Raw genomic sequence first — 72,089 nt, 5'->3', positions numbered from 1 at the left:
ACAGAGAGCTCTCACACTTGAACTTCATCTACACTTTTTTTATCTTCAAGATACCTTGCAACGAACGTTAGAGCTTCTTCTACAACATAAGCTTCCGCAATAGAGCCTTCTGGTCTAGCTCTATTTTTGACAAAATGTTTTAACGTCTCAAGGTATCTCTCAAATGGGTACATCCACCGCATATGCACCGGGCCGCCATACAACGCTTCATCTGGTAGATGAATCGCCACGTGAATCATGATCGTGAAAAAAGCTGGTGGAAATATCATCTCAAGCTTACACAAGATCTCGATGATAGACTCTTGCGCATTTTCAAGATCTTCTACTCTCAAGGTTCTCGAACTTATCAGCTTGAAAAAGTTGCAAAGCTCGGAGATCGTCTGATGTATTTCTTTTGGCACAAAAAGACGAATACCAACAGCCAACAACCTCTGCAAGATCACGTGGCAATCATGCGACTTCAAACCTGTGAGCTTTCCACCAGCAGTCACATTTTTCTTCAAATTCCCAGCGACCCCATCTGGAAATTTGACAGATTGGAGGAACTCGGTAAATCGCTGCCTCTGAACAAGGTTAAGGTGTACGATGCTCGCGGTTTGTACCACGAATCCCCTTGTTTTTTCAAGTGGAGAGCGGTCTTGATGCCCAAGTCCATCAAATCAAACCTCGCCTTATCTGTGTCGTAGTTCTTCTTTTCTAAGCTGAGCAAGGTTCCGAGAAGATTCTCGCACACGTTCTTCTCTATGTGCATGAAGTCCATGTTATGCTTCAACTCCAAATCTGACCAGTACGGCAACTCGTAAAAGATGCTTTTCTTGGCCCAATTTAGTTCGCACTCGGCTCGCTTTCGTTTTCTGCCCACGGAGCCAGCATGTTTGCCAGTTGTCGTGCAAGAGACACTAGCCAACTGAGCGAGTATGTCCCGCGGAGTCAACTTCTCGGGTTTACTGCGTATCTTGTGGCGATCCTTGTAGTGATCGGTGCTTTTTCTCAATCGGTGACGCATACGCAAGAATCGACGATGGTCGTAGTAGACGATCCTGTTTCTGACTTTCATAGACGGCGTGTCAAGGTTGCACGTCGGGCAAGCGAGATACCCTTGGCCACTCCATCCCGATAAATAGGATCGAGCTGGAAAATCGTTAATCGTCCAAAGTAGCGCGGCACGCAATCGAAACACTTCATCGTTGGCGCCATCTCGAACACGGAATCCGGTCTCCCACAGTTCTTTCAGCTCTTCGACAATTGGCTGCAAAAACACGTCCATGTCCTTTCCTGGTGAGTGAGGCCCCGGGATCAAAAGCGTCAGCATCAAGTACTCTTTCTTCATGCATAACCAAGGCGGCAAGTTGTACGCAGTTAGTACCACAGGCCACATGCTGTACGATAAACTCATTTCTCCGAACGGATTGAATCCATCCGCAGCTAGTCCAAGCCGCACGTTTCGAGGCTCTGCAGCAAAGCCTGGGTATCTCTCGTCCAGGTTTTTCCACGTCGTACCATCCGCAGGATGTCGTTGAACACCTACTACCCTGACGCGATCTCTTTCGTGCCACTGCATCAAAAGCGACGTGTGTCGAGACGCGTACAACCGCTTCAATCGATCTTTCAGGGGAAAATATCGCAAAATCTTTTGCGGTATCATTTTCCCAGTTGGCTTCCATCTGCTCTCGTTGCATACTGGGCACACGTCGACTTCCGCGAGATCTTTTCGAAATAGGACACAATCGTTAATACACGCATCGATCATCTCGTATCCCATGCCAAAACGCTCCAGCTTCGCCTTTGCCTCGTAATGCTTCTCCGGAATTCGATTACCAGCTGGATGAGACTTCTTCAAGAGCTACAAGAGTTCTGTAAAAGACTTATTCGTCCAATGGTTCGTGACTTTGAGGTGCATCAACGAAACCAAGAACGACAAAGAAGAAAACTCTTTGCATCCAGGGTACAATTCTGCTTCCAACTCGGCGAAGAGGTCTTCCACTTGCTCCTCTGCACGCACCTCGCTCTGGGTCGGCTCCGTAGCATCGTCGAAATCCTCGTGATCCCTGATATCCTCCACAGCACCGTGCAATCCTCCTATTCCTCTCTGATCTGTTCCTCCGATGGAATCTTCTTCATGAGGAAGGACGACACGCTCGAGCTCGCCGTGATGATACCATTTTGTGTAGCCTGGGGTAAACCCCTTGTTCAGCAAATGATTCCTGACAACCCCGATGTCGTGCCATCTCACGTTGTTGCAAGGTTTGCAAGGACACCGATATTTGCCAATTTCGTTAGGGAATCTTCTTGCAGCGCGAATAAACTCGTTAACACCGGTTTTGTACTGCAATGTCACCCGATTATTCTCCGTGATCCAATCTCTACTTGGATTGGACATTTCGCTGAATGAGAGCGAGAAATGAAAGTTTGGAAGAGTTATTGATAAAGGACGAAGGAGAACACAATGAAAGAGAGATTATGAATTCTATGTTATTTTGAGCTCAGATTGAATAAGTTGGGAGTTTTTAAACTACGTAATTCGAAACTCTACCGAAATTTCGGCAGAGTTTCCCCTATTATACTGACAAACCAAAAACCTGCAAAATTATTTAAAAACATACATAAACCATCCAGAACTATCCTATAAATTAGCTCAGCCCTAAACCGAACCTCCGTGGTTCGATCACAACATTTATAAATGAAAAATCGAAATAAACAAAATATCACAAACTAGCAAAACATGTCACAAACTATTTTTCTTATTTAAACTTACAATTTCATTTCATGTTAAACAAACTAAAACTAATCAAAAATTCATTAACTTAATTTTAACCTAAACTTCATTTTATATTAAACATGTCACAAAACATCAAAACATGTCACAAAACATTGTAATTAATTACAATTTCTTTACAATTACAATTAACATACTAATCAAAATTAAATTAAAGAACCTAAACATATTACTAACTATGTAATTAAAATTTAAAATGATTAACTACAATTATATTAACTAACATTTACATTTACATACTAACACTTAACATTCTAAATAATTACTTACTAACATATCAATTTAATTAACTAACATTTACATACTAATTTCTTATTTAAACTTACAATTTCATTTCATGTTAAATAAACTAAAACTAATCACAAATTCATTAACTTAATTTTAACCTAAACTTCATTTTATATTAAACATGTCACAAAACATCAAAACATGTCACAAAACATTGTAATTAATTACAATTTCTTTACAATTACAATTAACATACTAATCAAAATTAAATTAAAGAACCTAAACATATTACTAACTATGTAATTAAAATTTACAATGATTAACTACACATTTACATACTAACACTTAACATTCTAAATAATTACTTACTAACATATCTATTTAATTAACTAACATTTACATACTAATTAACTAACTAACTAACATTTTATATCAACTAACCTAATTAACTAAACTAACTAAACTAACAACGCAAACAATTTTTTTTTAAAAAAAGGCTAGACTTACTTGGACAGCTCGGGACAACAGGGGACGGCTCGGTGAAACGGCGGAGGAAGGATCGAGGCAGCGACGGTTCGGTGCAGCGGGGAGAGAGACTCGTCGAGGACAGGGACTCGTCGAAACAGCAGGGACGCGCGAGGCAGCTCGGGACAGCAGCTTGACGAGGCTGAGCACGGGACAACGCATCAGTTCAGTCAAAGGGAAAATAAGATAGAGAGAGAGAGAGAGAGAGAGAGAGAGAGAGAGAGAGAGAGAGAGGCAGTGAGAGATAGCTTACCGGGATTGCAGTGACACCGAGGCTGAGCACGCGTCGAGGCAGCGGGGCTGTCGGGGCAGAGACGCCGAGGCTGTCGAGGTCGGAGAGAGTGAGCCGGAGAGTGACAGGTGAGGCAGAGAGAGAGCCGGGGAGTGAGAGGTCGGAGAGAGCGAGACTGAGGCAGAGAGAGAGAGAGCCGGAGAGAGTGAGGCAGAGAAAGAGCCGGAGAGAGAGTGAGGCAGAGAGAGAGCCGGAGAGTGGGAGCCGGAGAGAGTGAGGCAGAGAGAGAGAGCCGGAGAGAGTGAGGCAGAGAGAGAGCCGGAGAGTGGTGGCGCGCGCGGCTTGGCGGAGGAGCTGCTGGCCGCCGATCGAAGCTCGGCTTGACGGAGGAGCTGCTGCCGGTGGAGCGTGGCTGGTGTCACAGATGAGGCAGAGAGAGAGAGACGCGGCGGAGGTGGTGGAAAGGGCGGAGCGCGGCGGAGGTCAGAGAGAGAGAGATGGTTTTTTTTTAAGTGCAGGGCTTTTTTTTTGAAGTTCAGAGAGTTTGAGCGGCTGGAGAAGAAGGACCGCGACCTGGGTTTTTAAACAAAACCCTAATAATCAGGTGCGACAGAATCGCACCTGATTATCATAATCAGGTGCGACTAGTCGCACCTGATGAGTTATCAGGTGCGACTAGTCGCACCTGATTATAATAATAATAAAAAAAAATTTCATTCGCCACGTCAGATTAATGAAATAAAAGAGGGAGAGATGAGGCCCGCTTAAAAATTTCAAACTATCTGATGCGACATAGTCGCACCTGAAAGTTTCAACAAACTTTCAGATGCGACTAGTCGCATCGGATTGTCAAAATCAAAAGACAATTTGAGCGAATTTTTTCGGTTTCTGCTTGACTATCAGATGCGACTAGTCGCACCTGGAAGTTATTTAGATGCGACTTTTAGATGCGACTAGTCGCATCTGATAGTCTTGCGCATCAGAAAATCAATTTTGTAGTAGTGGTTACATAATCAAATTACAAAAAAAGTATTAGATATTAAATAGTAACATATATATATATATATATATATATATATTTATGCATAATACGACATACCTTTTCCAAATAGATAATAACTTATACTAATATTGATTAAAATAATATATGTTATTCTAATATATACCATAGTAAAATATATTTTATAGTAATAATTGTTATTTTTTTTATCGTGTACATATACGTGATATAGTAATATAAATATCAATAGTAATTATTATTATGATATATACATAGTAATAATAATAATAAGGTATACTAATGTTGATTGACATAATATATGTTAGTATGTGATTCCAGTAAATATTTTATAGTAATCGATTCATGTCAGGAAAGAGACCCGAGTACTATAATACATACATATATATATATATATATATATATATATATACTAGATAGTAACACGTGCGTAGCAAGTGGTTATTATAGTTTTATTTGAAAAGGAAGAACTTAAAATTAATCAGTTTTTCTAAACTAACATACATTAAAGACATAATAAGAATTATAAAGCAAGTATCGTATTCACAAACAAATAAATAAAACTAATATTTCCCATAGTTTTTCAATCAACACACGCAATCCTAAAACGCAAAGATGTGGAAGAAAAAAAAAGAAAAGTAATGAAAATGCATGATGTTCTTTTAAAATAAAATAAAAAATAGTTCAATCAAATTCTAGGTTTTTTGTTAGAGCTAGAAGTTCCGGGGGAGAGATCATCATCTTTGTTCTCCAGTTCTTGGTCGATACAATTAAGCTCGGAGAGCTTGTAAACTTGGCTAACGGTGAGTTGGTGTTGCATTCCTCTTGAATTTTCAATCTCGTGTCTTTAACATAGAACGCTTTAGTGATAGCATCTTTGGCCTTGAATATTGGTTTCAAAGAATCTTTTTTCGTACCCTGTTTTAGCAAATGTGATTTAGTTTTGTAAATTATTCAAAAAAATTTAGATAAGCAATATACATACCCATTTATTGATTAACCTGCTCCAAAATTTTGGATATTTGTGAAGCCTTGCATGAAAAGATATTTTCAGCAGTGTAACCAAAGCACGTAGCTTCAAATTTCTCTGAGCCATCCGTCAAAATGAACTGAATACGTAACCTACAAAGTACTTACACGCATGTGAGAGAAATTGTTTCATTTTTTGAGTTCAACGATTAAAAAATTCTATGCGTAGCACATACCATGGCACGACTTTGCTTTTTTTTTTTTTTTCAGTTTTACAATTCTGGCATGTGAAACGTTTATTGATCGGGAAGTTGGTTCCTTTCTTGCAATTCGAACATGAATTGTAGTAGAAACGCTGTTCATAATTTACGACCGACGCCGTCGCTTTGACCCAATAATTTCCAGATTTATTCTCCTACTCAAGTTTGAACTTTTAGACAATGAAAATTTTAATTTAAGAAATAGAACGTAATAGTTTTCTTTCATACCTTCATCTTGGTATTTATGAATTCAGCAAGCAGCAGTAAATCTTGTTCTTTGGGTGGTGGTATAGGTTGCGTCGTTGGGTTCTTCTTTTGTTCTTTTGCCAACTTTTTTAGAGTTGATGCATTTTCCATATTCCTAGATTTAGGGAAAAAAAAGGTTAGTGTTAGCAAAAAAATTAAAGATTCACAATTTGAAGTCACATGAAACAACATGCATGTATATACCACAGAGAAAGAGATTTGGCAATGGAGAATTTAGGGTCGATATAAATTGTGCTCGATCCTTTTGTCGACAATACGATGCCACCTAGGAAAAAAAATATATTGAGCGATAATTCGTCATATGATATTAGAAATAGTTCCAAACAATTATTGAGTAACCATTATTAACAATCTTCAACAAATAGTATAGATTTCTAGAAATTCAACCTAATCGTAATTATTACTTGTGTAAAATGTGTGTATACATACATATAGATCAGTTTTGTGTGGAAATAGCAATTAGCACTAAGAAGTATTTTTAGTAGCTAGCATATTTTTATTATTATTATTTTTTATAATTATAGCTGTTGAAACTTGTTTTGAATCTTTTTCATGCCTTAATCCAATCTGTTGTGGCACATATTCAACAATTATTTGTATTTCGTAAATCACTAATCTACGTAAGGTATATTATAATATTTTTATGTAATACACATATGGATCTGCGTGCTATTCAAAATAGAAGTAATGGAATTAATTTAAATTTTTTAAAACTAAGAAGTTATAATGGAGTAAAGTTTATCTTTCCAGTCAAAATAGATACTACGGATTACAGCTTTGTGTACCATATACAAGTGCCTATTTTATGTGGCTATATATATATATATATATATATATATTATTATATATATATATATATATATTTATATGTATCATAAATTATATATCTTAAATAAAATAATTAATTATGAACATTTTTATCCAACAGTATAGTTAAAATAAAATTAAAAAGGGCCTGGTTATACTACTGAAAAGCAAGCTGGAGAAATATTATCTATCAAAATCCAGAATCTCGAGGTTAAGGGAAAATTACAAGATGGGTGTATACTTATATAGACAAAAAAAAAAAAAAAAAACACTCACTTTTCCACTGATATATTGCTAAAATGACGTTCCCAAAAACAAAACATAAGGTTACCAAAAACGCAGGAAAAAAGCTAGTTTTCAAAACATAAATTTAGTTGTAAATCTACATATTTTTACGTACAAAACATAAGGTTACCAAATTCTATGTGTGTTGTTGGTGAAAATCTACATATTTTTTCGTACAACAAGGAAAGCCTGCGAAATTTAGTCTCATTATTCTGTAAGGTTTAATTAAAAAGCCAAAGAAATTTAAGTATTTTATAAATGATAAAATATAATTTTAGTATGGCTAAAAATTTGAGTAATTAAAGCATAAGGAAAAAAAAATATTTACCTTGATAGTTTTTGGCTTTCAAATTTATTCCTACAATAACCGGCCTTGTTTTCTTCATAGCCGAAATTAGGTTCGCTTCGTTTGTTGCAAAATTATCCCACAACGCTAATTTGATTACTTCAAAGCTGAGAGGAAAAATTAAAAGTGTTAAAAAAATTTAATGAGTAAGGAGTACCAATGAGAATTGCAAAGAAAGACGAACCTTTGATCGATCAATGTTAATTCTGACAGAAATCTACGTTGTTTTTTAGATCTTGTTTCGAAATGTGAACGACGACTCCTAAGACGTCTGCCAAAAAATATGTTATGGAGATAAAATAAGAAATAATAAAAAGTTAAACATCATTTTGAATATGTATGAGAAAATTTGTTAATTTTATAATACGCACTCAAATCAGTTTCTGTATCGACGAAAGTCTTGCACAAGTCGAGCGAAGTGAAATTGTATAATTTTTCGACCATTGCGATGTTGTCTTCTTGCACTTCTTCAATAGTTGTACTTCTTCTAAACGTTAAATGAGTGTGTGTTCCATGTACTTTGAACGCAGGTTTTTCTTCATCTACTGTCGCATTTGAAACATTATATGTTTTCCCTAACTCTAGTGTGTCTTGGAGATTTTCGACATCGTTGTTGAATATTGTCGCCCGTATCTTGTTTGCCTATTAAAAAAGAATTGTTTAAAATGGTAAATATTATTAAGAAAACAAACGTTGTTTTTTGTAAGCACTAACCTTCGAATCAATCAAAACCATGTTTTGATGTTTGGCTCCCGTGTCTCTATTTTTCTTCGTACTTTGTTTTTCAACGACTGTTAATTTCGTTGTCCATTGGCGGTCGCTGGGATTTAATTCCGGGATTAGTTTTTCGACGACTTCATTTCCGTCTTCGCTGTTTGAACCACTGGAAAACGACGACGAACTGCGGAAATTGAAAAAAAAAGTGTCATGCACATTTTATTTAGAGTTCTATTTTTTTTTTTTTTATCTAGTTCTCATCGTTTTTTAGAAAGAAAATATGTGTGTGCGGTGGAGAGAACTTATCATAAGCAGTATTTTAAAAATATTACACTACAAAAACACTACTGGGTGTGTAAATATCTAATTCTAATTTTACGCATTCGCAAAGAATATTACACGTGAGCAAAGAAACCAAAACAGAGGAAAAAATCAGTGGTAGTGATGAACAAGCTTTACCTGGATGATGATGTTGAAGAAGAAGACATGTTCGATGTTGGCGGATGATGTTTCCACGGGTGAGTAATTTTGAAGTTTGTTTGAAAGGAGCGTTTCTCTTCTTTAAATACTATCCAAAAAACGTGGTCATTGAGGAGATGCATCAATAACTGCTTTTCAGTTTCCAAATATAACTGCTAGACAGTTACATTGATTGCTTATTCGGTTTAAATTCGAAATGGGTTAATTTCCCGTGTTAGTTATTTCTGGGTTAGTTATTTCTTTTCAGTCCTGTTAGAAGACGCTCACCTCCCCATCATCCAAGACGCCGGTTATTACTTCAGCTGTTTTAAGCCCACTTTCAGGTATGTAATCTTTTGGTTTCTTTGTGTTCAATCCGTAATCTTCAAACCTTAGATTAGCGCTACAGAGTTTGTAACGTATTTTGGGGTTTTAATTGTAATTAGTTTTAGGGTTTTAAATTTACATTCTTGCCACTGTGTTTTTGGCCGGAGAAGATTACCAGCGAGTAATGAGAATCCTCAGTAGATGTAGTGCTCACAATTTGTTTGATGTTTTGCTTGTGTGAGAATAAATAAGTTTTATGATCCTCAATTACATTATTTTTCTGATCTTATATAATGAAAATAGTAGAACCAGTTGTTGTAATTACTTCCAATTAATTATTTTTCTGGCTTGCCTCGGATTTCAAAAGTAAGTTAGCAGTTGGTCACAGGCATATAACGTTCCACATGAGAAGGTTTTGAAAAAAAGTTGGAATGTATCTGTGGTGATGTACAAAATCTTTGGATTTCATTCTGTTTCCCGTCTCTGATAAATGTGGGGCTGGATCCTTGGAGTGTATTTGCAGTTAATTCTCAAATCTATTTCAGTAACCTGCCAGAGACGGATCCCCAGCTTTTGAGCAACTTGGTTGCAGTGTACAAAGTGCCCACGAGTTTGAGATTCTCTCTATCGACCAGACTGCGTTTTGCTAGGGCCTTTGGTTCCTTGGAGGCTCGCCAACAGTATGTGGCATTCGATTGTACGCTTTTATAGTTCTTTTTCAAGCTGTCGGCGATGCCGAGGAACTGGCTTCTTTCTTTAATACAGACGTTGAGTTTGTCAACGAATTGGTGCTTCCTTCTCTGCTTGACCTCTGCATTCAGGCAATCAACACAATTTGCCTCGCTCATATCTGCCATGTGCAAGGTTGAAAATGTCAATAGACCTTCCACTCCGAAGCCAAAAACAGGTTAGCTTCTCAACCTCTTCATATTTATATGGCTTCTGTTTTGTTTTGTTCTTTACATAATAATAAATAAATAAAAATTCTTCGGTTTGGTTTTCAACTTCGTCAAATAATTCATCTTTCTGAAAATAAAACAAATTCAGCTTTGTTTTTTTTTTGTCCCTTTCATTTGCTTGAGCTGAAGCAAATCTAATGTGATCGCTTCGGAGAATAAAGTTTTCTTGAATGGTGCCCTGTTTCTAAAGTGCATGTACTATTCCTGGGTGCTGTTATTGATTTTTTTTTCCTGGAGAGATTCAGTCCTGAATACATGGCCTCAAGAATCTTTTTCACTCCAATGGACCCGACAGCCCAATGTATTGACTGCCGTGACATCTGGTGGTCACCGCGGCATACTATCCAGTCTAATGCAGAAGGCTATCGATGCTGTCATCAGCGAGGCTCTAAGTGGTCTGTTGTGTTTGCCGAGGCTCTTCTGTCTCTTGTTACGGTTCTGGTTTCAACCTGTGAAACCTGCGCACAAATATGAAGGTGTCCAGTTTCTGTTAACCTTTCATTGGACATGTGCTGTGCCAGAGGACATGTACTGTTCTTCTTCAGGTGAGGATGTGTTGATTATATCTTGGGTGTGCAATTGCTCTTCCAATATAAGCTACTGTAAATATTATATATAACAGGTACATCGTATGCAGATTGGAGACTGGAGAGTCCGCAGAGGACTACTTCTACCGTCTGCATACGATGTACCTGTTATATATAATATTTATGACTTCTGGGTCAATCTTAACCTTTTTCCTAAAAATTCTCTAACAGATTTCCATAAGTGTTTATGCATACGATGTACCTGTTATACATATATTTATGACTTCTGGTTTTTTTTCATTGAAGTAAAAAAACAAGCTTTTGTTATTTGGAATACCCACTGAATTCAACTACCGAGTACACTCTGATTGTTGGCATAAATGATTTCAAATGCAAAGCATTATCCACTTTTCACTACAGATATGGACATACTCATGTTTATTCAGATGAATTAAAAATATTGAATAATTAGCAAACCACAACTCTTGTGGGCAACCAGATAAAAACAACCTGTTTCACTTAAATTTGAATGGTGTATGACACAGACATTTACCACATATAGTAGTTAACACCCACAATCCAGCTAAACCCTAAAGTGCAATGAACATGTTTCCAAATCTCATGCACCGAAAAGTCAAACTGGGCATGTATTATACACGTCAAATAACCGATATTCAAGTAGTAATGGTAGTAAAATAAAAGAAAAACTCAGCGGAAGCTGTGATTGACCTTGAAAGGGTCCAGTAGGCTGCTGCAATAGCTTGTGTCAATAAAATCAACCCCTTCTCTCTGGTTATAGCCTTTTGCTACCAAGCGTGCTTTATGACGAGCTAATGATCCATCTGCATTGAATTTATTAGTGTAAACCCATCGGCAACCAATGGACTTCTTGCCCTGTGGTAAAGTAACAATGGACCAAGTCTTATTTTCCTCCATAGCTGCTAATTCATCAGCCATTGCCTGTCTCCAATGTGGATAATTACAAGCTTGATGATAATATTGAGGCTGATAATGAGTAGATACAGACAAAATAAAGTGGTGAAAATTTGTTGATAAGCCATCATATCTACAGAAGTTTGAAATATGATGAGGTGAGGGAAAGTGTACACCTGTTTGGGAATTGATGACGTTACAATGATAGTCCTTGAGGTGTGTTGGAGGTGCACGTGGACGACCAGATTTCCTAAGAATTGTTCCAGTTGTGACAGGAAGTTCAGATGATTGGGGTGCCATGGCATCTGAATCCTCATGTGTGGTTTGCTCATCTGAGGGACATGGCGCTGGAATGTCCTGTGCAGGTGGCTGTAGTTCTTGAGAATGAGGCTGATCAAAGGTTTGCTCATCTGAATGATCAAGATTAGGCAGAGGAAAAACAATATCCGGGAAAGGATCAGTAGATACAAATTTATTGTGAATATTATGAAAAGGAAATATTTGCTCATGAAATATCACAACTCGAGAGTTGAATATTTCTCGAGTGTTCAAGTCAAGTAATTTGTAGCCTTTGATCCCCGGTGTGTAGCCAATGAACACACACTTTCGTGCACGTGGTTGAAATTTAGTTCGATGTGCCTGCAAGGTAGAGGCAAAGGCAAGACATCCAAAGACTTGCAAAAAATGATAATCAACTGGTTTTTGAAAAAGAAGTTCATATGGACACTTTTGAGATAAGAGAGGTGTAGGTGTCCTGTTGATCAAAAACACAGCAGTCATCACACATTCTGTCCAGTAAGAGATAGGGATTTGAGACTAAAAATATAAGGAACGAGCAACATTCAATAAATGCTGGTGTTTCCTCTCAACCACAGAGTTATGTTGAGGTGTCTCAACACAGGAAAATTGATGCAAAACACCAAGCTTTGAAAAGAAATCACCAAAAACTAGCTCTTTTGCGTTATCTGATCTGAAATGCTTGATTGTGCAAGAAAAATGATTAGAAACCATGGCACAAAATCTAGGCATGATCTTATGAACATCTGATTTATTCCGCATGAGATACACCCAACAAAATCTGCTACAATCATCTACAAGAGTGAGAAAAAATCTGAAACCAGCATGTGAATTTACTGAGTATGGTCCCCAGATATCACAGTGTACAAGGTCAAAGATTTTTTCGGAGAGATTGTTATTGCTATGAAAAGGTAATCTACGCTGCTTAGCAAGAGGACAAACATAGCAAGGAACATGTTTATTGCAAGAAATATAGGACAGCCTATGTTTTAAAGATTCCAGTCTTTTAAAAGATAAGTGTCCAAGCCTGTTATGCCATGTTTGAGATGTGACGTTGTTGATCTGAGCCTCTGAATGATCTGCAAGCATGTACAGGCCTCCATGTTTCTCACCCTTGCCAATCGTCCTCTTCTTCAAGGTGTCCTGAATATCAAACAGGTTTTGTGAGAATGATATTTTAATATGAGGATCTTGTGTTAAGCAGTGTACATATATCAAATTAAACTTGAAGTCAGGCACTAGTAAGACATCCTTAAGCACAAAATCAGTACTGATATAGGCATCACCACAATGAAAGACAGGGATCACTGTATGATTAGGCAACGTGACAGTAGAACTATGAAGAACTTTCATGTTCTGAAGAAGAGACTTATTTGAACAAATGTGACGAGTAGCTCCTGAATCAAGAATCCATCTAGAGCTAAAATTAGAGACACAACCTGATCCTTTATTATAAAGGCATGAACCTGTGTGGAAGGTGGTCATGTTGATGTCGGTATGGCCTTCTGATCCTGTTGGAGCAGTGAGTTGATTAGACAACATGTTGATGATCTGATGAATCTGATCGTTGGTCAGGCTTGGTGTTGATCCAACTTTGGAGTCTTGATTGATGAGAGATCCTTCAGCCACATTAGCCTGATTCCTCGATTTAGGCTTGTATCCATTGGGATAGCCGTGTAACTTGTAACACTTGTCAACTGTATGACCTGACATCTTACAGTGAGTGCACGTTTGGCGATCCCTCTTGTTGTTCTTCTTCTGATCATTCACAGCCATTGCCATAGGATTGGACTGGTCTTGATTTGAAGAAGAGTCAGAACTCACAGACCTTTGCTTTTCGTCCTGGCAAACTATGGAGAACACCTTGTTGATCGGTGGTAAAGGATCCATGAGGAGGATTTGACCACATACAGTGTTGAAGGAGTCATTGAGTCCCATCAAGAACTTCATCACATACTCGCTAGTCATGAAGCTGATGAGCTCTTTCGATCCTCCACAAGAACAGGTGCAAGACGGCTTGTAATTGCTCAATTCTTCCCAGAGTATCTTCAATTTTGTGTAGTACACTCCAACTGTCATCTGATCTTGCACCAGATTCATGATTTCTCGACGTAGCTCGAAGATTCTTGGACCATTGCTCTGCTCATATCTCTCTTGCAGGTCTTTCCAAATGTCCATCGCCGAATCTCCATAGGTGACGCTTGACGCAATCTCTTTGGCGCAAGAATTCAGAATCCAAGCAATCACGATGTTGTTGTTCCTTCTCCAGGAGTTGAGAAGTGCAGGATTCGAATCATCAGGTTTCGGAATTGAGCCATCAATAAAACCTAGCTTGTTCTTGATTTGAAGAGCCATCTTCATAGATCGACTCCAAGAATGGAAGTTCTCGCCATTCATCTGCTGCGTCACCAAGACCATTCCCGGTGAATCAGTATGATGCAAGAAAAAAGGATCAATCGCTTCATCGATCGATGCCTTTCGAGATGTGACTCCAGTCACAGATCTTTCTCCGCTCAAAGCTTCTTCATGTGACATTTTGTAGAAGATGAAGAATGTAAAGGAGAGAGAAAGCAAGATGATCTTCTATGGCGATCTGATCAGAATGCGATTCGCGGAATATCGCTCTGATACCATATCACGATCGGATCGCGAGAGAGAAGAACTCAGACGAGATAAAACTCAGAAAAAGAATGAAAAGAAAACAAATCTTCATTAATTCGAATTGGGGACGAAGACCCAATTTAAACATACAAAAAAAGTAAAAGTACAAGACTGTCCTCACTTAATAGATTAAGTCAGGGACAAAAAGGTAAAACAATAATCTAAGATTACTTATAACTAAAGAAAGCGATTAAGCTAAGACAAACAACTCAGCCAAATACAAAGACTAAAACCAGCGATTCTAATACACAGTACGAATCCCAACAGCCCATTAGTTTTTCAAATAAACAAGTGTCATTGAACCATGATTTTTTTTTTTTGCTGTGTCACCCAAATATTCCAAACAGCTGATCAAAGAGTATTTCAAAGCCTTGTAACTCATAAATAATATACGTTGTAAAAATTGTATTATAAAAATATAGGAGTTCCTAAATACGAACCTGCATCGGGTAATCCGACTTTCGAAGCATCAGATATCCCTCTTTCTCGTGGTCAATGATCGCGATCTTCGTGAACCTCATTATACGAACCAGGTTGTCAAAGTAATCAAGCGTTTCCAAGCCCTCGACACGCACATCACTGTAATCAAGTGATTCAGAGAACGGAAAACCATTAGAGTAAAAGAAGAGAGTCAGAAAAAAAAAAAGAAATAAAAAAGTGTTTGTATCGAACCTGATATCCAATACGGGCACGCGAACGTGGTCGAGCTGATGGGGTATTGTGCCGAGCATGGTCAAAGGCTTCTCGTCTACGAATATTGCAGCAATGGTTCGATTCAAGATGCTTTGCACTCCGATGATGACTTCAAACGCAAGCTTTCTTGGAACGCTCGCACCAGAATGGCTCTTGGAGCCGCAAGAGCTTTGGAGTTAGTAATCACTCTGATAGGATGCTCGCTCGTATTATTATTACTGATAAACTAAACTTATCTCTCTGATTACACTTCTCTACCAACTAAAAAAATAACTTAATCGACTAAACAGTTCACTTGTAAACCTCGATGATCCTCTAATGACTTATTTATAATAAAACGAGACTGAACCCTGAGATTACTTCTTGACTTACTTTTGATTCTTAACACATTACGATTCTATTATTTGTTTCTGGTATTATTAATGCGATCGAACAGTACTTTCACAATCAACGTTTTCACAATTTGAAATTGAAAGAAATCCCCAGATTAAAAGCAAATTTGAGCAAAACCTATATAAAACATAAATAAGGGAAACGAACACAATAATTAATTTCAGATTTGAAGAGCAAGAATGAAAGCCCCAATTTAAAAACGTACAGAATGAAAGCCCTAATCAAGATAGAAGAAGACGACGACGAGACATAAACAGGGACTCGAGATGATGAAACAAAGAGAGCGTACCGTGAAGAGTAGCGGAGACGATGAACACCGGTGATGTCGCGCTAGGCAGAGTGTTTCGCTGGCGGCGAGGGAAGAAGAACGAACGATACCCCAAATTAAAAGCAAATTTGAGCAAAACCTATATAAAACATAAATAAGAGAAACGAACACAATAATTAATTTCAGATTTGAAGAGCAAGAATGAAAGCCCCAAATTAAAACCGTACAGAATGAAAGCCCCAATCAAGATAGAAGAAGACGACGACGAGACATAAACGGAGACTCGACAAAGAGAGCGTACCGTGAAGAGTAGCGGAGACGATGAACACCGGTGATGTCGCGCTAGGCAGAGTGTTTCGCTGGCGGCGAGGGAAGAAGAACGAATGACAGAAGAAAGAGAAGAGAAAGAAAGAGACGCGTTAACAACAAACTAAGAAACCAGCGGTCACGACTTAAAAAAAAAATCGACTTGTATAAAGAAACCAGCGGTTACGACTTTAAACAAAAAAAAAATCGGTTTGTATAAAGAGTGGGCTGACGTGGCATGTTTTAATTGGGTAAACCCTTATGAACAGTGTTTTCGGATTTACACTTATTATATTTTAATAGATATAGAGAGAGAGAGAGAAACGTGGGATTGGAAAGAAAGAAAGAAAAAAAAAGAGAGAGAAGAGAAGATGACGCAAGAAAGAGAAGAAAAGAAAAAAAAAAAAACCAAAATCTGCCACGTGTCTCCATATGGCGAAACCACGTGGCGACCTATGGTTAAAGTTGGAATTGGCATTCCCTCTTATTATCTATGTTATGGATAAGAGAGAGTGAGCATACTAACCCAATCAACCCACCAATATTAGGAGAATAGTCCAAGTTTAAATAAATTAAGTGAATAGCCCAACTAATATTTCACTATCTAAATTACCCTCATATATAAGAGCAAAACTCAATTTTCTCAAAACCTAAACCTAAACTCGTTCTCATCTTCGTCCATTTCACACTACTGATCCACTTCACGCCGCCGATCCATTTCACGCAGCCACATCGTCGACAATCGTCGTCCATCCTCGTTGCTGATCCCTAACGCCGTCGATGAGATCCGCCATAGACACTGTCAAGATCCGCCATAGACGCCGTCAAGATCCGTCATAGACGGCGTCGATTGCGTCGAGCTCCGGCGGCGGCGATGCTCGGAGAATCGACGGCTCAGATTGACTCGAAAATCGGTAGGGGGAGAGGAACCGACGGCGAAGAGGAAATCGGCGGCGATGGAGGAGATTGAGTAGATGCACTTTGTAAATTCGCGAATCGGTTAATTTAATAAGCCTACTGGAGTGAGTTGGGTTAATTAATTAACTGATTCGTGAATGATTTGAAATTCACAAAAACTTTACAAAAATCATAACTTAAGTAAATTGATATTCAAATCATTCAATTAATTAACCTAATTCCGAATTCAACCATTTAGTAAATTAACTTTACTCACAAAAAAATCAGAACCTAAACTAATATTCAACCAATAAGTTAATTAATTAACCTAACTCACTCCAGTAGGTTAATTAAATTAACCTATTCGCGAATTTACCAAGGGCGTTATGGTCTGAGCCGAAAATATAGGCTATTTTCTTAACAAAATGAAACTTGGGCTATTCCCCTAATAAGAATGACAAATTTGACTAGTTACAATAAATTTCACTTAATAAATTAAGTCTATGTATGTAAAACTAGACTCGTTAATAAATCAATTATAGACTAATCTAAATAAGTTAATAAATATAAAGGCGTCCTAAAATGAAAGGTCCTAAATCCTGAAGTGATCATGGACACTGGGTTATGTTACTGAGTTCTTTGACTCATTCGCTAAAAGGCTATTCATGCTAATCACAGCTTATGTCTTGGGAGTTTTCTCAGAGCATAACTCGAGTGAGAAACAGATACGGAATCCAGCCTTCCTGAAAGAAGGTTAATGTTCTGTCACCTAAGGGTTGATTCCAGAACCGATAGATTGCGCGCACTTTCGAAGTAAGTAACGTTCGAAAGAATCTTTCACTAGGGAAGCAACAATGCTTAGGGCTGATATGTATCAATGGAAGTATAACGGAATAAATCTACTTCTCTCGATACGGGTTGAACCCGGAGGATCTTGATCACGAACTGACTATATCAGTTGACACTCGTCACGATGAGTAAATAGCTAAAATGAAAGGTCCTAAAAAAATTATAGCCGGTCCTGCTTGAGAGAATAGCTAGCTAGCTCGCCAATAATGTCAAGGCAAGGCAAGATTATCATGAAAATCCCAGATATCAAATCCACAAATTTGTCATAATGGAGTCCTCTAAAATTTGACATAAATATCTTGATTATGAGGATTGTGTCCTCTTGCATCGCTACTATCATGAGATTACAGCAGATTGTATAAAAAGGAAACTAACATGTAACAATGAGGCAACATACGCCCGCTCTTTTTTTTTTTTTTTTTTTTTAATTGTTTCTATGTCACCACTCAAACTTGAACCAAAATAAAATTCTAAGACTGTCTTAAAATTTGTGAAGTTTGCTGAAATCAAAATTCGATATTCATGTCTATATCGATTAAATTTGGGCATCAAAGATAATCAACATGAATATAGCCGTTGAGACCAAATTGTACGGACGTACATTCAATTTCAATTCTCTTACTCAAGCTTACTAACGCTTCCAAAAATACCATATATAAATAATAATTAGAATTGAACTTTTTGTGTCCTAGGAAACATGATTATGTAAAGGAAAAATGATATGAAATAACCAATTCAAAGTATGACTTTTGCAATATAGTCATAGTTTCATTAGGTATAGCAAAATAGCCAATTGAGAGTACCATGACTTTTAATCCTACCTCGATTAATTTTAATCCAGCCTTCATAAAGCTTACATTTTGTCTTTATAGTTCGTTGGGATTAAATTTAATACAGCCTAGATTAATCTTACTTTAGCTAGTTTGCTTATAGTTGGCAAACTATGGCTATTTTGCAAAAGCTTAAGTTCTATTTGGCTATATAGCCGCTTGACCCTTATTTATTTTACAGGACGGTGGAGACAACCATATCAATAATAACAGTAATCAGCGATGGCAGCCCAATGTTCACGCTTTCTCTGTTGGAGGAAGTGGTAATTGGATTTCCTAATCGATATCAGAAATAAATATATAGACATTCAATTAATTGCGTTGCTGTGATTGGAATGTGTAGTTGCTGGTAAGGAATTTGAGGGAGAGAGAGAAGGTTATGGCAATGAGTCCAATGAGGAATGGAAAGACAGAGTGGAAAAGTGGAAAGCGAGGCAAGAAAAGAGAGGAAATGTGCTCAGCAAAGACGATGTAAACAACGTTGAAGCCAATGAGGATGATTACATGCAAGTCTCAAATCACCTCTCAATAAAAGAATAAATAAAAATTACTCACAACTGAATAACAAGAGTAGGCCAATTTTTATTTACTATTGAGCTATGATTAAATGGACAATCTTAACATTAAAGTTGTGTACTTGAAAAAGAAAGACAAGAAAGTCACCAATAATCTCCACAAGAGCAATTCCCATCTTTATGATACTAACTGAAGAATAGAAGTAAAATGAAACAAGGTGTAGTATAATTGTTGAAAGAAATTACCAATAATCTCCACAAGAACAACCTCCATCTTTGAAATGGTGAAACCTAATAGCGCCCCTGAGAACGATTTCTCTCCCGGCGACCAAAGCGATCAACTTGATCGCGGAGTGGCAATCGCCGCTGACCCGATGGCCCTGCACGATCTGCAGCGGCGTCCCGTCGGAAGTACTGATGATCCCGAACGAGATCGCGAGTTTCTCGCTCTGGTGCGACGACCGTTCTTCGCGTTCGTCGAGCACAGAGTCTCGCTCGGGGACGTACCTGAGCTCTGTGATCTCAGCCGTCAGTTCCTCGAGTTTCCGGTAGATTTTTTCGGTTTCCGCATGGGTCTTGTCTCCAGACCGAAACACGTGAGCCTGTTTCTTCACCTCTATCCAAGTGCACGCCGGGAAAATCCTCAGACCCTTCCTTTTCAGGGTCCGAAGCACGGAAGAAGCTTCCTTTGCCTTTCCTGTGGCCTTGTATATGTTCAAGAGGACTAGATAGCCGTTGAGCAATTCCGGCTCCATTCCGTAGATCTTCTCGGCGGCGATTCTCCCGAGCTCCAAATCCCCGTGGACCCGGCAAGCGGTGAGAAGCGCTTCCCACATGTTGATCTTGGGCTCGAACGGGGCTTTCAGTATCATCTCGTGGGCTTCTTCCAACCAGCCTTCTCTCCCGAGCAGCTCGATCATGCACGCGTAGTGCATCGCCCGAGGCTTGACCTTGTGGTCTCTGCTCATCGACTCGAAGATCGCCCAGCCTTGATCGGAGAGGCCCGAGTAGGAACAAGCCGAGAGGACCGCGAGGAACGTGACGTGGTCGGGGATGATATTCCGGTTGTTCTCCCTCGTCATCCTCTCGAAGAGGTCGATGGCCTCGCTCCCGAGCCTGTGGTTGCCGTACGCGGCGATCATCGCGTTCCACGTGATCACGTCCTTGAACGGCATTTTGTCGAACACGTTGCGGGCGTCCTCGGCGCTGCCCCACTTTCCATAGAAGTCGATGAGCGCGGTGTTGGCGACGAGGTCGAATCCGTAGCCGTGGCTCACGAGGTCGGCGTGGACTTGCTTGGCGTGCGCCAGCGAGGCGAGCCTCGAGCAGATCTTGATAACTATGGAGAACGTGAATTGGTTGATTTTAACGCCCGAGTCTCTCATCTCGTAGTACAAACTCAGGGCTTCCTCGGTGTGTTCGTGGCGCGCGTTCGCTGCGATGATCGAGGTCCAAGCCACCGTTGTCTTCTCCGCCAGCCTGGAGAACACGAGCCGAGCTTCTTTAATGGAGTTGCACTTGCTGTACATGTTGATCAGAGCGCAGGCCACGAAGGCGTTGGCCACCACGTCGGACTTGACCGCGCAGGAGTGAATCTGCCGTCCGATCGTCACGATTCCGAGGCCCAAGCAGGCTCGGATCACGGGGGTGAATGTGTGGGCTCCGATCTCGGAGAATTTCTCGTGGATCACGAGGAACAGACTGATCGCCTCGGCAAAGTGCCTCGAATCCACGAGGCCCGCGATCATCATGTTGGATGAGACCAAGTCCCACTCGGGCAATTCGTGGAACAGTTTGCGTGCGTCGATCATCATCCCGCACCTCACGTGCATATAAAGAAACCTCTTCCTCATGTGCAAATCCAATTCAAGGCCAGTCCTGGAAACGAATTCAGAGAGATTTTTCACTCCTCTAACGGAGTTCAATCCGATGCAAGCCCTTACCAGTGAATCGAGAGTACTGGTCCGGATTCCATTACAGCCAGCGATCTCCAAAACCCGAAAAGCTCGAGTGCTTCTTCGTATCTCTTCCCCGAAACAAGCTTCTCTATCTCGTCGCAAATCCCACTCATCGACCTCGTAGCCACCTTCGGCTCCTCCATCGATGCCGTTTTCTTCCTCTCTCCCACGTCCACCGCGAAACGTTTCGCCTCCGGGCGTGGCTGGAGAGAGCACTTTGCGCGGGGAGCCACAGCCTTCGGCGGCGATATCAGAGATCTCCGGCGCTCGAAGGACGAAGAAAAACCGAAGACGCAAGAAATTGTGGCGGTTCGAGATCCGAGCGAGATTTCCATGGCTATAGAGATGAGATCGTAGCTTTGGAAACACACGCAGAGAAGAAAGATCAGAGCGAGCGATTTTCGTTCGGAGAGTACGAAGTCTGAGACCAACTCCATTCACCCGATTACACCATTTCAACTCTTATCTATACCAAATTGAAATATTATTTTTATATTCTTTTTTTTTTTTTACTTTCTCTTTTTATTTCCAGACTCTTATATTTATTTCATATCTTCCAATTATATCACTTATTCATTATTTAATAATAAAATATTACTCCATGAAATAATTCAAAATACAAATTAACATAAACTAAACTTAATATTTATTAATGTCATTTTAGTTTTTCTCAAACTCTAAATATCAATGTTGTATTTGAAAATAAATTTAAAATATAAAATATAAAATATGAATAATTTAAGGATAAATATGATATAATTTTATATATAAGTGCAAATGTATAAATTATAAACTTTACAAGGGCTAAAAAAAATTAGTGTAGTGAATAGTGTTGCGCCATATTTGGCGCAACACTAAAATCAATTAAACACCCACGTCATTTTGGCGTGGGATATAGGGTATGGTCGGACTCCACCCTGACGCCATTCAATGAGAATGACGTTCGGGTGGAGTTGGTCTAAAGCTTGAAAGAACCGGTTTCTTGCATTGTTGTTTTGACTGTTTGTCTGAAGACAGAACATAAAATACTTTTTAAATCACTGACATAAAATACAAAAAAGAAAAAGTAGTTGACTGCGTGACCCAAGAAACCACATTTGTAGATAGCGAGATCCGACCTTTGTTAAAATTAATAATAGTTCATTGAAAATTAGTAGTTCTAGGCAAGGAAAAAAATGTCATTTTCGTTACCGTTTCGAGCTTCTTGATTCACGGAAAATCGACAAGTCGATGGAAAATCAAACGGAAAAAATGTGGAAAAGGGTATTCGGTTTGCAGTTTGGAAATGCCGTTTTCCATGGAAAAACGACAACCCGATGAAAAACCGAACGGAAAAAATGTGGCAAAATATATTTAAAATATATACATGTAATATATACATATATTTTTCAATTTTTAAACATATATAAATAAAATACATTATGTATATAATCTTTTTTAATAGAAAATTGTATATATATATATATATATATATATATATATATAATATTTTATGAATTTGTGCTATTAATGTATAATATTTTATAAATTTGAGCTATTTTGTATGTAATATTTTTATATAATATTTTGTATGTAATATTTTCAAATGAAATAGAATCTTTACAAAATATTTAAAGACTAAAATATGTAATAATATTTTGTTGTAATACTTGATACATTGTATATATGGTTGTAATTGTTACTTTGAAGAAGGAAGTAATATTTTGATATATGGTTCAAAAGATTTTTTGGTGTTGTTTGTTTCCATTTCATTGGATATATGGTTGTAATTGTAAATACAAACTGAATGTTAAATGTTGAGCGTTGACTGGGTGCCAACCTAGTTGGGATGTGCTCAACCTCTCATATATCATTCATTTCTTGATCAATATCAATGAAGTATTATTTTTATTCCATTTTTACATTCATGTTTTTACTACCTGATTATTTATCATTTTAAATTTTAACTTTTTTGTTTGCATCAACAGATAATCATATACAATAAATATGCCAAAACGTAGTTTTGTTTCTTTAGATAGAAATAAACTGGTATAGTTCAATAAAACGTGAACATGCTTATACTATTTCCGATTTTATTTTGCAAGTATGGAAAAAATGATCAAGACAACGTTTCGTAGTCCTTAACTATTCGTACGTGCTTCCATGCTAATAATAAAAAAAATAAAATAAAGAGATAAAATATCCCATTTCCCCCTTTCAACTCATAAACACCCAAGTGAAATGTGGTTCCTAAGGAGACAAATAACTAATAATAGTGGCAAAAATATTAAATGTTTTGACAAAACACTACTTATATACTCATATTTTTTTTTTTGTAAAAATACCAAATGTTACTATTTAGTAACGCCGTAACTACTTGCACCGTTAAGTTCAAACATAAATTTTAACTGCGAAAGTATTAATACGTAACTAAATTTGTAACATGAGATATTTTTGCCCAAGAAAAAAATTAGTATAAATATCGATTAGAGTAAATTTGAGCAATTTTGCAGCCATTTTATTTTTCAAATGTCATAAAAATTTAACAAGGCACATCCGTGACAACTAGCCACATCCCACCTCACCCCTCACTCTTTTCCCCTTATAAAAAGCAAGCCTTGCATTCTTTTATTTTTCATTCAAACCATCACTCACACTTAGACAAAGTTCTAATATCCTCTTTTAAGCTCTTTTTTCAATTACACTATTCCCGTTCTTATATATATATGTATATATATATATATATATATATATATATATCTTCCCATCTCTGTATCAAGCTCAAAACACAAATGGCTTCCTCCACAATGCCGTCATGGACCGACAAGCAAAACAAGGCCTTCGAGCGTGCTCTTGCCTTGTTCGACAAGGAAACCCCTGACCATTGGGTCAAGGTTGCAAGATCCGTTGGCGGGAAAACTGCCGATGAGGTTAAGATGCACCGTGAGCTCCTCGTCGAAGATATTAAGTTTATCGAGTCCAACCAAATTCCGCTCCCAAAGTACAAGACCACCGGTGGGTGGTAAAAAGAGGTATACCATGCATGGTTGTCAAATATAAGAGTTCTCTTTTTTTTTTTTTTTTTTTCTAGTCAAACGATTTACAACTACTTTTTCCCATCTAAATAACAAGCCCAGATTTTTGTCCCACGATAGTGCTTCCCAAATCCAAAGCTTACTAATGGCTCAATCAGCACTAACTCCTATAGTTGATTGATGCTATAACTTATATATCATAATATGCCCATTCATTTAATGATATTTATTAACCGTTTGGATTTTCCGATGTTATTTAATTATGTTACAAGCATCGTATAGAATTTATCCAAACATGCTCATCCTTTGAATATTCTATTTAAAAATAATAATTACCGATGCATTTATTTACTTGTTCAATTATTAAAGAAATTTCGCTTATTAATCTTTATTTATATTTATTTTTATAGGAAATAGCTTCGTCAAAATTTGTGGTTCCTAATAAGGAGACCAATAACTAATAATAGCGGCAAAAATATTAAATGTTTTGATCAAACACTACTTATATACTAATTCTTTTTTTTTTTACAAAAATACCACATGTTACTATTTAGTAGCGCCGTAACTACTTGCACCGTTAAGTTCAAACATAAATTTTAATGGCAAAAATATTTATACGTAACTAAATTAACATCGGGTATTTTTGCCCAAGAAAAAAAATGAGTATAAATATCGATTATAGCAAACTTTGAGCATTTTTTCCGTCATTTTTTTTTTCAAATGTCATAAAAATTTAACAAGGCACATCCGTGACAACTAGCCACATCCCACCTCACCCCTCACTCTTTTCCCCTTATAAAAAGCAAGCCTTGCATTCTTTTATTTTTCATTCAAACCATCACTCACACTTAGACAAAGTTCTAATATCCTCTTTGAAACTCTTTTTTCCTTTTCACTATTCCCGTTCTTATAATCTTCTTCCCATTTCTCACAAGCTCAAAAAACATATGGCTTCCTCCACAATGCCGTCATGGACCGACAAGCAAACCAAGGCCTTCGAGCGTGCTCTTGCCTTGTTCGACAAGGAAACCCCTGACCGTTGGGTCAAGGTTGCAAGAGCCGTTGGCGGGAAAACTGCCGATGAGGTTAAGGTGCACCGTGAGCTCCTCGTCGAAGATATTAAGTTTACCGAGTCCAACCAAATTCCGCTCCCAAAGTACAAGACCACCGGTGGTAAAAAGAGGTATATCATGCATGGTTGTCAAATAGAAGAGTTCTCTTTTCTTTTTTTTCCTAGTCAAACGATTTACAACTACTTTTTCCCATCTAAATAACAAGCTCAGATTTTTGTCCCACGATAGTGCTTCCCAAATCCAAAGCTTATTAATGGCTCAATCAGCACTAACTCCTATAGTTGGTTGATGCCATAACTTATTTATCATAATATGCCCATTAATTTAATGATATTTATTAACCGTTTGGATTTTCCGATGTTATTTAATTATGTTACAAGTATCGTATAGAATTTATCCAAAAATACTCATCCTTTGAATATTCTATTTAAAAATAATAATTACCGATGCATTTATTTACTTGTTCAATTATGAAAGAAATTTCTCTTATTAATCTTTATTTATATATATATTTTTATAGGAAATAGCTTCGTCAAAATTTGTGGTTCCTAATAAGGAGACAAATAACTAATAATAGCGGCAAAAATATTAAATGTTTTGACCAACCTTATATACTAATTCTTTTTTTTTTTTACAAAAATACCACATGTTACTATTTAGTAGTGCCGTAACTACTTGGACTGTTAAGTTCAAACATAAATTTTAATGGAAAAAGTATTTACACGTAACTAAATTTGTAACATCGGATATTTTTGCCCAAGAAAAAAAATGAGTATAAATATCGATTATAGCAAACTTTGAGCATTTTTGCCTTACATTTTTTTTTTTTTTCGAAAGTCATAAAAATTTAACAAGGCACATCCGTGACAACTAGTCACATCTCACCTCACCCCTCGCTCTTTTCCCCTTATAAAAAGCAAGCCTTGCATTCTTTTATTTTTCATTCAAACCATCACTCACACTTCTAATATCCTCTTTGAAACTCTTTTTTCCTTTTCACTATTCCCGTTCTTATTATCTTCTTCCCATCTCTCACAAGCTCAAAACACATATGGCTTCCTCTACAATGCCGTCATGGACCGACAAGCAAAACAAGGCCTTCGAGCGTGCTCTTCCCTTGTTCGACAAGGAAACCCCTGACCGTTGGGTCAAGGTTGCAAGAGCCGTTGGCGGGAAAACTGCCGATGAGGTTAAGGTGCACTATGAGCTCGTCGTCGAAGATATTAAGTTTATCGAGTCCAACCAAATTCCGCTCAAAGTACAAGACCACCGGTGGGTGGTAAAAAGAGGTATACCATGCATGGTAGTCAAATATAAGAGTTCTCTTTTTTTTTTTTCTAGTCAAACCATTTACAACTACTTTTTCCATTCTACATAACAAGCCCAGATTTTTGTCCCACGATAGTGCTTCCCAAATCTAAAGTTTACTAATGGCTAAATCAGCACTGGCTTCTCACTTATATATCGATAAGAATCTGTTAACAAAAACAAAAAGCCTTCCTAAAAATAAATTTAAAAATCTATTCAAAAACACATTCGTGTTTACTCTTATTAGTTCCTGGAAAACACATCCTTATTTGATATATACAATAACTAACTGAAGCGAGCGTTTTTATTTTATTTTTTATATTTTTTTCGTTTCATGTATTTAATTAATTACTGGAATCTATTTACAAACCACTAATTTTGTGGCTTCACGTACTTATTATTTTATTGTTTTCCATTGCAGGAGTAGAAACCTCAAGCTCAACCACGTATCGGATTAAATATGATCGAAGAATAATCTATTTTTTCGTTTTATTTCGTAATTTCTAGCTATGCATGTTTAGTTTGTTTCGTAATTGCTGTTTCTATTTCTTTCTTGATTATCTCTGTCTCCCTAGCTTTTTGTTCTGCAATCTCGTATTTTCCAATGTAATATTTCATTATGAGATCATTCTGTTATAATCAGTAGTCTCTCGCCTTCTCTCTCTCTCTCTCTCTCTCTCTCTCTCATATCAGCGTGTCACATTTCTGATCCAAATACTGAATCAGCAATGTAAAATCTTCGAAAAATATATCATACGAAACAGCCAAACAGAAACCGCAGCTCAAAAAGCAGAAGAAGAAAAAAGATATATGAAGCGAAACCGAGAGATCTCTGACTTAACCGAAAGGATGTATTTGAGTTACTAAATAACTATTTCTAGGGAGACTTAAGTAATAAACAGTATGCTCAAAAGACACACAAATAGATGCACAACTTAGAGGATAAATAGGATTTTTCCCCCTAAACATAAAGTAATAATGTTCTTTTAATAGAAAGGTCCTATAAATTTTACATTCGATGTCAATGAACCTCATATTTTGCAATCTGCATTCACCTTAGAAAAACAATTTACTATGTATAAGCCAATTTTAAAAAGTTATCCATATACATATTACTCAAATCATTAGGATTCGTTCCCCCTCAAAATTCCACCATTTATATAAATCTTCAATAAGTCAAAAATATTTATTACAGAATGTGTAATTTTTTTTTTCATATATCCAATTTTAGATTAGATTTTATACGCACTCCCCAAATATCGACATTAATATTAATTAGGTCACTCTTCAAATATCCAAAAAGAGTTGTACCATTAGTGATAATTTATTAGTTTTATTTTTTGTTTTACATAGCACACTGTTTTTTTTTTTTATAAGGTCAATGATCAATCTATTTTGTTTAACATGGTAAAAAAGTTCTCATAAATAGCACAAAACGAAAAAAAATAAAATAAAATAAAATTGAACTACCAACTTGTTCAAAGCATCTCTTGGTACAATGAAAGGATACAAGGCATATCTGTAAATGCAATTCCCTTTTTTTGGGTTGGTACGAGAACTAAGTACTAATTCTTCAAGTCAATTAGTATTTGAGAAAAAAATTATATTTTTCCATATATGCTAGTTGATAAATTTTGTGACATGTCAATATGGCAACGTAGTAGAATAATGCTTTATTAAAATCCTTTAGTTGGTTGATGCCATAACTTATTTATCATAATATGCCCATTCATTCAATGATATCTATTAACCGTTTGGATTTTCCGATGTTATTTAATTATATTATAAGCATCGTATAGAATTAATCTAAAAATGCTCATCCATTGAATATTCTAATTTAGAAATAATAATTACCGATGCATTTATTTACTTGTTCAATTATGAAAGAAATTTATCTTATTAATCTTTATTTATATTTATTTTTATAGGAAATAGCTTCGTCAAAATTAGTTTGAGCAATTTCAATAAGATATTCTCCGCAGAAGAACCAGCCGTGTCAATGCTTCTCACTAATTAATAGTTTCCGCCTCAACCAGATAGAATTAGAAATCTCGTGTCACCAAACCTTGTTGGAATCAACCAGCTAACCAACTTTAATAAGATTGTGGATAGCTTCTTTAATAGTACTAGAGCCATGAGAAATTTAGACTATGCATAAGTTATTACAAGCAACAAAATATCATTAAAAATCAACTCTATTGGAGTCGTATTATACCCATCGTTGAAGTTTGTATATCATATATCTTTGAGAATCAGACTCCGAAAATGGCGTCTAACAAACCTTGTGACATGTATGAATGTCATGGAGAATCGCACGAGTTTCTAATATTTTATCATATATATTTAGCATTTTTATTGTTAGATTATTAGTAATGTAAATTTAATTTTTAAATACAAGTAAGTTGTATTGAAGCATTATAGAATTTGTATTATATGCGACATTATTTAGTACCCTTATTTGGATTATTCATGTTCTAATATTTAAATTTAACGTGCCATATAGATAATTAAAGAAATATATAAAGAATTTTTCTAATATTTATTCCTAATATTTTTTTAAAAATATTCTTATAATATCTTAATAAAATGACGAAGAATTTAGTACAATTAGCTAATTATCTAGTTTAATTTAAAATTCTAGCCAAAATTTCATTTTATTAAAAAAAATTATTAACTTTATTCTATAATGTATAAGTATAGACCTAAAGTAAATTAATCACCCAAGACATACTGAGGCTTCTTAATAAATGTATAATTTATATTCCATTAATAAATGTATAATTTATATTCCATTAATAGGACGGTTAATTTTATCGTATAGTCTTATTATGTATTTGGTTCAAAATATTATTATATTATCATATCATGTATTGTTACTTTGAAGAAGGAAATAATATTTTGATATCATATATACGCGTACATATACCACGTGGCGAGAAATGAGCAACGAAGTTGTATTCGGAGCTGCGTATATTACATTAATTACACTTTGCCACCGACTTAACTTACCTGATTTACTCTCATATAACAAATCACAAGTTGAAACCCTACTAGTGATTTCTTGAAGGGAATCAAGCAAACTGAGCAACGAAAGTCGATCATTCAGCGGCGAAGAGACAGACTCGATCAATCAACGTACGTAAGCAATTCCTTAATTAATTTACCCACATTTACTGTGATACATGATTGTAATCAACCCGAATACAAAACCCTAAATATTGCCGCATTAGTCTTTAACTTGTAAGCTAGCAGCTTAAACCCTAATTCTCGATTAATTTTGGAGAAAATCGATTGCAGATTGATCCTAGTTCGTTAATAGCTATGGTGCGATGGATGATTTGTGGAGTGATTATCCAGAGTTGGACGAGGAGTTCCTCTTCAGTGACGAGTTCAAGAAGAGCGTTCGGGACGAACACGACCTGTTGTTGAGCGAAGAGTTTTCTTCAATTTCAGCGGAGTATTCTTGCGTTACAAGCAACCACGACGAGGATGAGAAGTCAACGCAAGGACGAGTAGGACCCGGGAAGTGTATGACTGAAGAAGCTGTTGCTGTGGAAAGAGCGTTGCGATGCAGAGGATGAGGCGAAGAACAAGTCAACGGCGATGAGAGGGCAAGAACGACCCGGGAAGAGCATGAAGGTGCTCTTGGAAAAGCTTCGCGAAGCCAAGAAGACAACAAAGACAAAGACAAAGACAAAGACAAAGTCAAAGACAGGCACGACTGTGAAGGAAAGGATCGCAAAGGTTCTCAAGAACAAGAAAGCCGAGAACACCAAGGCCCACCGGCTCTTTTTCCCTCATTAGTTAGCTAATTATTTTTTTATATTGTTTGTTTCCATTCCATTGGATATATGGTTGTAATTGTAAATACAAACTGAATGTTAAATGCTGAGAGTTGAGTGGGTGCCAACCTAGTTGGGATGTGCTCAACCTCTCATATAGCATTCCTTTCTTGATCAATATCCGGCGTTTCACAACCCGATTTCCTCTCCGTCTCACTTCATCAAGTTCCGGACCTCCCACCGCGAAAACATCCGGTACCTCAAAACCGTCGGCATTATCCGCCCCGACATCGACCCCAGAAACCTCCCCACCTCGCTGTCGCCGGAATCCTCGCCGCCGTCGAGTCCCTCAAGTCGAGCGGCTTCTCCGACCGCGACATCCCCCGCCTCGCTGCCCACGCCCCCGACCTCTTCCGTCCATCCGGCGGGCCCACTGTGGACGCCATCCTCGCCTTCCTGGCGGACGAGGTCGCCACTGCCTCGCCGGAGGATTCACGGCAGATGATTCTGCGGTGCCCGGCAACAAAGTCAGTGTTTCTCTATTCAAGCCTGGAGTACTGCCTCCGGCCGAGCCTGGAGTTGCTCCGGCGGGTCGGGGTGGCGGGGCTCGGGTCGCCCACGAGCCTGAACGCACACCTTCTCAACACGCGGGTCAACAAGCTCGAGAGGAAGCTCCGGTTCCTGAGGGACGAGGCGGGGCTCTCGGGGGAGGAGGCCGAGCGGGCCTGCGCTAGGGTTCCGGCGATATTCGGGTACAGCGTCGAGGGAGTCTTGCGGCCCAAGTATGACTACTTGGTGTGGGAGATGGCGAGAGGGTCGGAGGAGCTGCTCAAGTTTCCACAGTACTTTGGGTTCAGCTTGGGCAAGAGAATAGCGCCCAGGCACGAGCATCTCAAGAAGAGGAATGTCAAGATTCCTCTCAATCGAATGCTGATATGGGGTGACCAAAAGTTCTATGCCCAATGGAAATAACCAATAATTACCGTAACCTATTTTTTTTTTTTTAATTGAATATGGATAGTGTATTACAAAATAAAAACATCACTTTGTTATCGTCTGTTCCGAGAAAAAGTATACAACAAGATAAACTGCCTTTTCATAAAATTCATGGCAGGCTCTTAAACTGAGCATCGGTGAATTTGGAATTTAAAAACAAGTGTCTATGCTTGGGGCAGGTTTGTCTTTCATCGCCTTGCTCGATTCCCTTCGATCTCTTGTGTTTTGCACAAAAATCTGTAAGAGAACAAGATTACAAAAACTACATAAAAAAGCTATCTCCAAACAGTCACAAATTTATCTCAGAACATCTAATGGTAGTTTTCTAACTGGAAAACAGGGTCATGGGGGTAATTAGAGTGTAATTAAACTGAATGCTTCATTCAACGTACGGTTGATTTGGGGGTTTAGATTCAATCTGTCTCACTACACAAAAAGCTTAGCCAATTGGGAAATAACATACTGTAAAAAAAGAAATGAGAAGGAAAATAAGTTACCCCAACATTCCGTTTGTTTCGATTACGAGCTCGATATCAGTTCCGACTTCAGCGACTTTGGTGTCTTTGGAAGCTTTTGCTGCTTTAGCTATGCTTTGCACATCAAAGTCCAAAGCTAGTCTTTTGACTAGACCGTTCAGCATCTGTTTCAAAAGCAAATATACAAATAAATAAGATAAGAGAAAACAAACGCGCCGAGCTTGTTTGGCACCGATTGACTAACATGTGATAATTATACATGTGGTGAGAAACATACCAGTGATCCGATTGCAACCAAAGCACGGAATTTTGAATCAACTTCTAGATTTTCCTGCTCGGCAAGCTGCAGAAACGATATATTATCAAGTTATAATATTTAACCCAAGTCCATAAAAACTGTAATAGCAAACGTAGCACAAATAAATCCAAGCTCAACATTATGGAAATATGAAGTTCCGTTTTCAACACAAAATATTTTGAAAGAGTGAATCATACCTCGATAGCAGCAGAAAGAACCTGAGACTGACCTTCTTCATCCTTCTTTTCAATCAACAGCACCGCATAGCTGGCACATTACGAAACATGGCTCCAATCATAAAAAGAGGAAGAACAAAATGCATAAAACCCTTTCGTTTCATCAGAAATAACCGACTCAGAAAATAAATAAATCAATAAATCAAAGAGATGGCTAGAGAAAAGTGCACCCAAATAAATAAATGAATAAAATCATTCAAAAAAAGGCACGTGTAAAGATTATGGAATAAAACCCCTATCTAATCCTTGTGGTTTTATGCAATGGTGTAGTCAAATTTTATACTTACTTCAATAGATAGGTTGAACCAGCTAACTGTACATGCTTATTTGTAGACGAAAGACAACCAGAGAAAGCATTAAGAGCCTGCAATATCAAAAGTTGAAGAATTCCTTATACAGGGATATTGGGTAATCGTGGGAATGTAGATAACTGGAAATCTTCCTGTAAGAAAGTTTAACAAACTCTCATTTTTTTACCTCGCCACAATGTCTTTGCAACCAGTGAAGATAGCAAGAACTCTTGAACAAATTAGTAACAAGACGAATGCTTGTCAGGAGGATCGCTGGTACTGAAATGTTTTCGGCCACCTTTCTTACGATATCGAGTAACACATCTAAACAAAAGACGCAGAAAGTCAACGATAGCAAACTACAGATATCAATTTTTATTTTTTTTGTTATATATTTGTAGAACGGAGTAAAGCGTCGGAGAAAATTTACCACGGAAAAAACTTTCAATGGAAAAATTAAGGCATGGGTATTTCTATTAGCAGTACCATTTGTATCCTTAGTGTGCTGAAGAAGTAGAGTAGCTCCTTCCGGATGAAGGACAGCAATCCTGAGAGTATCGATTACTGCAAATAGAAGACCACACAAGCCATAAAGTTAACTTCTTGAATGGTCGAGTTAGAAATACTGGATAATTTGCTTTTAATTTTTTCTCGAGCTTTCTACTACATTTGAACTCAGATTTTTCAACAGATGTTAAAAATTAGTTTCAACATAAAAAAAAAAATTAAAAAAAAAACACATAAAAAAAAAAAAAAAAATCCTGAGGTCTAGCTCCAACCTGGAAATATCATTGCAAGTGGCCATGACTTTATCAGTCTCACCAACACAGCAACATCAGTATCTGCTAATTTGCTAGAATGATAATGTGACGTGTCCTTCAAAACTTTTACTAAAGAGGCCAATCTGGAAAGCTCAAGCTCTGATAGAGCCAAGTGCTTGTTTTCCTGCAAAAAAAAAATCCAATCTTTTATCAGAACCTATGGATTGATATAAAGAACAATAGATTTGAAAGAAGAAAAAATTACAATATTTCTATGAGCATCTTGAGGTCTAGTTAAATCCCCATCTTACTTTTAAAGAAATCCACCGGCCTAGATACCATTTTTTTCCTATGCAAAATATAAGGTGAAGGATAGTCTACATAGCTAACCCGTTGCAGAAAAAAACAAGGGATAAATATAAAACAGAGAACACCTCTAAATTTAAAAGGAAAAAAAATAATAATAATAAAATCTCCAGGGCAAGAAAAAAAAAAAAAAAAAAAGGTCTGTGCAAAGCATGGGGCCAAAAAAATCCCTTCTATACGAAATACTTCGGAAAAAGAGAGAGACGCATAAACACCCAATCATGCTGGTAAACTGTAACTAACCACCTAAAATAATTGACCGCATATTCAGTTACATTAAGAACCTGCCTGATCAGAGTGCAGAGCAAAATTAAATTCTGTAATCTTCTTGAGAATTCCATCAAATGGAGCCACGTCGAAAACAAGCATTCCTTTCTGGAAAGATGTAGAATAAAAACGTTAGATGAATATAATTTTCTAGATAAGTTATTGTCTGTTACAACTAATAAATAATAACAGCAGAGAAACAAATCAGTCTACACAGGTTTGCATTTTGGTCTGAACTAGATAGAACTAGGCTAATTTTTTTTTTACGGTGGTAACTGTAAATAACAATATTAATTTCAATTATTCAAATTTGTTGTCGGTAGGCAAGAGGTAAATTCTCCTTCAGTAGCCATTTATCAGCGGTGTCGTACGGAGTGTCTGTTCAGTGAATTTGATTATTGCTCATTGTCTCAAAAACTGATTTTGCGGCCAATGTAACCGCACCGTACTAAAATATAAATCAAGATTTTTTTATTATATAATTAATGCGAATTGTAGACAAACTCAGCACATTTAAACAACTTGTGATTATAAACCTATATCTCGATAAAGCTAAATGAGAGATCACATGCTACAGCCCACAAAATGTTCATATGAATTTATTATTCAGTGCACTTTAGACCACAGAATCCTAACATCCCATTGGTAGCTTAAGAATTGAGATTCTCCAATATATAGACGTAAATGGATACTAAACTAAAAATGAAGAGTTACAGAGGTTTAAAATTAGAGGGCTAAAATATGGAAGAAGAGAAGAGAACAAGTAGTAACCTGATCTATTGTAAGGCAACTTGCGTATGGGCTCACCATCTCCAATATCAACATCAAAAACTGAAAGAAAAAGAGAAGATGAAGTTCTTTTTTGAAATCGATTTATAATTGATAATGTGTCTGATTTGAAATTTCAGAAATAAAGATGCTTACCGTAATCATATTCAATTCCATCAAGAACAAGACGTTTTGTGCTGTTGTCCGGTCCATCAACAATCTCTCCAATCTAGTTAACACAAAATCAATGACACGGATATAACACAAAGTCAATAAATGAAACTTGTTTGAAGAACTTGAAGCAGAAAAGTGATATGTTCATTTTCTAAAATGTTTCCAGTCAAACCGAAATAAAGCAGCATATAGTTTTTGTGGATTACAAGTACAAGAAAATATGCTAACAGTTGCAACCAGCAAATGAAAACTTGCAAAATACAGAAATGGATGATTTCAGAGCCACATGAAAACAAGAGCAAAACAAAACGCTTGATATAGACAATGCAAAATATAAAAGATAATTACTTTATCCCACTTTTGTTCTCTCAAATTCCAAGCATATGCCACACCGTTGTCCCCTTCTCTAACAACTTTTGTCTGACCATCACTGGAGCCTGTATATCATAATGTTTGAACACGTGAATAATAATCAACGAGTTCAAGAACAAGGAAGTTAATACGACTCCACGAACACACGAGGCTACATTAAGTTATGGTAGCCTGAATTGCTTTTGGAAGTTATATGAACATAAATTGTAATTCGTAACCTCATCTATAATCTTAAGACTATCACTAAAAAAATTACAATGAGTAACCTTTTGATCAGTACAGCATTCTAAGCTCAATGTTGCCAGAAAATGAAAAATTAAAACTATCAGTATTACCTGGAATTTGCAAAGCATCGAGCCCGGGTAGATCTTCCAGTTTTAGTCCTCCAACTTTCTTTCTGAAAAAAAGCCACAAAGTGAAAACCAGACAGCTAAAAAAGAGGAAGTAAAGGCTCAAGAGAAGTCTTATTTGAGGGGGTAGTTGATATTTTATGAAAGGCAACGAAAAAATTATGAAGGTGGATTTTGTTTGAGAGAGAATGCAGGCAAGCCATGACAGTAGATTGATATGACAAAACCAAAATCTCAGACAATATTAGGCTAGTAGATTAATAACTCAAACTGGTAGATAAGCTTTGAATCGTACCGGCTCAATTTGTATTGAGAAAGCAGCGATGCATATGACTCGAGATCTACTGGATCAGCAATCTTATCATGATTCGTTGTCCAAACACGTGCAACTCCATCTGAACACGCAGTCACAATATCCCCATTTTCCAAGAATTTGGCATCCCAAACACAGCCGGGGTGTTCTATGCTCTGAACGCATACCCCATCTGAACAATTTGATTAAAACTCCAGGTTATAAACTAAAATGAAATTCATGTTGCAAGCATTAAAAAATTTGGACAAAAACTAATGCCCTGTGAAGTAAAACTGATACCGGAGCACCCAAATGCACAAAAGTTATACTAATGATTAATAAATATCTCGGGCGCTTTAAAAGTTATACTCTGCCTATTTTAAATTGATGAGACTAGAAAAGATTAAAAACCAAACAGTTTTTTATTTTTTTTCTATTAGCACAATGCTTTACGCCTCAGCTTCATCCAAACAAAACTAAATAAAATCCATCAGATCCAAACTTATAGGTCTTCATAAGCTTTCTAATGACAACCAAAGAATTGTAAGTCTTGGCGTAAAATAAATAGCATACGTTTGATAAATCATATAACTGTGAGAAATAAGCACATAAACTGGAAGCAGGAGAGAAATTTAGAAACTATCCCTTCAGTGCAAAATGACTATGAGGTTGAGATAGAAAGCTTTACCTTTCCATATCTTTGCAAAACGATCTTCACTACCACTGACTATAAGGCCAGACTCGTGTGAATCAACTGAATAGACAATGGACGTATGACCAACCATCTCCAATAATACTTCACCCGTCAAAGCCCATAACCTAACGGAACTGCATCATTGTCACCATATAAAGCTTGAGTTGTTATAAAAACATTGTATTAACATCATTAGGGATGCACTTCGCACCAAAAGAAAAAGTTCGAAAGCTGAGAAAAGTAAGAAATTCTAACCCATCATGTGATGCTGAAAGAATTCCAATATCAGACATCACTGCCAATCCTCGGACAGTGTCTGCAACCACATACATGTATACTTTCAGATGACAATTTATTTCAGACAACAGAGTAAAATATGGTTTACACTTATTGAGGGAGCCAAAAAAGTGTAATCTAATCAATGCACTTCCATAAAATGAGTCAAACATCAGTGATGAGCTCGGTGTCTTTCACTAAAATGCAAGCGGAAACAGAATTCAATTCCTACCATCGCCCAAATCCAAATGTCGCCTTTCTATATTAACTTTTTCATTTTTTCATTGGTTATTTGGATTCGAGCAAGCAATAAAATTTTGTTTAAACCTAATATATGTACTACGCGGAAATGTTCGAAACTAAAATTTAACAACCGAACCTGAATGCCCCGCCAAGGTACGTGTGCATGCCTTGCCTTTCCAAATGTTAATAGTTGTATCGCTTGAACCTAAAATTGAACATAAGAATGACGAGGATGTATAGCTTCAACAACTCCAATGGATGTTCTTATAGCTTATACCCTTAAAGAAATTAGCAATACATTGTTGAAAGTTTAAAACTACTAATTATATGAAAATTACCTGAGGCAAGCTCGCCTGAAGGTAACTTAATAACTGCTTGGATAGGTGATTTGTGACCTTCCCAGGATTCAACAACTTGACCTTTTCTCCACCGTTTTAGAGTACTATTTCAAATACAATAAAGAGATTACAGGTTTGTAATTTCCAATCAAACGAAACACCCAAAAAAAAATCAAAAACAGATTCGTCCATTTATATACAAATGAGGCAATGCCATTCTCTAGTCTTAAAAAAGTGAGAACGTTGAGAAGACAGACTAGCAGTATGCTTGCAATGACTCCAACAAAAAACTCACAAGCATAAGATACTATTGTTATATTTACTAATAAAATAATCTAAGCCTACAACGAGTTTTCCTTCATCTACCAAAGCTCGTAACAACTTGAAGCCAAGATTCTCATGCCCAAATCAAATCTTTAACACAATGCATCACTGCAGCGTATCATCAGAATATATCACTATGTTACAAAAACACTACTGTTTCTTCTTCCCAATCCACTCCCCTTTCAGTCCTCCAAATGTCAAATTTGCATCAAATGAACCTCAACCAATACAAGGTAATAAAAAATATTTCATAAACGCCGGGAATCAAACAGAAAACTCACCAATCAACAGACGAGGACACAATGTCGCCGCCGTCCACAGCAAAGCCGGTGACCTGAAGCTGGTGCCCCTTCAGCGTCTGCACCGGGTCGCCGGTCCTGAGGTCCCAAACAATGACCAGCGTGTCCATTCCGCCGGAGATGATCCCGCCGGCCGGCATATCCTCTGTGGGCGAAATCCAAGCCACCGGACCAACGAAACTCGTGTGGCCAAGCAGGATCTTGGCGGCGGAGTAGCGCCGCGCGTCGGAGGCGTCCGGCGTCCAAAGCCGCACCGTCCGATCTCGCGACGATGTCGCGATTCCGACATCGCCACAGACGCAGATTCGTCTAACCTGGAGACTTCTCGAAATATGGGTTTTTTCAGGGACTGATATGTAAATGGAAGAAAGAAAAAAGGAAACCCAAAAGAAGAAAAGGTTTGCTTGGTCCACAAGTTTTCTATTAATAAAGCCCAATATAATGACAAATTTGGTTATTTTCTTTTAAATTTACCTCCTACAATAATTTCTCTCATGGCACAATCCCAAAGAATCTTCTAAAAAAAAAAATCCCATAATCAATCAAAATCATAATTTGGACAACTATTAATAAATTTCAAAAGAGATAATATATTGTGTACAATTTTACCATCTTCTTCTTTTTTCTCTATTTGTTTTCTATGAATCTCGTATATGTCAACAAATTTAGACTTGTTTGACGATTTCTTGACATATATATGTCAACAATGTCAACAAATGAAATAATTTTGTGACATATATGTCGACAAACGACACGATTTATTGACATAATTTTCATGTTTTATCATATTCACTTATTATGTTTCACGTAGCCCGAGTAGCAAGCTTTCACCGGACTTGTATTGTATAAGATATTTTTAACTCATGTAATTTTAAAAAAAAGTAATTTTGAGAGATACAATTTGTGAATGATTTAAAAAATGACACACTTTGTTGACATATATGTCAATAAACGACACGATCTGTTTATATATATATATATATATATATATATATATATATCAGTAAATTTGGATTTATTTGATGATTTATTGACATTATTTCAACAAATGACACGATTTATTGACATATATCTTATCAAATGACTGGTGACATTGGTTTGATGAGATTCGCACCTTTAAAGTATTTTCATCAAAGCGTGATACTAGTAATTATAGTATAATAACACAAACATATATCTAAGAATTCATATTTCAATAGCTAATTACATTCACAGCTACATGTTTGAAAAAGAATTCTAACTTGCTTTATTCCAAAAGTATTCCAAAACAAATTCTAAACATGCTTTTTTCTTGATACACGCCAATGTTTCCCCAATTTGAATACAGAAGTTAGATGCAAACTTGGTTAGATGAAAGGGGATCAGCTATGTAAAAAACGTACTGGAGTCTAAAGCATAAATTAGTGGTGAAAATTATGAAGACTGAAGTAATATCTGTCTACATATACTCTTACAAATTTAATACCAAGTCAATTCACTAGTTTCATATTTCAATTGTTTGTAGATGCTTTAAATTATCTGATATTCACATACTTTGCCAAACTATTTTTACAAGTAATTTGCAGTCCATTAGAAATTTAATTCAATAAAGCAACAAAAAAAAATTATTCATGACCAATTTGTGAATGAACCAAAACCAATTGAGTTAAAGATCCAAAATGCTGACAAAGTAAGAAAAATAAAAATAGAGCGAAGGTGAGTACTTGATCAAACCCCAACCCTCGAGAAAATCGGAAGCCCTCCGAATCGAACCTACATCGCCGATGAAGTTCCTATGGACCTCCGTGAACGCTACTCTCCTCGAGAAATCGGATTTGTATCGCTCAACAATGGAGTTTATGTAGTACATGTAAATCATAGGGCACTTCCCCGGAGACCTTGAGTCTAAAAACTCCGGCAAGAATCGGACCTCCCATATGTGCTCTTTGCCGAACGAGAACCATCGTATGGATAGAAAATTAAAGAATGCGGAATAAGGGCTTATGAACTATTTGAGGGAAACGAATATGATGACCTACGAGCGTAACTTGGTACGTGGATGATGGGGACAGAGGGTTCGGAGCTCGGCGATGGTTTCGGCAGGCAGGGAGATGTGGTATCACGGCGGCCAGACCAGAGTTTCAAGTGGTAGTTTTGCCTTCGTCCCCCCGGAGACAATCAGAAGCCCACTCCCAGTGAGCCATACTGCCACGTAGCGCCGTCGTCGAGAGAGACATCACCACCACTTTAAGAATTACTGACCCTCTGCCACCAAGAGTACGGGGGATAATCTGGATGCGGCTGGACTCTGGCGACGGTGCTGAGAGGTTGTGGTGAACAGTACTCGTCGTTGTAAGAAGAAGATCCTTCGTAATATGTAAATAAAGAGTACTCCGGGTCTTGAGGAGCAAGTCCTTCCGATCTAAAGTTGTTGGACAACTCATCAACGTCATTGCTAGACGTAAATGACATGACATCATTCATACTTATGTGATGCGCCCGTAACCTGAATTGAGGCTGTTGGTTTACATTGTGAATATGAAATTGTCTATTCAATTGAAGTCAAATATAAAGACTAAGACTACATCCAAAATTTAGAGAAATACTTTTTATTTCAAACAAATTTTAAGTCTTGTCTGGTGCATCTAACTCTAAGTTTATGTCTATTGTCTAGTAATAAACTTGTTAACTAAATGTTAGGGGTGACTAATATGGCTTCTTATGAATTAATAATGTGTGTTCTTTCTCTAAAGTTGTTTAGTAACTTTAGTTAGAACTTAGAAGAGTTCATCTCAAGATAGAATCACGGTTGTGTTTGGTTTTCATTCCAAAAAGTGTTTTTGACTTTTTGAGATAAAAAAATTGAAAACAAAAAGTGAAAGTTGCGTTTGGTTTAATTTTTCGGAAAAAATTTTCAAAAAATTTTGAAGTTGTTTTGTCAAAGAGTAAAGAAAACTGAAAACAAATAAAAGGTGTTTTGTAACAAAAATTTATTCTTTTCTCTCCTTCTCCTTCAAAAACAAAAATGAAAACTGTACCAAACAGTTTTTTCAATTTCTCAAAAACAAAAATGAAAATTGTACCAAACAACTTCTTGAAAACAACTGCAAAATAATTTTCAGTACAACTACAAAAATTAAAAAATAGAAAACAAAAACTTTTTGAGTTAACTACCAAACAGGTATATATTTTTAACTAAACAGTCATTATTTTATAATACCCTTTATGTTTCTAAAAAAAATATTATTTGTTTTATATTTTAAGATCATGGGAGTCTCCTTAAATATTCTCAAATATTCTTCCTAAAACTCGTTCATTAGATTCGTGGCATATTTCGTAATTTTAGGCGGATATGATCCTTAGATAACCTTGTTCAGCAGGTACTACCGTCCAACAGTGGTAACCGACTGCTCAAGCGTTCAAACTTCAAACTTCAAACAAACATCAAATTTTTCGACATAGTTTCCGATTTTCAAGGTAATTCGAACAAATACGACATTTACCGACGATTTTTTTCGTCGCTAAAACCCCCATAATCGTCGCTAAATCTCTTTAGCGACGATAAAAATCGTCGGTAAATGTGCGTGCCTAAATATATTTAGCGACGATTTTTTCGTCGCTAAATATTTACCGACGATATTAGCGACGATAATCTCGTCCCTAAATGTCGTGACGAGAAGTTTTTTTCCATTTTGAAACAGGAAATTAGCGACGACTTTGTCGTCGCTAATTCACGCCCGAAAATTTCCCGCGTGAAGTAGCGACGACAAAGTCGTCGCTAAATACTTCGGTGTAATAATATTTAGCGACGACTTTGTCGTCGCTAATTATTATTATTATTATTATTTTTTATTTTTTCGTCGTTAATTATTTATTTTTTATGGTTTTTTGTTTATGAAATTCTAAAATGAAAAATCAAATAAAAACTAAATTATATTATCCAAATCAAGAAATATAATATAATTTAAAATCCGGTTACGTACGTTTTCGGTTATCGAGAAATATGTAAATAATAATCTACTATACACAAAATATCTAATAAAACACTAGTCGCGACGTTTGCTTTGTCGTCCCGCCGCTCGTTTTCCCCGCCTCCGCTGCCTCCAACCCCTGTAGCCGCAGCCATCTGAAATTCAAAACAAAATTTATTTAGTTATGCATTCGTTCGTAATGATTTAAATCAGTTAATTTAGTAAGTAATGAAAAACCTTATATACTATCAATCATCGTCATCTTACAAATCATCTTCTTCCATCAATTCTTCGTCCTCAGTTTCTTCGTCATCGATAAACTCTTCTTCTTCAATATTTTCCAACAAGTTCATTGCGTCGTTGCTCACGGGCTCTGGTATTGCAGACTGATGACGCGTCGACAATGAATCTAAATCTGACGGTTCTACTGACAACTGAACTGAAGACGAAGATTGACCAAGAATGAGGTCAATATCAGGAAGATCCCACACATTTCGATGATTACACTCTTCGACGATTCGCCAATCAGGACCATTGAAGTTATCTTCCAAGTAGAAAACTTGTTTCGCTTGAGTTGCCAAAATAAATGGCTCGTCTTTGTACCATTCTTTTGCCACATACACGCTTGTCAAGTTATTGTCGTTGCGTGTCCTTTTCCTCGGATCTTGGTCACCGAACCAACGACATTGAAATAAGACGACACGACAATTGTTCTGATACGTCAAGACAATGACGTTTTCTACTTGACCGTAGAAGTCGTGACCTCCTTCACTTGGTACACATACCCCGCTATTCTGAGTCGTTCTTCTGCTATCACGTTGACGGGAGATAAATTTAACTTTAACTTTAAAACCTGCATAGAAACATCCTAAAACTAACAATAAATCCAACCTCAGTGGTTCGATTATTAAAATTCATAATCCATAATAACCAACTAATTAAATTCACATTGTTATTCATTTTTAAATCCGTAACCAACTAATTAATTTAACATTTTTATTCATTTTTAAATCCATAACCACCTAATTAATAATTTATTCTAACAAAATTTCTAATTTCTAAATCCTAACAAAATTTCTAATTTTTAATTTTTAAATCCTAACAAAATTTCTTAATTTAATAATTTCTAATTTACTAATCCAAACAAAATTTACTCTAACAAAATGTGAAACCCCAAAATTTAGCTATGTGAAAATTTAAATTGTGTGATGGAAAATTAAAATTTTAAGTTAGTCATTATGAGAATTTCTTATAGATAAAATTTCTTTGAAATGTAATTTCTTATTAAGATGAAAGTATGTGATATAAAATTTTAATTACGTGTGTGTATGTATATATTATGTACATTAGATTAAGTAATAATTTTTTTCTCTAACTTTTTCTTTTATGGGTGTGTAATGTGCAACTGGACATAAAGAAGACGTATGTACTTTTATTGATTCTTAGTAATGTGTGAAATTCTTTTTAATTTATAATGTAAACTATTTTTTTTTCCTTTTCTTTGTGTATTATAATTTTTTTTAATCAACCATATATGCACATGTATAATATTAGATATATATATATATATATATGCCCGTAGAAAGTTTTTTTTATTTGTTAAGTATTTTTGTATAGCTTTAATGAGTATAAAGACAAAATAATGAATTTGACAAGTAATATATATATATATATATATATATATATATATATATATATATATATATCACAAGTTTTGAAAAGTCAAAAGAGGATGTTATATTTTATGCAAGTTACGTAAAGAAATGGTAATGGTAATATACTATCAGAATATTCAATCACATTTTGTGTCATGAATGTTGATTTTATACGTCCTTTAGTGAGACTTTAATTGCTCTCTGATTGACAATTGTTACATTAAAATTTGTAACGTAAATTATATCAAATGAGGAGACGAGAGGTTTTATAATTTTTTTGAAGTCAGAATTTTTTTGTTCCTCTCATACATATCTCCTTTATTCTATCTCTCCCGATCTTTCTCTCCAGCAAAGAAAAAAAAATAATAATAAATCAAAGCAATCACATCCTTTTTGCCCCTGAAAATCTTAATAAGCAATCCTATACAGCCTTATCAAGGTACTTTCATGCCCCTAAGATAAGCCATGTTACTGTTTTTTTTATATTTGTATTTATTTTCTTATGAACATCAAAGGATAGTTTTTTTTTTTTTTCTGGCTGAGAATAATTCTTGTGTATTGTAGAAAGCGCAATGTTTTATATAGCTATGAATATTATTTTGAGCTGAAATTTTTATACATAAATATTAAAGATGTTTACGGCATGTATTTTTAATTTCATCAATTTTGGATAAACCGTTTTTATTCTAAAAATCTTTTACCATCGGTACGTAGAACTTTCTTTTTAATGATCCAAACAGCCAGTTTTGATTTTAGTAAAACAGCTACAAAACGAATTTGTATTTGGGATTTTTATACCAGAATATTCAACATGTTTTTAGTATGACTTAAAAATCTTGTAATTTTTGGATAAACTATTTAATTTATAAAAATAAATTAAAATTATTGCGCGAAGTTTTATTCCTGTTTCAAACAGAGAGGTTTTATATTTTTTTAAAAATACTTGCAAATCGTATTTTGGCTGGAATTTTGTATACGAGATACCTATATATGTTGTTGTTACATAGAAAAATAAGTATGAGGTTTAAATTACCGGAAGTATTTTTGTTAGTATTTTATTTTAACAAGTGCGCAGATCCGTCTCGTTTTCTCTAAAACCCAATTTTTAGACAATATATGTTTAAATTAGTTTTCTTCATGTTGGAGCCCGATTTTGGTCTTATCACTGAAGACTAATATGTTCAAATTTATATTTTATAGTCTCTGGAATTTTTCCAGAATTTTTCTCTAAGATTATTTTTTTTCCGGAACCCGAGGACGAAGGGTATTTTCGTCTTTTGACGTCCCTGTTCCTTCTCTGATTTTTTTTCCAGAAACTTTGTTAGTCTAGAAGTGTCTTCTAAGAACCTAATTCCTACCCGTTCGAATAGGTACCGAGCCGAATAGCTTTTCCAATCGTTCGAGAGTCTAAGAACTTTTCCCCGGCTCAATAAGGTGAGAATAATCTCACTACAATACGGATTAGCTTAAAATTAATTACGATGAGTGTGTGATCTGATTTGGTTAATATGTGTTATATGATTGATTGTGTGATATTTCTTATGTGCGTGTATATGTTAATGAGTGATTTGTGATTATTATTTCATGTTTGGTTATGATAAGTTTATGTATGAGTTTAGTACAACTTTGGCATAACATGTTCTAATTATTAGCATGTTTTATTTATGTTTATGTCATATGTCATCTTTGTATGTAACGCAAATAATCAAGTGATAAGATAAGTAAGAGAGTCGTACCGCCTCGAGCTACGGAGGTATTAAGAGAATTCTCTCGAGCCGACCTACGGGCTCATAAAGGGAGTTTTCTCATATGATATGTTATTAGATGGTGCGAACTATGGGAGGTCGCAGCCCCGTAGTTCGTTTCCAAAGTGTACACTGAAATTGGTACGACTACTCTAGGGGCGCCCCGAATAAAATATGATAAGACTTATGATACGAAAGACCATGACACTATTAGAATTTAAAACACTAATAACCGGATCATGCATCGCATTACTCATCTCTTTTTGTGAGTTATAGTTATTCTCGCTGAGCGTTAGCTCATATTATGTGTATTCGTCCGTATTGTAGGTAAGCAACAAATGAACAAGTGAGAAGGTGGATCAGCGGCGTTCGATGGCTAAGGGGTTGGGTTGTGGTTCCGCTCACTTATTTAAAAGACTTCCGCTACGAAATTTTCTAAACACTCGGTTTGAGATTTTTTATGCTTAAGATATTTTTCAAGTTTAATTAGTTTCGCAAAACTGAAGTTGAATTTTTGAGGTTTTATTTCCGTCGAATATTCAAACCATCTACTTTAGTTTGAGATTCCGAATTAAGTACTTCTCTTATTTTCATCAAATGTTTTTGTAAGGTTTCAGATGTTGGTTATTTTTAAATTTGTTTTATTTTAAAGTCTAAACTTTATAAATATATGAAACGATGTTTAAAAAAAAATTATCCACTATTTTTTTTTCTAAGTAAAAGAATTAAGGTTAGTATGACGGTCCGAAAAGTCGGGTCGTCACACAAAATTTCTAATTTCTAAATCCTAACAAAATTTCTAATTTTTAAATCCTAACAAAATTTCTAATTTCAATTAATCCTAACAAAATTTCTTAATTTAATAATTTCTAATTTACTAATCCAAACAAAATTTCATTTCATATTCATTTCATAATATAAATATTTATATATCTAATCCTAATTTATATTTATATATATATAAATAATTATACTTATACATAATTTAAACATTTATGTAAATATTAATATATTAATCCATATATATAAAGTTTTTAAAAAAAAAAAAAAAACTTACCGACGTGAGGAAAAGAGAAGAGGAAGCGGGAAGTGGCTACGGCGCGGCCAGAGAAGAGGAAGCGGCCAAGGACGGCGTCGGCGGGGAAGTGGCTACGGCGTCGGCGGCGGAGCGCGGCGGAGGAGCTGCAATGGGAGAGAGAGAGGCCGGTAAGGAGAGAGATGTGAGGAGAGAGAGAGAAGTGAGGAGAGAGAGAGAGAGTTACCGGGTACGACGAGGTCGGCGACGGCGGCACACGGCGGAGGAGGGCACGGCGACGGCGGGAGAGAGAAAGAGAGAGAGAAATCGTTTTAGGTTAAAGAAAGAGAAATGAGGAAGCTGGTTCGCGATCTGGTATTTAAAGACCTTTAGCGACGATTTTTCCGTCGCTGAATCATTTCATTTCGTCGCTAAAAGAACTTAAATCGATTCATTTAGCGACGATAAATCCGTCGCTATTAGTAAATTTCAGACATTTAGCGACGAACTAATCGTCGCTAAATCATTTTCGTTTTACTGTAATGGGAGGGATTTTTCCCTCTTTAAAATTCGTCAAAATTCGAAAATAATTAGCGACGATTAGTTCGTCGCTAAGTGTATAGCGACGATTAAAATACCTTTAGCGACGAACTAATCGTCGCTAAATCATTTCGTTTTAATTTAACGGGAGGGATTTCTCCCTCTTTAAAATTCGAAATTAATTCAACATTATTAGCGACGATTATATCGTCGCTAAATGAATTCAGACCTCATTAGCGACGAATTTATCGTCGCTAATTAGTTTCCCGCGAACTTAGCGACGACAAAAAAGAATTAGCGACGATAAAGTCGTCGCTAATTATCTTTGCCGCCAAACTTTAATTTTTTTCGCCCCAAAAAATTAGCGACGGGAAAGTCGTCGCTAAAAGGTTGATTAGCGACGAGAAATTAGCGACGACTAAGTCGTCGCTAATACTTCCGTCGCTAAATGTCATATTTCACTAGTACAAAATATAGCATCAGGTGCGACTTTTTTCGCACCTGAAAGTGCAAAAGTCGCACCTGAAAGTACTTTCAGGTGCGACTTTAGGTGCGACAAAGTCGCACCCGAAAGTCCGCACCTGATAATCCTCTTGATTATCAGGTGCGACAAGTCGCACCTGAAACTCTTATACTATCAGGTGCGACTAGTCGCACCTGAAAGTCTTGACTATCAGGTGCGACTAGTCGCACCTGATGCTCTTTATCTTTTTAAAAAAAAATTAATATGCTGATTATATATTACAATATATAATCAGCATATTAAAACTAAAATTTGAAGAACCATATCGGGTTCCATATAGGGAGTTATTCTATGATTTAAAAACTAAAATTTAAAAGTTATATCCAAGTCTATTAACATAAATATGAATAATACAAATGTTCATATTTATTAGATTTAAAGATTTTAACTATTAAATTATCCAATAAATTACTTTTAAAAAAAAGGAAAAAAAATATTCATTCATTTTTCAGGGAAATTTAAACTTAAACTAATCATACAAATAACCTAAACTTAATTTTAACCTAAACTAATCACATTATTATAACCTAAACTTAATTTTAACCTAAACTAATTTTAACCTAAACTAATAATTATATAAATAATTTAATAGAAACACTAACCTAAACATATTACAAAACATTAACATGTTATCAAATTAATTACAATTACAATTACAATTAACATAAACTAATCAAAATTAAATTAAACAAACTAATCAAAATTAAATTACTAACTATCTAATTAACATTTACAATTTTTAACATATATTAACTTACATATTTCACATTAATACACTAATATATATTTATCAACCTAACTAACCTAGCTAACTAACTAATATATGATTATATAAAAAAAAAACTAATATATACACTAACCTAGGACGGCCGGCCGGGGACTCGGGGACAGCGGCTCGGTGGCTGGGACTCGGAGGCAGCGGGGCCGGGGCTGAGCGCACGGCGAGGTCCGAATCGAGGCCAAAACCTTCTCATATTCACGTCCCAAAACCGATTCAAATCGAACAAGGTCACTCCTATAATTTCAACATCACAAACAGTCAAAATGAATCACATAGCCAAAACAAGTGTCACAAACAGTCAAAATGAATCACATAGCCAAAACAAGTGTCATAGCAAAATCACAAACTCATTTCAGCCAAGTCAAAAGAATTCCCGACAGCCTGACCCACTAGCGCTTAAGTCATCATAACTCGAGCTACAAAACTTGAAATCGATTGATTCTAGCGGCAAATGAAAGTAGACTCATGTAGCTTTCTAACGAGATATTACAAGCATATATACGACAAGAATAGCTATCTCAAAAACAGCCCGTAATTCGCTGTTACAATTCTGGAAATCCCGTTTTACTGCTGCGAAACACAAACTTTGGAAATTCATAACTCATTCAATACTCAATGGATTTACATGTTCTTGGTCATTTTAGAAAGCTCATACAGTCTACTATCCATGAAAAATATCCAAAAATAAGAACTCAGGTCATACAAGTCTGTCCACGTCGATTTACAAAGGCTGTTCAAACAGTTTTTTTTTTTAAAAAATTCGGCCAAATTCAAACCACAACCAAGAAATTCCGAGTTCAATCCTCAATTTCAAATCATCAACATCAATAATTGATCCCAATCAACACACAAAACCAACCAATTTTACTGATTTCAACCCGGAACCAAAAACCCCCAAATATGGAACCAAGAACCCTAGCTTCGAATTTCAATCCAAGGAGAGGAATTCTTACCTCAATCCACGAATTCAAGCTTCTTTGGAGGGTTCTCACTTATTTCCCGGTGGTTTCTCTTGCTCCGGCGTCCTCGCGACGTCTCTTTTCCTCGGCTTGAAGCGCGCGGTGGAGGATGGGTCACGGCGGCCACGGCGAGCTCGCGGCGGTGGCGCTCTGCTCGGCTGGGACGCGCGCGCGGTGGAGCTGTGATGGTGGTCGCTCTTGCTCCGGCGTTCTTTCTCGGCTCCCTCTCTCTCTTTCCATTTCTCTCTTCTTTCTTTTCTTTTTTTCTTCTCTTTCTCTTTCCCGAGCAATTTCTTTTCTTTTAAATCTCATTTTAAAACTGAATGAAAAAATGAGGGGGAGAATTGGCCCGCTTAAAATTTTAAACAATCAGATGCGACAAAGTCGCACCTGAAAGTTTTTTTAACAATCAGGTGCGACAAAGTCGCACCTGATACTCAAAAAAAAAAAAAAAATTAGCGAAATTTTTTGGACTTCTGGTTGACAATCTGATGCGACTAGTCGCACCAGAAAGTCATTTAAATGCGACTTTTAGGTGCGACTAGTCGCACCTGATAGTCATGCGCATCAGAAAACTATATTTGTATTTGTAGTAGTGTTTCTAGTAGTGATCCTTTTTTTTTTCTTCCCTTTTTCTTATGTCGATACTTTTCCGTGCCCTTAAAAACATGGCCTCAACTCAAGCTATTTGATCTTCATTCACTCACTACATTCTCAGCAACTATACAACACTCGAGTTAATTACTCTCTTTTTTTTTTTTTGTTTGGCTAAAATACCCTTTTTATTTCTTCCCGGTATTGTTTGGCATTGATATTTCAGATGTGCTTTGTGGAGGAAAAAAAAAAGTAATGAAAAAAAATGAGTCGGATCTATATATTGTAAAAATGTTACCCTTCTTGCTAATCAATCAGAATCAAGTAATTGACTACGAACCCAATCTAAAAGCTCATTTCTTTTACGATTTTTACGAATGAGCCGATGGGTTTTGTAGTAGATTGATTGAAAAGAATTTGGTGGATGATAATCAAGATAAAGTGGGAGATTTCTTTCCATTTTTATCCCTTATTGTTGGAATCGGGATTCATACTTGTCCACATTTTGCAATATTGGTCTTTTCACTGTAAAATTGGAGATAGAAGATAGAGAATCCAAGTAGTTCTCCAGTTTTATATTAATAAATCAAATACAAACAGCATGGATGTTGCGATATTTTTATGACTAGCACGCAAGTGGACGTATCGAACAAGTAATAGAGTTACGTAAGTAACGGATATCGATCCCACAGAGACCAGTTACTATAGCGACGTTAAACAACCTAAAGCAAATTGATTTCACAAAGTTGTTGATGGATGTGATTATGAAAATGACAAATGAATTAACGTAAAAATAAACGAGAAACAAACACGAGATAACAAGCAAAGAAAACTACGGGGTCACGATTTCACCAGGTAACACAACATCGGGGTTTCGGGAACGAACAATCACAACTATTCCTATGTAAGCTAATCTCATTCTCTCAATAATATTCCCTAGCCTCTCTCGAGTGAACTAGCGAACCTACGCAATTGTCGGATTATTTATCCTCTCGGCCTCTAATCCTATTAAAACAACCACATGCAATAAACGCGAGAATTCTAACGATTACACAATCGTCTAAGCCGTCAAGCAACCTAAACAATGTGATGAGTGAAAAAGGGCACGAGTTTTTACTCTCTCTCAAGCAGCTAAAAACTCCAATGAAACAATTCTAATGATGATCAAGCTAAAGAATGCATTAAGAACACTTCCACACAAGCAAACATATTCATGAAACAGTTAATAACTAATCAAACCCTAACGAAACCCCTAAGCTACATCTAACCCCGACTACATCGTAACCCCGCTAGAGACTTAGCCTCTAACGGTGTTCATGACCATGATCAAAACAATGAGAGTGATTAAAAGCAATAAAACTAGCATAGAATGAAGAAGAGAGCTCATGATTATAACGAGAAAGGAATTCAAAAACACAATGCAAAATTAAGAGCAGAAAATAAATAGAAGGAAGAAGAAAAACTATTAATGGAGTTCCGGCTGATCGGATTTTGTCAATTCCGTTGATAAGCTTTCTCTCCGTTGCAAAAGCTCTCCAAAACAATAATAAAATAAAGCGTAACCTAAAAAAAAGAGGCTGAGTTGTGTTTTATAGTGGTTTAGGTCGAAGTACAATTTTGGACTGATCTGGGCCTTAAAAAACGATCCAACGGCTAGGATTAAGTCAAAATTCGACTTTGTTTTCGTCAGGATTCGTCGTCTCGCGGCGCGCCATCCATCCTCGCGGCGCGAGGCTTCCTTCTTCGTATCGTCGCGGCGCGAGATCACCGCGAGGCGCACCGCGAGAAGCTCCTGGAACTTTTTGTGTTCGTGAAAATCTGTGGGTCGTGGCGCGAGATCTTTAGGTCGCGGCGCGAGGTCTGCTGATTGCTGAGGTCGCGCCGCGAGGCCTTGCGCCAAAGCCTTCAAATCTTCATTTTCTTCATTTTGACTCCAAATTCATCGCTTTTACTTCCGTTCCATCGATATGTGACCCGACAGTTACTTTTCATCCATGTTGACCTGAAATTCACTATAACCACACTAAAATCATAAAAAACACTTGAGAACGCGCTAAATCCAAGTCAAATGAGAGCGGATTCGTACGTAAAATACGCACTCATCAAACCCCCCCAAACTTGAGTATTGCTTGTCCTCAAGCAAAACAAAAACGAACACACACCCAACAAGAGAAATAGACCTAACAACCCTTCTAAGAACTTCTGGTGTTTGAAATACGTCAATCAACATGTGCTCATCTCCACTATCGTCCATCGCCTATCATTGACTAGGATATTCACGATTTTAACATTCACGCTGACTACTAAATACAAAAGAAATCATACAAGTAGCATTACCGTGACCATTATACAATGCTTACCCATCTCGTGTACTTTCGGCTCCAAATTCTTTACCCGCCCTCTTGCTTTCAAAGTCACCCAAAATTCGAGGATATAACAGTTTGGCTCGATCAACGCAATCATATGCTCATTCCTACCTTTGGTCTCCACTAATGTATAATCCTCATCTCGAGTCGATCTGTAGGGCTTTAAGGCTTGTATCATCACGGGTAGGGTCAAAGGTGAGTTATGGATACACAATTTTGTGACTAAACATCAACCTTCGCGACTCTTTACCTCGCCACAAAAAATTATGAGCACACAACCCTCAAATATTCTTCTCACTCACTACCCACGTTCTTGACATAGGATTTCATCTTTTTAGAACGTTTTACTCTTTCTCAAGTATTTATCTCCCGTGTTTCACCCCCCAACACTTGTAAGTATGCACACTCAAGCTTATCTGATTTGATTAGTCTTTCCCTTTCACTTTTTTTTTTTTTTTTTTTCACTGCACCGCGCCGTCAAAAGAAAACACAGCTACCACAAATCTCTTTTTTTTTTTTTTTTCTTTTTTTTAACACAAAGTAAAGCAAATAAATGGAAACTGGCGCGGTGAGAAGTTAATTAACCGAACAAAAAGGGACTAACCAACCCAAATATACAAACCTGAAGCTCAAATATACACTCGAGAGTCGCAAAGATCGATGGGGTTTTTTTTTTTTTTTTTTTTTTTTTAATGAAACATCGGCTAGGCTTTTTCTGACTTTCATGAGAATGGAATAGTGTTTGGCCTTTAGTGAACGGGTTCTAAAAGGATAAGGATGTTCCGGGTTGGCTTTTTGGCTCGAATGGCTTATCCTAAATCCTACGTCATCTCGACAGGATCGGATTATACTCAATTTCGCTTCGATCAAAGATTGGAGTGAGTTCTAGTGCGTTGTCGGGTTCCTTTTCAAACAATTGGTCGGGTCTTTCCTAAGGGCTCCTAAGTTCCGAGACATGCAAAATTCGGGTCGAACATGGTATTGCAAACTCAAGCTTTCTTTCACACATAGTAGTTCGTGGTTACTCTTAGTCTAACGCTTAAGACAACGATTTCATAAACAAGCACATATCAATGTTGATGTACGCACTCAAACACACCAAGTTCTACCTAAAACAACCCTAATATGTACAAGTGATACCCCCTCGCAAAGCAAGAAAACACCCCCCCCCCCCCCCCCCCCCCCCCCCCCCCCCAACACTTAAAAGCAGACATGGTCCCCAATGTCGATCGTCATATATAAGGGAGAATAGAAACTTACCTCGCGGGGGTGGCCGAACGCCCCTACTCGTCTCCGCCTTCCGGCGGTGGTTGTGGATAATTGTACGGGTACCACGGCGGAATTTGAGCGTACGGAGTCATGAAGTCCGGAGGGAACGCCGGATACATCGGCATGTCGGGGCTGGACTCGGCTGGCGTATCGGGTGGTGGTCTGTAGGCTTGGCGAGCTGTCCACGTGTCGTACACGTCGCGTTGAAACCCGGCGTAGTTGACGCTACGTTGGCCAAACTCGTTGAGGAACCCTCCGATTGCATTGTGCCCGGCTCCGACGGCTTGCACATCGTGGTGGAGACTTTGGACCTCATGTCTTGAGGAGCAAGTCCTTCCGATCTAAAGTTGTTGGACAACTCATCAACGTCATTGCTAGACGTAAATGACATGACATCATTCATACTTCTGTGATGCGCCCGTAACCTGAATTGAGGCTGTTGGTTTACATTGTGAATATGAAATTGTCTATTCAATTGAAGTCAAATATAAAGACTAAGACTACATCCAAAATTTAGAGAAATACTTTTTATTTCAAACAAATTTTAAGTCTTGTCTGGTGCATCTAACTCTAAGTTTATGTCTATTGTCTAGTAATAAACTTGTTAACTAAATGTTAGGGGTGACTAATATGGCTTCTTATGAATTAATAATGTGCGTTCTTTCTCTAAAGTTGTTTAGTAACTTTAGTTAGAACTTAGAAGAGTTCATCTCAAGATAGAATCACGGTTGTGTTTGGTTTTCATTCCAAAAAGTGTTTTTGACTTTTTGAGATAAAAAAATTGAAAACAAAAAGTGAAAGTTGCGTTTGGTTTAATTTTTCGGAAAAAATTTTCAAAAAATTTTGAAGTTGTTTTGTCAAAGAGTAAAGAAAACTGAAAACAAATAAAATGTGTTTTGTAAAAAAAATTTATTCTTTTCTCTCCTCATTCTCCTTCAAAAACAAAAATGAAAAATGTACCAAACAGTTTTTTCAATTTCTCAAAAACAAAAATGAAAACTGTACCAAACAGCTTTTTGAAAACAACTGCAAAATAATTTTCAGTACAACTACAAAAATTAGAAAATAGAAAACAAAAACTTTTCGAGTTAACTACCAAACAGGTATATATTTTTAACTAAACAGTCATTATTTTATAATACCCTTTATGTTTCTAAAAAAAATATTATTTGTTTTATATTTTAAGATCATGGGAGTCTCCTTAAATATTCTCAAATATTCTTCCTAAAACTCGTTCATTAGATTCGTGGCATATTTCGTAATTTTAGGCGGATATGATCCTTAGATAGCCTTGTTCAGCAGGTACTACCGTCCAACAGTGGTAACCGACTGCTCAAGCGTTCAAACTTCAAACTTCAAACAAACATCAAATTTTTCGACATAGTTTCCGATTTTCAAGGTAATTCTTTTTTTTTTTTTTTTTTTTTTTTTTTTTTTTTTTTTTTTTTATGTCGATACTTTTCCGTGCCCTTAAAAACATGGCCTCAACTCAAGCTATTTGATCTTCATTCACTCACTACATTCTCAGCAACTATACAACACTCGAGTTAATTACTCTCTTTTTTTTGTTTGTTTGCCTAAAATACCCTTTTATTTCTTCCCGGTATTGTTTGGCATTGATATTTCAGATGTGCTTTGTGGAGGAAAAAAAAAGTAATGAAAAAAAATGAGTCGGGTCTATATATTGTAAAAATGTTACCCTTCTTGCTAATCAATCAGAATCAAGTAATTGACTACGAACCCAATCTAAAAGCTCATTTCTTTTACGATTTTTACGAATGAGCCGATGGGTTTTGTAGTAGATTGATTTAAAAGAATTTGGTAGATGATAATCAAGATAAAGTGGGAGATTTCTTTCCATTTTTATCCCTTATTGTTGGAATCGGGATTCATACTTGTCCACATTTTGCAATATTGGTCTTTTCACTGTAAAATTGGAGATAGAAGATAGAGAATCCAAGTAGTTCTCCAGTTTTATATTAATAAATCAAATACAAACAGCATGGAGTCTCTCTCTAATGCCCTTTTCCAGGTGTATACATATATATGTAGAGAGAGAAAGAGATAGAGAACCCGTGCCAATAGAAATGCTGCGAGGTTCTTGATCATTCGAACAATGGAAGAAAAAAACCCTTCTCAAACGACCGACAAAACCGACCGCGCCGCTCTGACTCCGCTCAGGATAATCCGGGGCATCCTGTGCTTGGTCGTCCTCATCTCCACGGCTTTCATGATGTTGGTCTACATCGGGTTCGCAACCGCGGTCATAACCCGATTCCTCAGCACCCGACAGAGCCGGAGAGCGACCTCGTTCTTCTTCGGGTCGTGGATCGCTCTGTGGCCGTTCCTCTTCGAGAAGATCAACGGAACCCGAGTCGTGTTCTCCGGCGAAGCCCTCGGGAACGGGGACGATGATGAGCGGGTTTTACTGATAGCGAATCACGGGACTGAGGTGGATTGGATGTACCTGTGGGACTTGGCGCTGCGAAAAGGGATGGTGGGTTATATCAAGTACGTCTTGAAGAGCAGCCTCATGAAGCTTCCGTTGTTCGGTTGGTCGTTTCAGGTCATGGAGTTCGTTCCCGTCGCGAGGAAGTGGGAGATCGACGAGCCTGTGATGAAAGCGATGGTTTCGTCTTTTCGGGACCCGAGGGACCCGCTCTGGCTCTCCTTTCCCCGAAGGCACCGACTTCACGTAAATATGAAATCTTTTTTACATCACTCTCTCTCACTCAAATAGTAGTTTTTTACACTCTTAACCTCTATGATTGTGAATAAAAAGTTGAATTTGTTATACTTTATGCAGAGAGCAGAAGTGCATTCGTAGCCAGAAATATGCGGAGCAAAACGGCCTTCCTGTCTTAAACCATGTCTTGCTCCCGAAAACAAAGGGCTTCTTTCTCTGTTTGGATAGCCTCAGAGCAACTCTCGATTCAGGTTTCTTATGCCTATCTTTTATTTACATTGTAATGACATATATCAATCAGAGTATGATACTCTAGATAAGTAAATAGTTTGTTGCTTGTTTATAGTCTGAAATACATCTTTAATCTTATCAGTGAGAGTAGTTAGTTTACAGATAGAGTTTGAGAATGATTATTTAGGGGAAATGAATTATTACCGGGTCTCTTGAATGCATAACGGTGCACCTTTCAACCTTTTAAGGTGCATCTTTATTTTTTTATATTTTTTTTGGTATATTAGACTGTTTTTTCAATCCCTACGTCTCATTTATCTTGCATCTTCCATCGATGTATCAAAGAATTTCGAGGGTTCTTATTGTCAATAACTCGAGATAATATTTAATCGAATCAAATCTCTTCTTTGATATGTGAGCTTGGTTTGTGTGTGTAGTTTACGACATAACTATCGCGTACAAGCATTGCTTGCCGACTTTCATGGACAATGTCTACGGCGTAGCTCCTTCAGAAGTCCACATTCACGTCCGGCGCGTTTCGCTCCACTCGATCCCGGTCTCCGAGGAAGAAGTCAACGCCTGGCTGGTCAACGCTTTCCGTCTCAAGGACCAAATGCTCTCCGATTTCCGCTCCCGGGGTCGGTTCCCCGACCAAGGAACCGAGGATCATCTCTCCACTGCCAAGTGCCTCGTGAATTTTGCGGCGGTGATTCTCATGACCGGTATTTTCACATACCTAACTTTTTTCTCCTCGGTATGGTTTAAGATTTACGTGCCTTTGGTTTGCGTGTATTTCTCGCTAGCCGCGTGTTTCAACATAAGACCTGTTCCAATCGTCGATCTAGTCAAAGCTCGGCTCAAACGAAAATCTTCCTAAGGTCATTATTTATTTAATTTATTTAATTTTTATATGCTAGTGACACTGATCATGTACTCGACTCTGGATATTCATGTCCGCAATAAAATGGTTATTGAATCGATTAAAAAGTTCATGCTTGCTGCTAGCTAGGTGACTATTGAGGAATTATGTTACTTGAATGCCAAGGCAATGATATATTTGTGGAACGACGTGTCGTTTCTCTTGCCAGAGAACTCATATAAACGACTCACTTTTACAACCTATGTATTTATATTTTTTAGTTTTAAGAAGTGTTGTGATCGCTAGAATGGAATTGCTTATCATGAGGAGAATAATTCCTCTATATTCAACTATTCCATGCTCTTGGGCCGAATTATTGGCCAGATTGTCCCTCTCTCTCTCCAGACCTGAATTTGATTCCTTCCAATTTCCACCTAAAAATTGGGCTTGTGTTGAACTAACACGTGCAATATTAAGTGATTATTTTACCTAAGAATTGATTGACAATTGACAGTGAAACCAAACCTTAATAGAAATAATTTTAGAGGAAACGTCAAAATCAGCTCGTCATTGCAACGCCTTTCAGATTTTCCCAATCGATTACTCAGTAATTCACCAACAAACCATTGCAATTTGCATGTAAAAATAATATTTAAAAAAAAATCCTAAATTTTAAAATTGTACATTGAATTAAGTATTAAACTACAAAGTCTATCACAGTTTACAACAACACGAATTACTATACTTGTAAATAATTATCATAATTTACCAAAGAAATTGAATGGATCATCAATGGCCGTTAGGGTTTTTGATGATCCTCTGCAGAACGACGGTCCTGGCTCGCCGGATGTCCCTGCTACAGACATCGGTCTGAGCTCCGAGCTCGTCCACGACCTTCATGAACACTCCGAGATGCTTCCTTACCTCTTCGATCCCAACCCTCACGGCCTCCTCTCCCGCCTCATCGGAGCCGTCGATTGCGAACTCGGCGCTCTTCACCAGCCGTTCGATCTCCGTCTCGAGTCGATCAATCAGGACTCGAATCCCGTCCAGATCCTTGATCGCCACGTAAGTCCCGACCTGCATCGATCCGAACACCTCTCTCTGACCTTTCAGCGCGTCGTCGTACTTCCTCCACAACGAGTCCACCCACTTTCCGACGGAGCCAACCGGAACCGCCGCCGCCGCCGCCAACGCCGCGGCGACCGGAGGAGCCGCCACGGCGGCGGCGACCACGGAGCAGATCAGAACCGCGGCGAAAGTGGCGACGAAGATCATGCTCGAAACCTTTCTCCAAGCTCGGATCCGCCGGAGCTTCCGGTCGAGGCGGCTCTTCCGGCCGCTGAGCCGCTCCAGCATTGCGACCTGGTGGCCGTACACGTCGCGGAAGAGATCGAAGAACTCGGCGGTGAACGGATCTCCGGCGTCGCGGAATCGCCGGAGCTCCTCCAGAGTCCTGGCGGATCGGCTCGCCGGAGACGACGACGACGACGACGATCCTCCGCCGTCGAACTCGCGGAGCGCGACGAGGACGAGGAGCTGGGAGTCTCTGGCGCGCTTGAGGCAGCGGTCCAGAGCGGCGCAGAAATCTAGGGTTCGGAGGCTGTTCTCGAAGTAGTCCTCGACGAGCTCGAAGAGCTCTTGGCTTTTCCAGATGTCTTTCTTGCACTGCAAGATAACTTTCACGACCTCCTGGTTCATCTCTAGGAGGCACTCGGTGACCTCCTTGAGAGACTCGAACGAGAGAGCTCGAACCTCCACGCCCACGGCCAGGGTGTTGATCACCTGGTGAGTCCGAGCTTGGAGCGCTGTGTCGAACAATTGGAGGTCCGAGTCCAGCTTCAGAGCCGCCTCGTATGAGCTCAGCTCCGCTGAGTATTGCTGTACGTTGATTGTCGTCGTCGTCGTTGTCATCGTTGTGGTCGCCGAAGAAGAAGTACCGGCATTGTGATGCGATTTCTTGCTCATATGGCTTCCCATGGTTTAGCCTTCGAAATGCAATGCACCATTTATATTTAAAAGTTTGTGTAGTTCACTAGCGGTTTTCATTTATATTTTTTAATTAGTGTAAATAAATTTTATGTCAACTCCATAAAATTTCATCAAATCAAAATGATTTCATAAAAAAAAATGGTTAGCTTAATAAAATTAATAAAAATGTCATAACTCATTGAATATAAAAATAAGAAAAGATAATCACTAACTTTTAGTTATGATTATATTATGAACCTTTGGTATTATAATAAAAAAAATGTTTATATTTTAAACAAATAAATTAAAAAAATTCCCAATTATATATATAATAATTATTGATGTAATTTAATCTCAACTAACCCTTTTTTATTATTTCTATAATCAGATAATGATATTACCTAGAATACAAGGCATACTTTTTTTTGTCATGTTTATCATTTTGTATGATCTATGAGAGGATTAAATACATCATGATTTTATTTACACAAGATTTATAAATTATGTATATTTTCTGCAGCAACGCGCAGGTACAAAAGCTTGTATATATATATATATATATATATACATATAATGTATATAATACTCGAATTATAATAATCATATGGAAACAAAGCTGTCTACATGAGAAATCAGGCTACCACACATTTCAAGAATGTAGACAGCAATCATGGGATCAACGTTAGACTCTAACGAGTTGCTCGAGTTTCTGTAGATAAGCCTATACTTGTCGTCGACTACATTGTAAGAGACCAAGTTGCGATGAAACCGATCACTCATAAGTATTTCATCGTCGTTCTTCCAAAGCCCCTTGGGCTCCATCGCCAAACCCAGCTCGTCCACTACGATCGGGATCGACAAGCACTTGGTCCAGCGCTTCTCCTCCTCCGATGACATAACCCAAACCCCAATGCTCGACCCATCCTCCGATCGTCGAGTTCCTCCACGGAACCAGCCCTTCGCTGCGACCCAACCCGAGCCTGCTCGGCAAAGACACCGTCTCGAATCTCTCTCCGTGCATGTCGAAGGACATGAGCGCGCTTTCGTGGATCAGGACAGACCTCGGGTGCCCGAGCCAGTAGAGAAACCCTTTGCTGAACATATATGCGAGAAACTTGCCGCCTTCCATCTCTACCCTCCTCATTTCTTCCACCACACGCTTCAGATTCGGGTCCTCCCCGGATTCCCTCATCTTTTCAAGAAACTCCATGTCCACTTTCCTTATCTCCTCCCTTATCCTCTTCGCGACTTCTCCGCCGTCGGCGACGACGCTGCCGCGGATGATCGTGAATGGATCGCGGTGGATGTTTCCGAAGGAGCTCATCGGGAGCGGCGGGTCGAGCTTCTGTCGGATGTTCACCGGGTGGGCCAACATGATCACCCTCTCTCTCTCTTCCTCGCCCCGTCCTCGCTCGCCGAGAGAAGGCGAGAGAGTATGAAAACTGACAATGCCTCGACCCGGGAGACCCATCTTCCGTACTTTATTCAACGTGAAGAACTTTAATCGCCTCGATCGCCGGAGCGTCGAATGAGAACATCTGCAACGTGACCTGGGTCGTGATCGATAAGGTGGGGTCCAGAACCAGCTCGGCGAGCGGGTAATACAAGGCTAGGGCGTCAGAGAGAGCCTTCTTTATTCGGTTCGATATCTCGCTGATCCCAGGCTCGTCGGCTCGGTCGTTTTTCAACTCGTAGATATTTGGTCGAGATAAGAGAGTGTGTAGCGGCGAAGATGGTCAGGTGTTTCCGACGACGGTTTGATGATCTCTTCCGAGGTTACTTCCACTTCAATCTTCATTTCTATCGAAACTCTAATATTTGTACTCCGTAACTTCGAGGTGGTATGTATATTGTTGGAAATTAAATAAATAAATAGTATTTATTTACATGTGTATGGCTGATTTGTGGCAACAATTTGAGTGGGTTCCACTCATCGGAATTGAATAATTCTGAGTGATACGGATTCCTCGTAACGAGGACTATGAAAATTGAATATTTGTTTGCCAAAATCGGACCTAAAATGAATGAGAAATTGATGCTCAAAGTAGGCTAAAGAAACACAATTGTTGTGTTGTCGAAGTGAAAACCAAGAGTCCTACATTGGTTGGGGATGTGTGTTGTGGTAGTGTTTAAATACTATCCTCTTTCTTTAGTGGTCAAGCAAGTGCAAGAGAGAAGAGTGTGGGTGGGTTATCTCTTAACCCCTCGCGCGCGCACACACGCGCGCCGCCGCCGAGCCGAGCCGGGCTCGGGTTTCGGGAATTGTCTCGGGCTTTCTTTTTATTGAAAAGTTCTCTTCCGAATAAACCTTTAGTCATGAGAGGTTAATGTGCCATCTTTACTCGGTGGGGTTAATGCCATTAAGGGTGAAAACGTTGCACGGTTCGCATGGCTTTGACTACAAAAACGTATGTTAAATGGCTGGTTGTTATTAATTGCCTTTAAGGCTAGACGTTTTTGAAATTCAAACCGTAGCCTTGGCCTAGGCTTCAGCTCTCATTCAGAGTACACATACGAAATCCATTTTATTCCCCACTGTTCCCGAGTATCCCTCCTTCCCCAGAAATTTGTCTTTTGTTTTGTCGTGGTGATAGTTTTCGCACAAGTTCCAGTTCGCCGAGAGTCAAGCCTATTGGTGCTAAGCTTGCCTCTGTAGTCGTTGTATCCTGGGAGGCTTTCGCTAAATAGTCCAGCATCCGTACGGAAGGCGATAAAAAGCTTCAAGGAGACCGTCCAATGGGCCTCGACTAGTTTTCCGTTTTGTTTTTCCGGTTCTAAGGTTTACTCGGTTTATTTATAATTGTTTTACGTGTACTTCTCTTTCCATGCAAATTGTCTTATATTTCCGTCAATATTAATATAATATTGCTAACAATCTTGAAGCTTTTTTATTTCTATAAGACAGGTTGCGAGGAAGGAAAAATAATTTGTTTTTTCCATTATTTTTCGGATTTGTTCTGAAGATTACTAATTTGTGGATTTCTTTTGTAGAAATATGACTAAACGTCAACGACTCGATGAACATGAATATTGAAGGGAACGTCAATGACAATCCCTCCTTGGTGAACACCCCGACGAACGTGATCAACGTTGGCCAAATCCCCGTGGATTTGGGACAAGGCTCGATGGCGGCTACGGCCGGGAACGGACCCGCGAGTCTCGTTCAACCGATGGCGGGTTTGGGCCTAGATGCTCCAAACATGGGTGTGGCTCGAGGGCCTCCCACGGTGATGCCGGCCGAGAGGCCGGGGAAGTTTGACGGGCTCAACTTCAAACGTTGGCAACAAAAGATGGTTTTCTTCCTGACGACCATAGGACTTGCTCGGTTTTTGACCGAAGATCCTTCGGCCACTCCTCGTGAGGGTGAAGCCGACCCACAAGTGCTTCGGGCCTATGTGGGGTGGAACGAATCCGACTACCTATGTCGAAACCACTTGTTAAATTGTCTCGCCGACTCTTTATACAACGTGTATAGCTCAAAAGCCTCGTCTAAAGAGCTTTGGGATTCGTTGGATCGAAAGTACAAAACCGAGGATGTGGGCTCTAAGAAGTACATTGTGGGTCGCTTCCTCGAGTACAAAATGGTGGACACGAAGACCGTTGTGTGTCAAGTGCAAGAGCTTCAACTCATTTTCCATGAGGTTCAAGCCGAGGGAATGACCATTAGCGAGTCTTTCCAATTTGCCTCCGTAATAGAGAAATTGCCACCGGGGTGGAAGGAGTTCAAGAACTACCTCAAGCACAAACGAAAGGAGATGAGTCTTGAAGACTTGGTTGTTCGCCTCCGAATCGAGGAAGACAACCGTGGCTCCGATAAAAGACTGAGAACCGTCTCCGAGCGAGCCAATGTCGTCGAACATGGCGAGAACTCGAAGGGGAAGAAGCACGCCCACAAGCTTGGAGTCAAGGGAGGGACGTCAAGAAGAAGTACCAACAAAAGATTGTTGGTAAATGCTACAATTGTGACAAAGTTGGTCACCGAGCTGCCGATTGTAGAAAGCCAAAGAAGAAGAAGGAGACCAATGTCGTGGAGGATGATAATGACCTCCTCGTCGCTGTGGTCTCCGAGGTCAACATGATTGACTCGAACCCGAAGGAGTGGTGGCTGGACACTGGAGCAACCCGCCACATCTGCGCTGACAAGAACTCCTTCTCCACCCTTGAGCTGCTAGGAAATGGAGAAAAGTTGTTCATTGGCAACTCTGCTACCTCTGAAGTCAATGGGGGAAGGTGAAGTCTTTTTGAAGATGACCTCTGGGAAGGAGATGAAGCTCACCAAAGTTCTCTACGTGCCTGATATGCGGAAGAATCTTATCTATGGGACTGTGCTGGATAACCATGGATTTAGGATGGTTTTAGAGTCTCAAAAACTTGTATTGTCTAAAAATGGAATGTATGTGGGCAAGGGCTATGTCAAGAATGGCATGGTCAAAATGAATGTAATGGCCATCAAAGCAAAAGAAATGAATAAAACTTCTTCTTCCGCTTATATGATTGAGTCGTCTAATTTATGGCATGGTAGACTAGGTCATGTAAATTATGACACACTGAGAAAATTGATTAATTTGGAGTGTATTCCAAAGTTTAATATTGACTCAAATCATAAATGTGAAATTTGTGTTGAAGCAAAACTAACGAGAACATCCTTTCATAGTGTTGAAAGAAGTAATGAATCTCTCGACTTAATCCATACCGATTTATGTGATTTAAAGTTCATGCACACGAGAGGTGGTAATAAATATTTTGTGACTTTTATTGACGATTGTACAAAATATTGTTATGTATATTTGCTTAAAAGCAAAGATGAAGCAATTGAGAAATTTACCATATACAAATTAGAAGTTGAGAATCAACTTAATAAGAAGATTAAGAAAGTGCGAAGTGATCGAGGAGGTGAATATGTTGAACCATTTGGTGCCTTTTGTGCACAACATGGAATCATTCACGAAGTCACTCCACCTTATTCTCCTCAATCAAACGGCGTTGCCGAACGTAAGAATCGCACTCTCAAGGAGATGATGAATGCGATGTTGTTAAGTTCTGGGTTACCCCAAGAAATGTGGGGGGAAACGATCTTGTCTGCTAATTACCTTATGAACAAGATACCCCGGAAAAAGGAGGATAAGTCTTCGTCTGAGCTATTTATAGGAAAAAGACCTTCCTATAAATACTTGCGTATGTGGGGGTGCTTGGCCAAAGTGATGGCTCCCACTCCAAAGAAAATGAAGATAGGACCAAAAACTGTAGATTGTATCTTCATTGGGTACTCACACCATAGTAATGCATATAGATTCCTTGTGTATGACTCGAAAAACCCCGATATACACAACGATTCGATTATGGAATCTAAAAATGCTTCGTTCTTTGAACATGTATTTCCTTATAAGTCTAAGGAAGTTGAACCGAGTTCATCAAACCAATTTCTTGAGGATATTGAGGAAATAACTCAAGATAATGATGAAGAGTCCGAAGAAGAGATAGAGTCTGAGGGACTTAGACGAAGCAAGCGAGCGAGGGTAGAAAAATATTTTGGTTATGATTTTTTCACCTATATGTTGGAGGCTCCACCTCTAAATTATAAAGAGGCAGTGAACTCTGTTGAGGGTCACTTATGGAAAGAAGCCACAAGAAGTGAAATAGACTCTATCATGCAAAACCACACTTGGGAGTTGGTTGATCTTCCTCCTGGAAGTAAAACGCTTGGATCTAAGTGGATCTTTACGAGGAAGATGAAAGTCGATGGCTCAATTGATAAATATAAGGCACGCTGGTAATCAAAGGGTATAAACAACAAGAGAGTGTTGATTACTTTGATACATATTCTCCTGTAACGAGAATAACTTCTATTAGATTGATAATTGCAGTTGCTGCATTACGCAATCTTGAAATTCATCAAATGGATGTAAAAACTGCATTTCTTAATGGAGATCTCGAAGAAGAGATCTATATGAATCAACCTGAGGGTTGTATTGCACTTGGACAAGAAAAAAAAGTCTGTAAACTAGTCAAGTCGCTTTATGGCCTTAAACAAGCCCCAAAGCAATGGCATGAGAAATTCGACAACGTCAAGATGCACAACTTAGAGGATAAATAGGATTTTTTCCCCTAAACATAAAGTAATAATGTTCTTTTAATAGAAAGGTCCGATAAATTTTACATTCGATGTCCCTCAACCTCATATTTTGCAATCTGCATTCACCTTAGAAAAACAATTTACTATGTATAAGCCAATTTTAAAAAGTTATCCATATAAATATTACTCAAATTATTAGGATTCGTTCCCCCTCAAAATTCCACCATTTATATAAATCTTCAATAAGTCAAAAATATTTATTACAGAATGTGTAATTTTTTTTATTTTTATATATCCAATTTTAGATTAGATTTTATACGCACTCCCCAAATATCGACATTAATATTAATTAGGTCACTCTTCAAATATCCAAAAAGAGTTGTACCATTAGTGATAATTTATTAGTTTTATTTTTTTGTTTTACATAGCACACTGTTTTTTTTATAAGGTCAATGATCAATCTATTTTGTTTAACATGGTCAAAAAGTTCTCATAAATAGCACAAAATGAAAAAAAAAATAATAATAAAATAAAATTGAACTACCAATTCGATGGCCTAAGTTATTATTATCATGTTCAGCTTGATCACTCAGATCAGAATCCTCTTGCCAACGACTCGGCAAAAAAAAAAAATTATTTTCCAGAAGATCTATTTAAAGACATTTTCAGGGCAATTATAAATAATTATTTATTTTACAGGACGGTGGAGACAACCATAACAATAATAACAGTAATCAGCAATGGCAGCCCAATGTTCACGCTTTCTCTGTTGGAGGAAGTGGTAATTGGATTTCCTAATCGATATCAGAAATATATATATCTAGACATTCAATTAATTGCGTTGCTGTGATTGGAATGTGTAGTTGCTGGTAAGGAATTTGAGGGAGAGAGAGAAGGTTATGGCAATGAGTCCAATGAGGAATGGAAAGACAGTGGAAAAGTGGAAAGCGAGGCAAGAAAAGAGAGGAAATGTGCTCAGCAAAGACGATCTAAACAACGTTGAAGCCAATGAGGATGATTACATGCAAGTCTCAAATCACCTCTCAATAAAAGAATAAATAAAAATTACTCACAACTGAATAACAAGAGTAGGCCAATTTTTATTTACTATTGAGCTATGATTAAATGGACAATCTTAACATTAAAGTTGTGTACTTGAAAAAGAAAGACAAGAAAATCACCAATAATCTCCAAAAGAGCAATTCCCATCTTTATGATACTAACTGAAGAATAGAAGTAAAATGAAACAAGGTGTAGTATAATTGTTGAAAGAAATTACCAATAATCTCCACAAGAACAACCTCCATCTTTGAAATGGTGAAACCTAATAGCGCCCCTGAGAACGATTTCTCTCCCGGCGACCAAAGCGATCAACTTGATCGCGGAGTGGCAATCGCCGCTGACCCGATGGCCCTGCACGATCTGCAGCGGCGTCCCGTCGGAAGTACTGATGATCCCGAACGAGATCGCGAGTTTCTCGCTCTGGTGCGACGACCGTTCTTCGCGTTCGTCGAGCACAGAGTCTCGCTCGGGGACGTACCCGAGCTCTGTGATCTCAGCCGTCAGTTCCTCGAGTTTCCGGTAGATTTTTTCGGTTTCCGCATGGGTCTTGTCTCCAGACCGAAACACGTGAGCCTGTTTCTTCACCTCTATCCAAGTGCATGCCGGGAAAATCCTCAGACCCTTCCTTTTCAGGGTCCGAAGCACGGAAGAAGCTTCCTTTGCCTTTCCTGTGGCCTTGTATATGTTCAAGAGGACTAGATAGCTGTTGAGCAATTCCGGCTCCATTCCGTAGATCTTCTCGGCGGCGATTCTCCCGAGCTCCAAATCCCCGTGGACCCGGCAAGCAGTGAGAAGCGCGGCCCACATCTTGACCGTGGGCTTGAAGGGGGCTTTCAGTATCATCTCGTGGGCTTCTTCCAACCAGCCTTCTCTCCCGAGCAGCTCGATCATGCACGCGTAGTGCATCGCCTGAGGCTTGACATTGTGGTCTCTGCTCATCGACTCGAAGATCGCCCAGCCTTGATCGAAGAGGCCCGAGTAGGAACAAGCCGAGAGGACCGCGAAGAACGTGACGTGGTCGGGGATGATCTTCCGGTTGTTCTCCCTCGTCATCCTCTCGAAGAGCTCGATGGCCTCGCTCCCGAGCCCGTGGTTGCCGTACGCGGCGATCATTGCGTTCCACGTGATCACGTCCTTGAACGGCATTTTGTCGAACACGTTGCGGGCGTCCTCGGCGCTGCCCCACTTTCCGTAGAAGTCGACGAGCGCGGTGTTGGCGATGAGGTTGAATCCGTAGCCGTGGCTCACGAGGTCGGCGTGGGCTTGCTTGGCGTGCGCCAGCGAGGCGAGCCTCGAGCAGATCTTGATGACTACGGAGAACGTGAATTGGTTGATTTTAACGCCCGAGTCTCTCATCTCGTAGTACAAACTCAGGGCTTCCTCGGTGTGTTCGTGGCGCGCGTTCGCTGCGATGATCGAGGTCCAAGCCACCGTTGTCTTCTCCGCCAGCCTGGAGAACACGAGCCGAGCTTCTTTAATGGAGTTGCACTTGCTGTACATGTTGATCAGAGCGCAGGCCACGAAGGCGTTGGCCACCACGTTGGACTTGACCGCGCAGGAGTGAATCTGCCGTCCGATCGTCACGATTCCGAGGCCCGAGCAGGCTCGGATCACGGTGGTGAATGTGTGGGCTCCGATCTCGGAGAATTTCTCGTGGATCACGAGGAACAAACTGATCGCCTTGGCAAAGTGCCTCGAATCCACGAGGCCCGCGATCATCATGGTGGATGAGACCAAGTCCCACTCGGGCAATTCGTCAAACAGTTTGCGTGCCTCTTTCATCATCCCGCACCTCACGTGCATATAAAGAAACTTCTTCCTCATGTGCAAATCCAATTCAAGGCCAGTCCTGGAAACGAATTCAGAGAGATTTTTCACTTCTCTAGCGGAGTTCAATCCGATGCAAGCCCATACCAGTGAATCGAGAGTACTGGTCCGGATTCCATTACAGCCAGCGATCTCCGGCGCTCGAAGGACCGAGTATCGGAGGAAGAAAAACCGAAGACGCAAGAAATTGTGGCGGTTCGAGGTCCGAGCGAGATTTCCATGGCTATAGAGATGAGATCGTAGCTTTGGAAACACACGCAGAGAAGAAAGATCAGAGCGAGTTTCGTTCGGAGATTTGCTTCGGAGACTACGAAGTCTGAGACCAACACCGTCCACCCGATTACACCAGTTTCAACTCTTATCTACACCGAATTGAAATATTAATTTTATATTCAACTTTCTTTTTTTATTTCCATACTCTTATATTTATTTCATATCTTCCAATTATACAACTTATTCATTATTTAATAATAAAATATTACTCCATAAAATAAATCAAAATACAAATTAACATAAACTAAACTTAATATTTATTAATGTCATTTTAGTTTTTCTCAAACTCTAAATGTCAATGTTGTATTTGAAAATAAATTTAAAATATAAAATATGAATAATTTAAGGATAAATATGATATAATTTTATAAATAAGTGCTAATGTATAAATTATAAACTTTACAAGGGCTAAAAAAAATTAGTGTAGTGAATAGTGTTACGCCATATTTAACGCAACACTAAAATCAATTAAACACCCACGCCATTTTGGCGTGGGATATAGGGTATGGTTGAACTCCACCCTGACGCCATTCAGTGGGAATGACGTTCGGGTGGAGTTGGTCTGAAGCCTGAAAGAAACGGTTTCTTGCATTGTTAACTCCGTCTATGTTGTTTTGACTGTTTGTCTGAAGACTGAACATAAAATACTTTTTAAATCACTGACATAAAATAAAAATAAAAGTAGTTGGCTGAGTGACCCAAGAAACCACATTTGTAGATAGCGAGATCCGACCTTTGTTAAAATTAATAATTGTTCATTGAAAAATTAGTAGTTCTAGGCAAGGAAAAAAATGTCATTTTCGTTACCGTTCCGAGCTTCCTGATTTACGGAAAATCGACAAGTCGATGGAAAACCGAACGGAAAAAATGTGGAAAATGGTATTCGATTTGCAGTTTTCAAATGCCGTTTTCCATGGAAAAACAACAACCCGATGAAAAACCGAACGGAAAAAATGTGACAAAATATATTTAAAATATATACATGTAATACATACATATATTTTTCAATTTTTAAACATATATAAATAAAATACATTATGTATATAATCTTTTTTAATAGAAAATTGTATATATATATATATAATATTTTATAAATTTGTGCTATTAATGTATAATATTTTATAAATTTGAGCTATTTTGTATGTAATATTTTTTTATATAATATTTTGTATGTAATATTTTCAAATGAAATAGAATCTTCACCAAATATTTGAAGACTAAAATGTGTAATATTTAAAGTTACAATTTCATTTCATGTTAAATCAACTAAAACTAATCACAAATTCATTAACTTAATTTTAACCTAAACTTCATTTTATACTAAACATGTCACAAAACATCAAAACATGTCACAAAACACAAATAAAACTTAGTTTTAACCTAAACTAATCAAATTATTAAACATGTGACATTATCAATTACAATTACTAATCAATTTCAAAGTAGCATGTTACAATTACAATTTTAATTTCATTAAATAATTTTAAACTAAACAACCTATTCATGTAATTATTAGACTAATTACAATTCCTAATTGATAAATTACAATAAATCAAAACTAATTAAAACAAAACAAATTTAAACTAAACACTAACCTATACTATATCACAAACTATATCAAAACATGTCAAAAAACAATGAAAACTTAATTTTAACCTAAACTAATCACATTATTAAACAATTGAAGATATCATATTAATACTAATTAAGTTACAATCAATTTAAACTTTTAACCTAAACTAATGGAATTATTAAACTTAACAAAATTACTAAACATGTAAAATTATCAAATTAATACTAATTAAGCTACACATATACAAATTAATTCCTAACACATATAAACTTAATCTAATTAAAATTACTTAACACCATATACAAATTAATACCTATCAAATATAAACTAAACATACAATAGACAATATACTAATTACACATATACAATATACAATAAAATCTATACGATGTATATTTACATACAATATATAAACTAATAATACTTAAACAGAAGAAAAAAAAATTACTAACCTGGCCGGGACTCTCGGAGAAGGAAGGTCACGCCGGAGGCAGGGATAGCGGCCCTGCGTCGGAGAGGAACTGGGCTCGGCCGAACAGGGCAGGCTCTGGCTATTGGAAGGCCGCGGGAACAAGGCTCGGCAGAGGTTCGGAGGGGTAGCGCCGGAACTGTGGTCGGAAGGGCTCGAGGCCAAGGGGCTGAGCGCCAGGCGAGGTACGGAGGGGCTCGGGACGTGTCTGTGAGGCAGAGAGAGAGAGATTCGGAGTTTAAAAACCGAGATTCAATTTCAGTGAGAGAGAGAGAGAGAGAAAATCCGGTGGAGAAGCGCGCGGAGGTCGTGGCTCAGTGAGGCAGAGAAAAAGAGAGAGAGAGAGAGAGAGCTTTTTTTTTTAAAACGTCTGCGAAGTGGGGATGACGAAGTGCAGAAGATTTGGCTTTATACAAAAACCTAAATTACATGTGCGACTTTATCACATCCGATGGATCTTTCCGGTGCGACAAGTCGCACCACCCGATAACTTATCAGGTGCGACTAGTCGCATCGGATAATATTAAAAAAAAAATTAATTACGAAAGTCACGTCATAACTGAATGAAAAAAGAAGGGGGATAATTGGCCCGCTTAAAATTTAAAACAATCAGGTGCGACTTTGTCGCACCTAAAAGTTTCTTTAACTATCTGGTGCGACAAGTCGCACCTGATACTCAAAATAAAAAAAAATTCAGCGATCTGGTGGGGTCCAGAACCAGCTCGTCCCGAGGAGGGAAGAGCTCCGCCGACGCGAAAACTGGCGCCAAGGACTTGATGAAGCTGATGAGAGAGAGACCATCGCCGAGTTGATGGGAGACGCAGATTCCGACCGCCACGCCTCCGCTGGAGAACATGTTGAGTCGGATTCCGGCGGCGAACTCGTTCATCTTGTTGACTTCGAACGGAAGGAACTTCGAGAGCTCGCTAGGGTTAGGGTTTTTTATTACCTCGGAGAGCTCGTGAGGGCTCACGACTCGGGCCTCGGAGAAGAAGATTCCCTCGTCATTGCAGTCGACGAACCGGTCGTTTCTGACACGGCTGGCGAGCGGGTAATATAAGGCTAGGGCGTCAGAGAGGGCCTTCTTTATTTGGTTCGATATCTCGCTGATCCCAGGCTCGTCGGCTCGGTCGTTTTTCAACTCGTAGAAAAAGATTAGAGGACTGTACATTTTGGGAGATATTTGGTCGAGATAAGAGAGAATGTAGCGGCGAAGATGGTCAGGTGTTTCCGACGACGGTTTGATGATCTCTTCCGAGGTTACTTCCACTTCAATCTTCATTTCTATCGAAACTCTAATCTTCATTACTAACCTGGCCGGGACTCTCGGAGAAGGAAGGTCACACCAGAGACAGGGATAGCGGCCCTG

General features: G+C 37.9%; 1 protein-coding gene, 2 long non-coding RNA genes and 5 pseudogenes across 3 annotated transcripts; 4 read left to right on the top strand and 4 right to left on the bottom strand.

Annotated features, from left to right (window-relative positions):
- Nucleotides 1-6,030: 6,030 nt before the first annotated feature.
- LOC149387462 (uncharacterized) lies at nt 6,031-6,550 on the bottom strand. Its single transcript, XR_016300566.1, has 3 exons — nt 6,459-6,550; nt 6,237-6,369; nt 6,031-6,163 (listed from the first exon to the last, which is right to left on the bottom strand). It is a non-coding gene; the product is annotated as an uncharacterized LOC149387462 (long non-coding RNA).
- A 12,837-nt stretch (nt 6,551-19,387) lies between these two features.
- Nucleotides 19,388-21,739, bottom strand: LOC149387461 (pentatricopeptide repeat-containing protein At5g50390, chloroplastic pseudogene; annotated as a pseudogene).
- A 2,334-nt stretch (nt 21,740-24,073) lies between these two features.
- LOC149387460 (transcription factor RADIALIS pseudogene) lies at nt 24,074-24,307 on the top strand (annotated as a pseudogene).
- A 956-nt stretch (nt 24,308-25,263) lies between these two features.
- LOC149387459 (transcription termination factor MTEF1, chloroplastic-like) lies at nt 25,264-31,589 on the top strand (annotated as a pseudogene).
- On the bottom strand, nt 31,522-40,731 carry LOC149387458 (ubiquitin homeostasis protein lub1-like; annotated as a pseudogene).
- A 3,329-nt stretch (nt 40,732-44,060) lies between these two features.
- LOC149387457 (uncharacterized) lies at nt 44,061-46,174 on the top strand. Its single transcript, XR_016301090.1, has 3 exons — nt 44,061-44,343; nt 45,275-45,338; nt 45,977-46,174. It is a non-coding gene; the product is annotated as an uncharacterized LOC149387457 (long non-coding RNA).
- An 8,780-nt stretch (nt 46,175-54,954) lies between these two features.
- Nucleotides 54,955-57,730, top strand: LOC149387456 (putative 1-acyl-sn-glycerol-3-phosphate acyltransferase 5; annotated as a pseudogene).
- A 256-nt stretch (nt 57,731-57,986) lies between these two features.
- LOC149387455 (UPF0496 protein At4g34320-like) lies at nt 57,987-59,458 on the bottom strand. Its single transcript, XM_089623114.1, has one exon. The coding sequence runs from the start codon at nt 59,450-59,452 to the stop codon at nt 58,262-58,264; it is 1,191 nt and encodes a 396-aa protein (XP_089479240.1). The 5' UTR covers nt 59,453-59,458; the 3' UTR covers nt 57,987-58,261.
- Nucleotides 59,459-72,089: the final 12,631 nt, after the last annotated feature.

Source organism: Urtica dioica, chromosome 8 (assembly GCF_054948205.1).
Source record: "Urtica dioica subsp. dioica isolate 48M chromosome 8, U.dioica_male_clone48M_v1_H2, whole genome shotgun sequence".
In the NCBI taxonomy this organism is placed as follows: Eukaryota; Viridiplantae; Streptophyta; class Magnoliopsida; order Rosales; family Urticaceae; genus Urtica; species Urtica dioica.
The sequence above is the reverse complement of the archived record's forward strand: the minus strand, read 5'-3'. Positions and strand labels throughout refer to the sequence as shown.

Bases quoted from the DNA above. Each gene is read 5' to 3' on its own strand.
- LOC149387455 (XM_089623114.1), bottom strand. From the start codon at position 59,452: ATGGGAAGCCATATGAGCAAGAAATCGCATCACAATGCCGGTACTTCT.